The 72,089-nt window shown below is 34.0% G+C and overlaps 1 non-coding gene and 1 pseudogene across 1 annotated transcript; both read right to left on the reverse strand.

Annotated features, from left to right (window-relative positions):
* Nucleotides 1–22,454: 22,454 nt before the first annotated feature.
* On the reverse strand, nucleotides 22,455–22,561 carry LOC120267462. Its single transcript, XR_005538466.1, has one exon. It is a non-coding gene; the product is annotated as a small nucleolar RNA R71 (small nucleolar RNA).
* A 31,413-nt stretch (nucleotides 22,562–53,974) lies between these two features.
* Nucleotides 53,975–54,092, reverse strand: LOC120267251 (annotated as a pseudogene).
* Between the last annotated feature and the right edge of the window lie 17,997 nt (nucleotides 54,093–72,089).

Consider the following 72,089-nt stretch of genomic DNA (forward strand, 5'->3'; position numbering starts at 1 on the left):
GTGTTTTACGAGATACTGTAGCAGTGTACTGTAGAAAACTATCCAGCAAAACACTATAGCAGGTACTGTTCACAGCCGGCCGAAGAAGGATGAAAATAGAGAATCCACACTGGTGTGCATTAATTCTACATGCCCGTGTGAAAAATACACATCGGCACCCACATAGGCGAGTGGATTCCCGATTCCAGCCCTATTTAAGGCCGATTTCAGCCCCGATTTGATAATTCCTTTCTCTATCTTTTCCATAACATGAGAGAGTGTGGCGGCTAGGGTTTTGAGAGGTATTGGCTAGGGATTTGGAGAGGTTCTACGGCTCTGACATCACGCTCTGTTTCGAAGAAGGTTAGTGGGAGAGCTTTCGTCAACACCAATCCGGCGAGGTGTATCCTATGCTGGACAAAGGGACCCTTGCACGAGTAGAGGACTCTCCACAAGACCATCGCCACGACTATTGAGGGGGTTTTCTATGGATTCTTTGCTTTTACATTTGATTTCATTTATTGTAATTAGCTCCATGGAGAGCTAAACCCCCTAGTGGGTACTTGGGTATTTGTGAACCCTAGGATGTATTCGTTTCATTGAACCTCTTTATTATGCTTTCAATTAATTGATAATTTATTTGTGTTCCAATCTTGAATGCTTGATTGTATGAACACTTATTAGAGTGACACTAGGGTTGAGAGTCCTTGTTGGTAACCCTTGTGAGTGAGTGACACACCATGAGAGTTAGACAAAGCTATATTGGAGAGGGTTGAGAGGGTGAGTCGAGAGGTAGCGGAGCGTCCCCTTTCTTCTCCGGTGTGATTTATTCTACCTCCATTTCCTCAAGTTATTAGCAGTCATAGTAGAGTGAATGGGCTAAAGGATGACCTTCCGCTGTGGCTTAGTTGCGGGTGCAACGAAGTGAAGCGTTGAAGTGATTTTAGCACCTAGGGCTTAATTGTGGCTAGGGACCTTGCACCTGGACCAAAGGGTTAGGTCTATATCTAGGAAGAGGATTTATCACTTGGAATCCCTAGAACTCATTACAATTCTATATGAATGCGAGGTTGAGAAGTTATTCAATTTCTCCTTCGGAACATGTATAGAGTTAGCCATGGTTGACCCCATTTATATCGATTGCCATACCTTGTCCTTTACTTGTGCCCTTTTTCTTGTCTTTGTACTTTTGTTATTTCACATCTTGTCACACATATCACTATTCATCTTTCACGTAGGTAAGAAACAATTTATGTGTTTTTATTCCCTACTCCCTGTGGATAAGATACCCCACTCATCTGTTATTTTATTATTTCGACTAACCCGTGCACTTGCGGGACATACGCAAGGGGTGTTGTCAAGTTTTTGGCGCCATTGCTAGGGAGTAGGCATTTAGAGATACTTTGCACTTTGTTTTCTTAGTTATTCATTCATTCATTCTATTTCACATCTTCTTTTCTATTATCGTTCTAATTTGTTCTTTTCTTTGATTATAGAAAAATAATAATTGACATTGCCGAGTAATTTGACACTATCACAGGAATGGTTGAAAATGTGGATCAGAAAGTTCAACTGTTTGCAGTACAGGATTTCACCGTGTTATTTCCCGCAAGAATAGTACATTATTCAATAGCCCATGGAAGAGTCAGTTGAAGAGTACATTGCTAGAATTCAAGGATGAACCTGTGACTTAGATAGTGTGATAGATCAGTTTAAGAGATCTGCATTGGCATCGATGAGTGATTACTTAGAAGAAAGTTTGGAGAGAAATCCTCGCTCAGTTTGATTCGTCATATCATGATCAAAGGCAAGAACTTTTCTCTGTGGGAGTGTCGATGTCTGGAAGGGATATTTGTGGAATGGAAGCATTGATAGCCATTGAAGATTATACAGAAACACATTCACAAGTAGAAGAAGGGGAGAATGAATGTGAACAGAAGGCGAATAATTTTCACGAGATTGACAGGTTGAAGGAGAGCAGGTTACGCCCATCAATTGATGAACCACCAGATCTAGAGCTTAAAACCCTACCATCACATTTGGAGTATGCCTTCTTGATGGAAAAATCTAAACTCCTGGTGATTGTTGCTTCAAACTTGTCTGTGGATCAAAAGGACAAGCTTGTTAGCATGATGAGAAGGCATAAATCAACTATTGCCTGGAAAATTTCAGACATTAAGGGCATAAATCAGTCATTCTACACTCATAAAATCCAATGGGAGATGACTACAAATCTGTGATCCAACCTCAGTGAAGATTAAATCCGAACATGAAGGAAGTTGTGAAGGAAGAGTTGGTGAAGCTCCTAGATGCAGTGATCATCTACCCCATATCTAGACAGTGCATGGGTGAGCCCAACACAAGTGGTTCCGAAAAAAAGGGGGATGACAGTGGTTAGAAATAAAAAGAATGAATTGATTCCAACCAGGACAGTCTCAGGATGGCGAGTTTGCATTGATTATAGAAAGACTAAACGATGCCACTCTAAAAGATCTAGGAAAAATATGAAATAGAATGAATGAATGAATGGCTATGAAGAAAGTGCAAAGTATCTCTAAACGCCTACTCCCTAGCAATGGCGCGAAAAACTTGACAACGCCCCTTGCACGTGTTTGTCAAGTAATAAAATCCCAGGTGACTGGGTATCATATACACATGAAGTAGGGAGTAAAAATACTTAAATTGTTTCTTAACCAAGTGAAGATGAATAATGTTTGTGTTGACAAGATGTAATGTAAACAAGAGTAAAAAAACAAGAGAGAAAAGCACAAGTAAGTGAGAGATAAGGCAATCGATATAAATGGGGTACTCGAGTATTGTTCCGCCTACAACAATCATTTCAAGTGCAAAACTGACTATTATACCACCCAACTAATCCATTAATGAGTCCTGAAAATCCTTCAATACACGGGCCCAAATCTAAGGTCAACCGTGACTAACTCTATACCATGTCCTAGAGGAGAAATCTAACAATCTCAATACCTTGCACTGGGACAGAATCACATGGAGTTCTAGGGATTCCAAGTGATAAACCCTCTTCCTAGAAATAAACCTAACCCTTTGGTCTAGGTGAGAGGTCTCTAGTCACAACTAAGCCCTGGGTGCTAAAATCACTTCAACGCTTCACTCCGTAGCCTCTACAACTAAGCCCCAGCGGAAGGTCATCCCTTACCTATTCACTCTACTATAACCACAAAGAACTCAAGAAAATGGAGGTAGGATAAATCACACCAAAGGGGAAAGGGGACGGTCCACTACCTCTCGACTCACCCTCTCAACCCTCTCCAATCTAGCTTTGTTTAACTCTCGTGGTGTGTCACTCACTCACAAGGGTTACCAAGGTGAACTCTCAACCCTAGCGTCACTCTAAGAGAGTATTCAATCAAACAAGCATTCAATATTGGAACTCAAATAAAACATCAATTAATAAAAGCATAATGGAAGGTTTAATAAAACAAATATATCCTAGGGTTCACAAATTCAAGAACCCACTAGGTTGTTTAGCTCTCCATGGAGGTAGTTGTAATCAACAATGAAATCGAATGTAAAAACAAGTCATCCATAGTAAAACCCCCTCGATAGTCATGATGATGGTGTTGTAGAGAAGCCTCGTCTCCTCCAAAGGTCCTGGCCTAGGACACACCTCGCCAGATCGGTGCCGATGAAAGCTCTCCCAATAAGCTTCTTCCAAGTGGAGCATGATGTCAAAGCCGAAAACCTCTCCAAAAACCCTGCCAATACCTCTCAAAACCCTAGCCGCAACCCCCTCTCAAGTTTGGGAAAGAATGGAGAAAAGAATGCTGAAATTGGGGCTGAATCGCAGCTTAAATAGGGCTGGAATCGGGCATACAGACCTGTGGAATTTCCGCATGGGCATGGATAATTTCCACACGCCTGTGTGGATTCTCTGGAATTCACTTTTTCAGCTGGCTGTAAATAGTACTTACTACAATACCAGCCCAAAACACTCCCGAATCCATGTTTTCATCGAGGTAACATCAACAGGCACATGTCTACGTCGTAGATCACTTTGCTTTTTTCAATAACTAGCCTCATTGGTGAAGATCTTGCTATCAATGCACAAGCCGTGATACTTTAATGTGATTGCCTTTGTGCCCCTCCAAACCGTTGTGCTAGCTTGAATATATTGAGGTTGGCACACATTCTCGCATCTTGATCCCGGCTTATGTCTTCGCGTTTAACCTTGCTCTAGATTTCCTCCAAATAGTGTGCTTACGATCTACATTGGCTTCTTCTTTAACATTTGGCTTCACAACACTATATGCACGAAAGTAACACAAATGCACAAGTATTAGCGGTAAAACGTGATGAAAGTAATGCTCATTATAAGGAAAGAACACTTCGCATTCTTATCACACAAGCACTATTAGTAGGATAAATCACATCAGAAGGGAAAGGGAACTCTCTGCTACCTCTATACTCAACCTCTCGACCCTCTCCAACCTTGCTATGTTTAACCCTCATGGTGTGTCACTTAGCGACAAAGGTTACCAAGATGGTCTCTCAAACCTAGTGTCACTCTAAGGGAGAAATCATTCAATAATAATTCAAGATGAGAACTCAATTAGAGACATCAATTAAGGTAAGCATAATAAAAGGTCAATAAAAGAAAAACGTCCTAGGGTTTACAAAATCCAAGAACCCACTAGGGGTTTAGCTCTCTATGGAGCTAGATAAAATCAATAATGAAATCGAAAGTAAAAACAAGTAATCCATAGGAAAACCCCTTGGTAATCGTATCGATGGTATTGTGGAGTACCTCGCCTTCTCCAAAGGTCCCCTTGTCCGGCCTAGGGCACACTTCGCCGGATTAATGCCGAGGAAACCTCCCCCAATAACCTTCTTCTAAGTGAAGCGCGGTGTCAAATTGGTAGAACTACTCTAAAGAGTTTCCAAAAGATGTAGAAAAGTTGGAGAGAAGGGTGAAAGATTCTTCTTAAAATCAGGCTGAATCGCGGCTTAAATAAGGCTGGAATCGGGCATCCACACACCACTGTGGATTCTCCACACGATCTTGTGGAATTTCCACATGGGCATGGGAGAATTTCCACATGCCCTTATGGATTCTCTGGAAACTTGATTTTCGGTCGGCTGTGAACGGTGGCTGCTACAGTACTTGCTATAGTCCTCCGTCAAAACACTCGCAATTCCACACTTTCATCGAGGCAACATAAATGGGCACACGCTTATGCCGTAGATTGCAACTCTTCTTCAATCAAAGGCCTCATTGGTGAAGATCTTGCTATCAATGCACAAGTCGGGATACCCAAATGTGTCACCTTCTTGCCCCTCCAATTCATTGTAATGACTTGAATACATGGAGGTTGGCACACATTCACGTATCTTAGAGCCCCACTTATGTCTTTGCAGTTTATTCCTTCCAAGATTCCACCAAATAGTGCATTCACAATCTACTTTTTGGCTTCTATTCTTAATACTTAGCTTCACAACCCTATATACACAAAAGAACACAAATACACATGTATTAGTGCTTTAAACCTAATAAAAGTAATGCTCATTGTGGGGAAAGAATACTTCGCATTCTTAACACACAAGCACTTATCATATATATATATATATATATATATATTCAGCACAAATAACACAAGAAATAACACTAATTAGTCCATTAAACATCGAACCTAAGTTTCGAAAAGAGTTTAATGAGCGAGTAGTGCAACAAGTGTCAATCAGGCAAACATTCCTAAAAATCCAAGTAAAAACTAGAGCATGAAAAACATTCATTGTTGAAAATTCTCCTAAACTCAAAAATACAATCATTGCAACAAAGGTGAATCGCCATTGGTTACTTGAGCATGTATGTCAATCAAAATTTATGTAAAGGACATATGTAAAGTGAGGTCCCCCCCACACTTAAAATGGACATTGCCCTCAATGTACACATGCAAGAACAATAAAAAGTATAGCAATAAAAAATATATGTGGGAGTGGGCCATTGAAACAATACTCCCTTAAACTCTTAGTGGTGCATTTGATGGAGCTAAATCCTTGGGAGTTGAGTTCCAACAGGCTATGAAGCACACATGGCCATGTGTAAAATACATTAACCGTGTCTATGACTAATCCTCAATTTCCATACTGACTAGACCATCTGCACGCATATACAAGGGGGTTCAGTGAAGCTCAACAAAAAAAAAAAACAATTTGAGTATATAAAAGTAAAGCCATGAAATACAACTCGAGATAAAAGTAAAAGATAAATTTAGAAGGAAGATCCTTTATAAGGTGTACAAGTCCAAAATAAAATATGGAAATGAAATACAAAAAATAAGAACAAAAGAAACTAAGGACGCATCAAGCATTGGTGTCTGGCTCGATGGCCTCTGCTACTACTGGTGGTGACGATGCTGATGCTGGTGGATCAATCGGTGCCTGAGCTTGTGATGGTGGTGTTGGTGCTGCAAAATAAATAAAGATTGGGCAAGGAAAAGAAAAAGAGAAGCTTACCGACGAAATGAGAATGAAAGACAAGAAAACGGCGGGAAAACTCTCTAAATTGACGATGCGAAGTAGGGAGAGTTCAAGGATGTGTTCTCGAAATCTTTTGGAGTGAAATAATGAAGAAATGCAAATAAGTTTTAAAGAAAATCCAGCATTCTGTGCATCCATAAGGACGCGTGGAAATTACCCACGCCTGTGTGACTCCACAGGGGAGCTCCACACGGGCAGACACACATCCCTATGTGCTCTAGGGTTGGCCTCTAAACACATCCACATGGGCATGTGAAAATTCTCCGACCCACAAGGGCATCCACATGCCCCTATGGCTTCTCTGTCTCACCGAGAATTTCTCTAAGTGTTTCACACGCCCATGTTGAAATTAAACACATGCATGAATCTTCACAGGACCACTCACAGTGGCATTCACACGTCCCTGTGTTTTCTCGGGATGGCGAGGTCTTCTCTGTAGGAAATCACACGAGCGTGTGGAAATTACTTATGCCATGTGTAATGCACAGGGTCAGAAACAGGGGCAGACACATGCCCTTGTATCTTCTTGGGACAAAGCTCTGAACGAATGCAGAGAAACACACACCCTTGTGTCCTCTCGGGATGAGCTCTGAATGAAAACACACGCCCATGTGGAATTTCCACACGGCCAATTGATTTCTCTAAATGACTTAGAAAAATCTGCAGGCCCTGCTGAAAAATTCTGAACATCTATACATACTCAAAGCCTGCCTCTATAATGCAAAATTAACTAGAGAATCATGGAAAACATGCTCAAACGACTAAGAAACTTCGCCACACGGGATTAAGCACATGAAAACACCAATGATCCACAAGAAAAACATAGCAGTGGTATATAAGAATCAAAACACCAACACTCAAGCTCTTATTCATGTAAACATTAAACTAAAAACTTGGAAAATAGTAAAAAGACTTGGGTTGCCTCCCAAGAAGCGCTTGTTTAACGTCACTCAGCTTGACATACCTCTTTACTTACCTTATGGAGACTTGAAAAGAGTATGCTTCTCCAGGCTAGACATTGCATAGCTACTTTCCTTAAACCAAAAATCTATTTGCTTGGGTGGAGCATTTGTTGGAGAGTTTAACCATCTTACCTTTTGCTTCCAAGGAAACAATTTGGGTTGGGAATTGTACAAGCTTAGCATAGGTGGGTCATTAGATGGCTTCAATCTCCTACCGACATCTTCTTTCCAAATCCTACCCACATCTAAGAATAAGTGGACACTAATGTGTTAGTGTATTTTTATTGAGCTTAATTGTTAGTTTCACTCTTATCTTGGAAACATCTTATTTTCTCACCTTACCCTAATTGTGGAGCCACTTATACTTACAAGAAAACTTTAGCTCAATGACCATGATTATTCTTTGTTTTTGTAAAAAAAAACTGGAAAGTAAGATTCGTTGTGGGATACCCTACCGGTTCTTTGTAAATACTTCATAAAAATATGGTAGAAAGAGCTATCACCTTAGAAGTGTGAAAGCTACTCTTGATTAGTCAAATTTTGGGCATTACAAGTGTACATTTGATGACTTACCAAGAGAAAGGGCTACCTCTAGGGTGTATGAAGCTACTACCCTTTTAGTATAGTGTGAAATAAGGTCATTCCTAGCTAAGTTGATCCAACATTGCATTGGGCACATAAATTAGGGTAATCACACACATACTCGCAGAGTACAAGGTGAGAGTGAAACTTATCATTTTTTATCAGCTAAACACACACTGACAACTAGTTTCTTATTCCACTTTTGAAATTCCTATATTATTGAAATTAGAGGTCATGCACTCATCTTCTTTCTTATGTGTTGATGTGTTTTTCTTGAGGGCAAGCAAATGTTCAAGTGTGGGGGTATTTGATGAGTGTATTCCATATATATATATTAATATTATTTTCATGTATTTATCTTGTCTTTAAATGTTTATTTATTGTGATTCAGTGCTTGTATAGGTATTATTGTGTATTTGTGTAGGAAAAAAGTATCCTGTGCAAAGAACAGGATTCGGCACAATTACAGTGCAAAAAGATGTGAAATTACAATGTTACAAGTGAAGCACTGTCTGAGCATGACCGTGTTTCTCCACCTGATTGTTCCAAGTAATTTTTGCAGCAGGCAAAGCACTGTTACATTTACTATAACATTTACTATAGCACAAATCTGGAGAAGAAGCTTGGTTTGTGTGCTCCTAGCACAATCAAGCTTGACAATAAAGCAAGGGCATACCTGTGCTGGAATTCTATGGTTCAATTGTTTGGATAATCTAGTGATAATCAGTGGGAGGAGCATACCCATGCTTAGGATGTGTCGAGCCCGAAAACTTCTTTTAAGTCAGATTTAGGGAACTCTTTGGAGGATCTTCTCTTGATCTTCATCTTCAATCTTCTTGGGGGCAGCTGCCAAGCTTTTTACTTTCACTTTCATAGGGCAGGAGTGGAGATATGGTAGAAGATCACGAGTGCAGTAGAGCTAAGCCGATGAAACATCACGGAAGCATCATCGGTGTGGTTGAGAAGCAAATATGGGAGTCTTTCATGGCTTTATTACCTTTTGTTTTCTTTAGTCTTTCATGGATTTGTTAAACTATGAGGGGCTAGCCACTCTCTTGTTCCCCAGATCTATGAACTTGGATGTTTATGTGGTTTGATGATTTACTAGCTTTTAATATATCTATGGATTTCTAGTGGTTTCTTTTGTTTTATCATGTGTTTGCGTAACTTGATGTGTTTGATTTGCACAGTTTCTTAGGTAATCTAGTTATCTTAGCAAAACATGGTGTATTTGAGAACCTATATGCAACATTTCTCTTGAGCACACACAAGTACCTTAGGATATACCTGGTAGTTATTAGACGCAAGTCTATTGCACATTTCTCCAAGGGGATTATTCCAGGGTACTGCTCTATCTCTCTGTATCTCACCTAGTTCCATTCCAGCACTTACCCGTAGTCTTTCTTCCCCTTTGGGATCTAGTTTTAACCCTTTTTACCAACCATCATTGATCGGTTAGAAATTAGAAGATAAATTAGTACTTTGAGTTTACTCCCTGTCGTTCGACAACCCTAACCTTCATAGGTAGCACTGTATTACTTGTGTGCGATTCATGCACTTGTAGAGAACACATCAATTCGGCATAAGTACAATGTGAAAAGAGGTCAAATCATATTGTTACAGGGTGAAGCATGGTCTTAGCACGGGCCTGCTCCCTCCACATGAAAATCTTTGATATTACGCGTACTGTAGCAATGTAGCAAATCACTGCAGAACATGTCTGAGGAAGTAGCATTGTTTTAGTGCTCCTTTCATGTGCGTGCTCAATGGAAAGCACGGGCATGCTCTTTGAAAAGCACGGGTGTGCTATTGATTTTCTAATTTAGTTGCCCAGACTTTCAAGAGAAATCCATTGGGTAAAAGCACGGTCTAATCACAATCGTGATCACCACGAAAAGTACTTTTCAACCCATATCTAAGTTATTCGCAAGGGCATCTTCTTCTTCTTCTTCTTAAGGGATGGTTGTCAAGTTCTTTTCCTTCACATTTCTGGGGTTGGAGTAAAGCTATGATACAAGAGCTCAAGTGGAGCAGAGCTTAGCCGGCGAGACTTCATCGAAGCACCGTCAGAGCGGTTGAGATGGAAAGAGGGGAGCCATTTATGGCTTCTATTTCTTTTATTTTCCTTTGTCTTGTATTGATTTGTAAAACTATGAAGGGCTAATTATTCTTTGGTACCTAGATTTATGAACTTGGATGTTTATGTGTTATGTTGATCCACTTGTGTTTAATGTCTATGGAGTTCTAATGTATTCTTGTGTGTTTTAATGTGTTTACATAACTTGACATGCTTGATTTGCGTAGATGCTTGTGTAAAACTTGATTTGTGTGAATTGACGCAGCTGTGTAATTGCCTAGCATAGTTGCAAAACTCAACGTGTTTGAAGCCCGTAGTTACACTTGTAGCCCTTGATGTAATTGAGAGCTGTAGATGCAACATTGCTTTTAATCACCTGCAAGAATCATAGGATGTACTTGGTAGACCTTAGAAGCAAGTGCATACACATTTCTCCCGGTGATTAGTCTGAGGCACTGCTCTATCTTTGTGTTTCTCACTTAGTTCATTTTCAACCCTTACTTGTCATCTTTCCCCCTTTTAGGATATTTAGTTATCATCTTACCCTGAATTAGTGATCTGGATCGACATTAGAAGATCAACTAGTACTAGGAGTCAAGTCCTTATGGTTCGACAACCCTACCCTACACGGGGAAACCACTGTATTACTTGTAAAAATCCATACACTTTCAGAGAGTACATAAATGTTGAACTTATCCTTCAAATAAAATAAAGATTAACTGACTTGGACAAAATTAGAAAGTTATGACTGATTCAGTTTAGCTGCATTTATAAACTCATGTGTTTGATTGAACATTTAGAACGATGACAAAAATCAAGCTGCTAACCTGTCATTCATTTTGAATTTTAAAATTTGTACTTCATCAAAAAGGTTGATGTTAAACTTAGCTTTGAAATAATATAAAAATCAAATCAATTGGATCAAATTACAAAGTTATGGCTGAGTCAGTGTAGTTGCATCAATAAACTCATCTATAGCTACAACAATCAAACCAGTGACAAAAATCAGACTACTAACATGTCATTCGTTTAAAATTTCAAAAGTTTTTCCTCCAAAAAAGAGATAGACGTTGAACTTAGATTTCAAATAAAACAATAATCAACATAATTTGACAATAAATTAAAAAGGTATAACTAATTGAACATAGCTACATCTATAAACCCATGTGTAGCTACAGTAATTAGACTGGTAATAAAAATCTGATTGGTAACATGCCCTTTATTTTGAATTTAAAAATTTTTCCTTCAAACAAAAAAGAGATGTTCAACTTAGCTTCGAAATAAAATCAAAATAAAGTCAATTGGATAGAAAATTTGAAAGTAATGACTGATTCAGTGAAGTTGCACCTATAAACTCATGTGTAGTTAAAACAATCTGACCGTAACAAAAATCAGATTTCTAATCTGCTATTCATTTTGAATTTTAAAATTTGTACTTCATAGAAAAGATAGATGTTGAACTTAGGTTTTAAATATAAAAATCAACTCAATTGGACAAAATTAGGAAGTTATTACCTATTCAGCCTAGCGCCATCTTTAAACTCATTTTTAGCTGCAACAATCAGACCAGTAACAAAAATCGTATTGCTAACCTATCATTCATCTACAAAATTTAAAATTTTTTCTTCACCAAAAAGATAGATGTTTAACTTAGTTTTCAAACAAAATAAAAATCAACTCAATTGATAATAAATTAGAAAGTTATCACAGATTCCATGTAGAAGCATCTATACACTCATGTGTAGCGGCATCAACAAAATCGGTTACACAAATCAGATTACTAACCTATCATTCATTTTGAATTTTAAAATCTTTCTTCCATCAAAAAGGTAGATGTTCAAGTTAGATTTGAAATAAAGGAAAAATTAGAAAGTTATGACTGATTCAACATAGCAACATTTATAAACTATTGTGTAGCTAAAACAATCAGACCAGTGACAAAAATCAGACTATTAACTTATCATTCATTTAGAATTTTAAGATTTGCCATACATGAAAATGATAGACGTTGATGTTAGATTTCAAATAAAATAAAAAACAACTCAATTGGATAATAAATTAGAAGGTTATGATAGATTCACCATAGCTACATCTATAAACTCATGTGTAGCCATAAAGAATCAGACCTGTGACACAAATCAAATTGTTAATCTATCACTCATTTTAAATTTCAAAATTCATCATTTAGCCAAAAAATAGAAATATTGAAGTTTTCTTTCAAATAAAAGAAAATTCAATTCAATTAGATAATAAATTAGAAAATTATGACTAATTATGCTTAGGTACATCTGTAAAATCTTGCGTGGATATAATAATAAGACCAGTAACAAAAATCAGATTGTTAACTTGTCATTCATTTAAAATTTGAAAATTTGTTTGTATTAAAAAGATAGATATTGAACTTAGATTTCAAATAAAACTAAAATCAACTAAATTGGAAAATAAATTTGAAGGTTATGATTGATTTAGCATAGCTACATCTATAAACTCATGTATATCTACAACAATCAAGCCGTTGACAAAAATCGGATTGCTAACTTGTGATTCATTTAGAATTTCAAATTTTGTTTTGCAACAAAAAGATAGATATTGAACTTAGCTTTCAAATAAAAGAAGAATCACATCAATTGGACAATAAATTAGAAATTTATAATTGATTTAGTGTAGCTACATTTATAAACTCATGTATAGCTACGACAATCAGACCGGTGACATGAAGCAAGTTGCTAACCCATAATTCATTTTTAATTTCAAACTTTGTCCTTCACTGAAAAGATATATGTAGAACTTTGTTTTGAAATTAAATTAAAATCAACTCTATTGGATAATAAATTAGAAAGAGATGACTAATTCAGCGTATCTGCATGTGTAAATAGATGTGTAGCTACAACAATCAGACCGGTGACACAAATCAAATTTCTAACCTGTCATTCATTTTGAATTTTAAAATTTCTCCTCCATCAAAAAGATAGATGTTCAACTTAGCATCCAAATACAATAAGAATCATGTCTATTTTACATTAAATTAGTAAGTTATGGCTGATTCAGTATAGCTGCATTAATAAACTCAAGTGTGCCTAAAACAATTAGCTTGGTGACAAAAATCAAATTGCAAATCTGTCATTCATTTTGATTTTTAAAATTTGTACCTGATCAAAAAAATAGATATTGAACTTATCTATCATATAAAATAAAAAATAACTCAATTGGACAAAATGAGAAAGATATGACTAATTCAGTGTAGCTCGATCTATAAACTCATCTATAGCTACAACAATTAGGCAGTTGACAAAAATTAGATTACTAACCTATCATTCATTTTGAATTTTAAAAAAATTTTGTCCTCTATTATAAAGATAGATGTTCTACTTAGCTTTGAAATAAAATAAAATTCAACTCAGTTGGACAATAAATTAGAAAGTTATGACAGATTCAATGTAGTTGGATCTATAAACTCATGTATAGCTACAACAATTGGACTAGTGAAAAAAAATCTAATTACTAACTTGTCATTCATTTTGAATTTAAACATTTGTCCTCCATTAGAAAGATATATGTTGAATTTAGCCTTCAAATGAAGTAAAAATCAACTTAATTGAATGATAAATTAGAAATTTATGACTAATTCAGCGTAGTTACAACTATAATCTCATGTGTATATACAACAACAAAATCACTAACAAAATTGAGATGGCTAACTTATCATTCATTTAGAATTTCAAAAAATTTTTTACATTCAAAATATAAATGTTGAGTATAGCTTTTGAGTAAAACAAAAATTAACTTAATAAATTAGAAAGTTATGAGTGATTCAGCGTAGTTACATCTATAAACTCATGTGTATAGTTAAAACAACTAGATTGGGGACAAAACTTAGATTATTAACTTTTCATTCATTTAAAATTTCAAAATATTTTTCTATGAAAAGGATATATGTTGAACTTAACTTTTAAATAAAATAAAAATCATCTTAATTACGCAACAAATGAGAAAGTCATGAGTGATTTAGTGAATCTGCATCTATAAACACATCTACAATAATCAAACTAGTGACACAAATCAGATTGCTAAACTCTCATTTATTTTGAATTTCAAAATTTGTCCTCCATTGAAAACATAGATGTTGAACATAGTATTCAAATAAAATAAAAATCAACTCCATCAGATAATAAATTAGAAAGTTATATCTAATTCATCATAGCTGCATGTATAACAGTTGCGTAGCTACAACAACCAGACTTGTGACACAAATAAGATTGCTAACCTGTCATTCATTTTAAATTTGAAATTTTATTCTCCATTGATAAGATAGATGTTGAACTTAACTTCTAAATAAAATAAAAATCAAGTCAATTGGACGATAAATTAGAATGTTATGACTGACAATGTAGCTACATCTATAAACTCTTGTGTAGCTAGAACATTAAGACCGGTGACAAAAATTAGATTGCTATTCACTTTGAATTTCCAAATTTGTACTTTATCAAAAAGATTGATGTTGAAATTAGCTTTCAAGTAAAATAAAAATCAACCTAATTGGATAAAATTAGAAAGTTATGACTGATTCAGCGTGCCACATCAATAAACTCATCTATAGCTACAATAATTAGACAAGTGACAAAAATTAGGTTGCTAACTTGTCATTCATTTAGAATTTTAAAATATGTCATGCATTAAAAACAAAGATGTTGAACTTAGATTTCAAACAAAATAAAAATTAATATAATTGGACAATAAATTAGAAAGTTATGATAGACACAACGTAGCTGCGTCTATAAACTCATGGGTAGCTAGGATAGTAATAATGGTGACACAAAATAGATTGCTAACATATCATTCATTTTGTATTTTAAAATTTATCAACAATCAAAAAGTTACATGTTCAACTTAGCTTTCAAATAAAATAAAAATCACTTCAATTGGATAATAAATTAGAAAGTTATGACTGATTCAGTATAGCAACATCAATAAACTCATGTGTAGTTAAAACAATCAGAACGCTGACACAAATCAAATTGCTATCCTATCATTAATTTAGAACTCCAAAATTTGACATGCACAGAAAAGAAAGATGTTGAACTTAGATTTCAAATAAAATAAAAATCAACTCAATTGCGTAATAAATTAGAAGATTATTGCTGATTCAGCGTAGCTGCATCTATAAACTCATGTGTAGCTACAACAATCAGGTTAATGACACAAATTTTGATTGGTAACCTGTCATTCATTTTGAATTTTAAAATTTGTCCTTAAAAATTAAAAGATGTATTTTTAAATTAACTTCCAAATAAAATCAAAATAGAATCAATCAGACAGTAAATGAGAAAGTGATGACTAACTCAGCGGAATTGCATCTACAAACTCATGTGTAGCAACAACTATCCGACCAGTGACAAAAGCCTGATTGCTAATATGTCATTCATTTTGAATTTTAAAATATGTACGTCATTGAAAAGATAAATGTTGAACTTAGCTTTCAAATAAAATAAAAATCAACTTAGTTGGGCAAAATTAGAATGTTATGACTGATTCAGAGTAGCTGCATCTATAAACTCATCTATAGCTACAACAATCAGTCAAGTGACAAAAATCATATTACTAACCTATCATTCATTTAGAATTTAAAATTTTTTTCATCATCAAAAAGATAGTTGTTGAACTTATATTTGAAATAAAATAGAACTCAACTCAATTGGAAAATAAATTATAAAGTTATGATAGATTTAGCGTAGCTGAATCGATAAACTCATCGGTAACAACATCAATAAAACTAGTGAGAAAAATCAGATTGCTAACCTGTCATTCATTTTGAATTTTAAAATTTATGCTCCGTCAAAAACATCAATGTTCAACTTAGATTTTAAATAAAATAAAAATGAACTTAATTGGATAATAAATTTGAATGTTATGGCTGATAAAGCATAGCTACATTTATAAACTCATGTGTAGCTATGAGATTAGATTAAATCAGATTGCAAACTTATCATTCATTTAGAATTTTAAAATTTGTAATGCATGAGAAAGAAATATGTTGAAGTTAGATTTCAAATAAAATAAAACACAACTCAATTGGACAATAAATTAGACGGTCATGACTTATTCAGCATAGGTGCATCTATAAACTCATGTGTAGCTACAAGAATCAGACCTGTGACACAAATTAGATTGTTAACCTATTATTCATTTTGAATTTCAAAATTTGTCATATTTGGAAAAGATAGATGTTGAAGTTAGCTTTGATATAAAATAAAAATAAACTCAATTGGAAAATAAATTAGAAAATTATGACTAATTCAGTTTAGCTACATCTATAAACACATGTCTAGATACAACAATAAAACCGGTGACAAAAATTAGATTTCTAACTTGTCATTTATTTAGAATTTAAAAATTTGTTTTGTATCAAAAATATAGATGTTGATCTTACTTTTCAAATAAGAGAAATATACTCAATTGGACAATAAATTAGAAAGTTATGACTGATTCAACATAGCTACATCTATAAACTTATGTATAGTTGCAACAATCAGACTTGTGAAACAAATCAGGTTGCTAACTTATTATTCGTTAGAATTTCAAGACTTTTTTGCATTGAAAAGATAAATGTCAAATTTAGCTTTCAAATAAAAGAAGAATCAACTCAATTGGATAAGAATAAGAATGTTATGATTAATTCACCGTAGCTACATCTATAAACTTATGTATATCTACAACAATCAGACCATCAGCACAAATCAGATTGCTAACCTCTAATTCATTTTTAATTTCAAAAGTTTTTTCTCCATTCAAAAGATAGATGTTGAATTTAGTTTTCAAATAAAATAAAAATCAACTCGATTAGAAATTAAATTAAAAACTTATTACTGATTCATTGTAGTTGCATGTACAAATAGATATGTCACTACAACAATTAAACGGTGACAAAAATTAAATGCTAACTTGTCATTCATTTTAAATTTTAAAATTTATCCTCCATAAAAAGACATATGATCAATTTCTCATCCAAATCCAATAAAAATAAAGTCAATTAGACATTAAACTAGTAAATTATTACTGATTCAGCGTAGCTACATCTATAAACTCATGTGTAGCTAGAACAACTAGACTGGTGCAAAAATCAGATTGCTAATCTATCATTCATTTTAAAATTTAAAATTTTTACTTTAATGAAAAGATATAGGTTCAACTTAGCTTTCAAATAAAATAAAATCATCTCAATTGGATAAAATTAGAACTTTTTTGACTGAGTCAGCATAGCTGCATCTATAAACTCATCTGATTGCTTGCCTATCATTCATTTTGAATTTTGAAAATTTGTCCTACATAAAAAGATAGATGTTCAACAAAGCTTCCAAATAAAATTAAAATCATGACAATTGGTTAGTAAATTAGAAAGTTATAATTGATTCAACGGAGTTGATTCTATAAACTCATTTGCAGCTAGAACAATTTGACCGGTAACAAAAATCAGATTGTTGATTTGTCATTCATTTTGAATTTTAAAATTTGTATTTCATTAAAAAGATAAATGTTGAACTTCACTTTCAAATAAAATAAAAATCAACCCAGTTGAACAATAAATTAGGAAGCTGTGACAAATTTAGTGTAGCTGCATTAATAAAAATGTGTAGCAACATTAATAAAAATGGTGACACAAATAAGATTGCGAACCTATCATTTATTTTTAATTTTAAAATTTATGCTCCACCAAAAAAATAGATGTTCAACTTACATTTTGAATAAAATAAAAATAAACTTATTTGAATAACAAATTTGAAAGTTATGACTGATTTAGTATAGCCACATCTATAAACTCTTGTTTAGCTTCAACAATTAGACCGATGAAATAAATCACATTGAAAACTTATCATTAATTTAGAATTTTAAAATTTTTCATGCATTGGAAAGATAGATGGTGAACCTAGCTTTCAAATAAAATAAAAATCATCTTAATTGGACAATAAATTAGAAAATTATAACTAATTGAACTTAGCTACATCTATAAACTCATATGTAGATACAACAATAAGATTGGTTTCAAACATCAGATTGCTAACTTCTCACTCATTTAGAATTTAAAAATTTGTTTTGCATCACAAATATAGATGTTGCACTTAGCTTTTAAATAAAACCAAAATCAACTCTATTGGACAATAAATTATAAATTTATGTCTGATTTAGCGTAGCTACATCTATAAACTCATGTATAGCTACAACAATCAGACTTGTGACACAAATCAGATTGCTAACTTGTCATTCATTTAGAATTTTAAAATTTATCTTGCAATAAAAAGATAGATGTCGAATTTAGCTTTCAAATAAAATAAGAATTAACTTAATTGGACAATAAATTAGAAAGTTTTGATTTCTTTAGCATAGCTACATCTATAAACTCATGTATAGCTACAATAATCAAATTACTAACAAAAAAATCAGAATGCTAATCTCTAATTCATTTTGAATTTTAAAATTTTGCCTCCATTGAAAAGATAGATATTGAACTTAGTTTTCATATAAAATAAAAAAAAAACTCCATCAGACAATAAACTAGATAGTTATGTCCGATTCAGCGTAGCTGATGTATAAACAGATATGTAGCTACAACAATCAGAGCTGTAACAAAAATTAGATTGCTAACCTGTCATTCAATTTTCAATTTTAAAATTTGTTCTCCATCGATAAGATATAAGTTGAACTTAGCTTCCAAATAAAATAAAAATCAAGTTAATTAGACAATAAATTAGAAAGTTATGACCAATTCAACGTAGCTGCATCTATAAACTCATGTCTAGCTGGAACATTCAGGTCGGTCTGAAAAATCAGATTGCTACCATAACATTCATTTTAAATTTCAAAATTTGTGCTTCATCAAAAAGATTGATGTTGAACTTAGCTTTCAAATAAAATATAAATCAACTCAAATAGGAAAAATTAGAAAGTTATGACTTATTCAATGTAGCTGAATTACTAAACTCATCTTTAGCTACAACAATCATACTGGTGAGAAAAATCAGAATGCTAACCTATCATTCATTTAGAATTTCGAAATTTATAATGTACTAAAATAGATAGATGTTGAGCTTAGCATTGACATAAAACAAAATCAACGTAATTGGACAATAAATTAGAAAGTTATGATAGATACATTGTAGATGCATCTATTAACACACGTGTAGCTACAACAATAAGAATGTTGATACAAATCTGACTACTAATCTATTATTCATTTTGAATATAAAAATTTTTCCTTCCTAAAAAAAATAGATATTGATCTTAGCTTTGAATTAAAAAAAATCAACTCAGTTGGACAATAAATTAGGCTGGTATGAATGATTCAGCGTGGCAACATTTAGAAATCCATGTGTAGCTATAATAATATAATTTGTGACACAAATCAGATTAGTGTCTTGTCATTCATTTTAAATTTCAAAATATACACTAAATTAAAAAGATAGATTTTGAACTTAGCTTTTATGTAAAATAAAAATCAACTCAATTGGACAATAAATTTGAATGTTATGATTGATTCACCATAATTACATCTATAAACTCATGTATAGCCACAACAATAAGACTGATGAAAAAAATCAGATTGCTAACCTTAAATTCATTCTAAATTTCAAAATTTATTCTCTATCAAAATGATAGATGTTGAAGATAGCTTTCAAATAAAATAAAAATTAACACAGTTGGACAATAAATTAGAAAGTTATGACTGATTCAGCGTAGCTGCATCTATAAACTCATGTGTGGCTACAACAACCAGAGCCATGATACTAATAAGATCACTAAAGTGCCTTTTTTTAAATTTCAAAATTTGTAAAAGATAGATGTTGAATTGATTATAAGATTTTCTAAAAGTTGCTAGTCCTTGGCAACAGCGCCAAAAACTTGATGTGTTCTCTGTAAGTGCACGGATCGTATACAAGTAATACAATGGCACCCAGTGAGAGGTAGGGTTGTCGAACCATAGGGACTAGACTCAAAGTAATGGCTTATCACTGATCTCTATTTCAATTCAAATGAGGATTAGATTAACAAAAACAAATAAAGTTGTAAAAGGGTAATAGGAAAAGAATAGGTGAAGATAACAGGTAGATTGGATCGAGTGTGTCAACAACTAGAGAACAGCACCCCGGGATGATTCCTATGCACTTAGTAATGCTCGCTCGCTCTCTTGATTTACTAGGTACATTCTATAGTTCTAGTGTGTGCTCAAGAGCAATGTTGCAACTATGGTTCTCAACTGCACCGAGTTTTGCAAAGATAAATATGGGTTCATGCTCACCAAAATTTGCCATTACCTAGGGCAATAACAACTGTGACAATCTACCATCAAGTTTTACCTGAACAACCAAGCAGATCAAATACATTAAGTTTTGTAAACACAAGATTTAACACAAGAACTAAAAGAACTACATAAATAGAGAAATCAAAGTATTCACAGCATACAAAGTGTTATAGTTCCCACCCCGGGCACCGTGGCCAGCTTGTCCCACATGGGTGTGTACAACATGGAGAAACCAACAATAGATTTAAAGAAAGAAGACATGACTCCCTTCTCTTTAAGATTCACCTCCAATGTTGAGCTCTAGGTGCTTTTACCACTTCCCTAGTGCCTCCAACTCGCCCTTTGTTTCCTTAGAAAGTCTTGTGAAGTCTGATCTTTGCTCTAATCAATGTCTTCACAATAGAGAAGAAGATCCCTGAACAAAGATGATAGAGAAACCCTAGAAACTAGAGTTAAAAAGATAGATCTTGGGCGTGACACGATCACATCATGAGTGTGTCAGGACCGTTTTATGTTGGGGAAGTTTTGAGTGAAATGGTCAAGTGCTTGCCTGGAAAATTCAGTAGGATGGACAAGATCATGTCCCAACCATGCAGTGGTAGATTACGATCATGTCAGGGGCACCCAACGTGTGTCTCTTCCTCTTGAATCAAATCATCTTCGGACTGGGTTTTTCAACAGCAACGACACAATCGTGTCAGGACCATGTTGAGCTTGAAAACACCCTCCTTCATGGATTTCTCACTTAAACATACACCAGGCTGAAACATTCAGTGGAAGGGCACGAGCGGGTTCCACCCGTGTCCAGCTTGGACATTTAGCACTTACAAAGCATTTTTCCTATTTTCTTCCCGATTTCACTCTAAGTTGCATCGAGCCACCTATTCTTGCACAAACAACAGTAATACCAAGAATAGCACCACATATGCACAAATGTATTCTTGAGAACAAATGAAATGATGGATTTAGGGTTTGAAAACATGTATATAAAGTGCACTCATTAGTTGACCTATCGAAGGAATCCCTTGGTCCAAAACTCCAATTGCATGATAGTTCTAGGATCCTTCTCACTTTGGTAACCCTAAGGGGATCCACATCCGTAACCATCTTCATCTCTGGATTTCTACCCCTAATTTTTCTTGACTGTAGACACTTATTTAGAGTTCTTTTTTTTCATTGTAGTTTAAAACACAATCACTCGAATCTGTAGGCTAGACATGCGAAAAGGAAGTAAGTGTATCTTCTCTCACTCTAGGGATATGATCCTCTCATGCTTGCGCGAGAGATATTACTTAATAACCCCATGCACTTGCAGGGCTTAATCAAGTTGTTGGCACCATTGCCAGGGACCCACAAGGAATACTCAAAAACTTGGAACTTGTTGATTTGACCATTGTTTCCTTTATTTGCTTCTTTTATTCTTGTTTATTTTCATTGTACATATATCTTCATTTCTTTACTTTCATTTCCTTTTCTTTCTCCCTTTTTCAAATCTTAATTGTTGGTTTTAAATATTGTGCAAGGTACCCACCTTATGACACGTGCAAATCAAGCAAACTTGGTAGAGCCCGACAACGAGATTGAGAGGACCTTACATCAAATGTTAAGGGAAGGAGTAGAGAGTTCAACACAATAAGACATTTACGTCGAGCATAGCGAGCCTTTAGTTTTGGCTGAGCAAAGAAAGATACTATTAGATTATGAGAGGCCACCGTTTACTGGTGAGGAATTTAGTGTGCAAGCCTGACGGTACCAGCAAACAACTTTGAAATTAAAGCAAGCATAATTGGGATGATTTAGAATTCATTTTAGTATAATGGGTTAGCTGATGAAGACCCACATGCTTACTTATCCCGCTTCCTCCAGATTTGTTCCACCTTCAAAGGTCAAATAGGTCTCGGATGATGCCATCATATTGAGATTATTCCCATTCAATTTAAGAGAAGTAGCGTATAGATGATTCACTTCCTTGGCCCTCGGATCTATCACTACATGGAAAGAGATGGTGGAAAAGTTTCTTGCTAGGTATTTCCTGCCAAGCAAGGCAGCCAGACTGAGACAAGATATTTCTACTTTCAGGCAAGGTGATTCAAAGACACTCTTCGAAGCGCATGAAAGGTTCAAGGATATTTTGAGGAGATTCCCTCACCATGGTTTCTCCTCATGGATGAGAATACGAATGCTATGTAACAAACTGAACTATATGACTAGATAGCTCATCAATGCGGTAGTGGGTGGTTCTTTGAGCAATAAGTATCTTAAAGACAATGAAAAACAGATTGAGGATATGGCAAGCAATAAGTGCCATTGGAGTACTCTCCAAAAGCCACCAAGGGCAGTAGGCATTTATGAGGTGAATGACAATGCTGTACTGGCAGTAAAGATTAAAGCCTTGACCAAGATGTTTGATCAGTTTTTGATGGGGTCGAGCTCAAATTCTGGAGCTATCCTTTCTTGTGAGATGTGTGATGCAGGATATGCAACCGCATAGTACCCAATTTCAATTGCTTTAGTGGCCCCAATGGAGACAGTTGACTACGTTGTTGGGTGGCCAAGAGGACCGGGAAATCCTTACAGGATTACAAATAATCCAGCGTGGAGGAGCCACCTAAAATTTTTTTTGAATCAAGGCCCATCGTAACAAAGACCTCCACCACCTTAAGGAAATCAATACCAACCCACCCCACAACAAGAGAAAAAGTATACTACTAAAGATGTACTCGCAAAGTTCATAATCAACACGGAAACAAAGTTTCAAAGCATAAATACCCGATTTGATAAATTTGGCTTAATGTTGAGAAATATCAAAACCTCAAATCAAGAACTTGAGAATCAAGTAGGACAAATTGCTAGAGCTAATGCTGAACATTCTATGGGTAGTTTGCCAAGTAACACCAAAAACAACATGCGAGAACATTTGAAATCCATCACTCTTAGGAATGGGAAGCAAGTAATGGCAAGGGCCGAGTAGGGCCCAAGTGCTAAAAATAAAAGGGTAACCATTCCACGAGACCCTAAGCCAACTGAACATGTGGGTGAAAAAAGTGGAACAAATTAAGATGAAGCATGCCCCCAATCACTTACTTCAAGGATTCCTTAATAAAAGCCTCATGTGCCTTATCCCGCTAGGTTATAGTAAGATAAAGAAGATTCTCATTCGAAAAATTCGTCAATGTTTTCAAAAAATTGTACATAAACATTCCTCTTGTAGAAGCCTTATCAGAAATACCCAAATAAGCGAAATTCATGAAAGACCTCCTCACCAACAAGAGGAAATTAGAGGACTTAGAGACAGTGACCCTCTCAGGGAATTGTTCACCGGTGATTTAGAAGAAATCGCCAAAGAAACTAATTAATCCGGGTAGTTTCATCATTCTGTGTAATTGGTGAAGGAATACAAGAGAAGGCTCTTGCAGACTCAAGGGCCTGTATCAACGTTATGCTATACAAGTTATTCCTGATGCTTGGTTTAGAAGATCTGAGGCGCACGAGGATGACCCTACAATTAGTAGATCATTCAGTGAGGAAACCCCGTGGGGTTGTCAAAGATGTTCTTGTGAGAGTGGATAAACTAATTATTCCAATGGACTTCATGATTCTTGATGTAGATGATGATGTCAAAGTCCCTTTGATCCTCATCACCCATTCCTCTATACTTCGTGTGCCCTTATTGACATTAAGGAAGGAAAAATTAAGTCGAGAGTAGGGGAAGAACAAGTGGTTTTCCCTCTCCAGGAGAGGAACACACGTTAGATCATGATGATACTTTATATTTCACTAATGTGACTGATTTAGTCATTTCTGATTGTGTGCAATAGTTTTTGCCCTTAAACCACTTGGGTAATTAATTAGAGGATGTGGATGACAAAGGAGGCAAGGAAAAAGCTTTTACTCCCCATACATCACCACAAGAATCAAGTAGACATAAATTCAGCACCTTGTGGTAAGAAAAAGAAAAACTTGAAGAAAATATGGAGGAAAGAAAATGAAAGATTAAGAAAAGCATGAATATCACTATGTCACCATGTTGGGATGTAGATTGGTTGTACTTCGATGATCAAGGTGAATTCCGCATTTTTTCTTGCCATTCAATGAACTTCCTATCTGGCAACACACCCAAGAAGACCGGAGGTAACTCTCCTCCATTTGTTCCACCATAAAGGTAAGTGAACATATGTCAAGCTAATGATATTAAACAAGTGCTTCTTGGTAGACAACCGAAGTTTTCATTCCATTTGTGTTGTTATTTTTGTTTTATTGTGTGTTTAGTTGTTGTGCTTATTTATTTTCTCTCTTTTGTTATGCTTCATACTCATGCTCATTTTATTTATGTGTTTAATCTTTCTTTACTTGTGTTCATTCTATTGCGGTGTTGTATTCTTCTTTGATTAGAGTTTCATGCTCACTTGATCACCATTCTCATTTCATGCATGTGTAGTTGGATGATTGTTATCATTACATGCATGGTTGTAGTTTCTAGATGATTATTCATGGAGTTTGTGAGTGTTTGATGTGATTTCATGCTATATTCGAGGTGTTTTTGAGTGTATTTCACTTGGTTGATGATTACATGAAATATTGGAGAGTTTAAGAGTGTTTTTAGGTGTTTTACGGGCTATTCTAGCCCGTGAAGCTTGGCCGAGAGGCTTGCCGGGCTTCTAAGCCCGGCAAGCAGGTGTGAAGCTCTCAAGTGAGCTTTACGGCCCCCTTGATGGCTGTCAAGGGACCCGTGAAACCTCCCAGAGAGCTTCATGGGGGCTTAACGGGTTGGCCAACCTGTTAAAGTCTCAGGCAACCCATTATTAGCCCCTCTTTGGCCACCTTTTCTCTCTCTCTATCTTATTCTTCTTCTTCTTCTTCTCATATCTCACTCAATTCTCCACCATATTCGCTCATTTTTTAACTGTTTTTCTTCAAATGTCTTGCTCTAGATCACTGTCTAACTCTTGGTCACTTGTTTTGCAAGGTTTATTGGGTGTTTCACCATCATTTGTATCAACTATCGAAGGTATGTCTCTCTAAACAATAACTTTTAAAATGGTTCTTTCTTCTTCTTTTCTCTTATTATCTCTTGATGAATGGATGTCAATCTTGTTAGGGAATGAATTTTTGACATTTTGGTGGGTTTTTGAGGGGATTTTAAGCCTTGTAAAAAAATTTTATTCTCCATGTATAAAGGAAACTCTTGCAAATTTTTTTCGGGAAGCTACTGTAGCAACCCTTGAAAATTTTCATTCTATACTATCATGATCACTTTTCTTTTGTTTATGTTAGGATTGGTTTGATCACTTGCTTCTTGTCTTGTAGCTATGCTGACGAAGTGTATGGCCTCCAAATGAGCAAGGAGGGATGACACACCTCCTACCATCGAACCACACTTAAAGAATGACGAGCACAAGACACGTTACGCACTTTGATCCGGAAATCATTTGCTATGGCCGAGAACATAGATTGGAATATCTTAGAAAGCCTTGGGCTTTGATGGAATCAGCACTGAGCACATCCCTTTTCATCCAGACTGATGAGTGCATGGATCGTTACAAGTAATAAAGTGGTACCTCGTCAGGGGTAGCGTTGTTGAACCATAGGGACTGGACGCCAAGTACTAATTGATCTTCTAACGTCTAACCAATTCACAAATTCAGGATAAGTGTGATAACTAGATAACCTAAAAGAAGAAAAGATGACAAGTAAGGGTTGTAAATGAACTATGTGAGAAATGCAGAGATAAAGTAGTGCCCCAGACAAATCCCCCGGAGAAATGTGCATAAACTTGCTTCTAAGGCCAACTAGGTACATCCTAAGAACCTTGTGGGTGATCAAAAGCAATGTTGCATCTATGGCTCTCAATTATGTCAATTGCTACAAGTGTAAATTAGGAAGTTCAGAATGATTCATCATAGTTTCATCTTTAAGCTCATGTGTAGCTACAACAATCAGACATATGACAAAAATTAGATTTCTACAAGGTCATTCATTTTGAATTTAAAAATTTCTTCTGCATTAAAAAAAGAGATATTGAATATAGCTTTCAAATGAAATAAAAATTAACTCAATTGGACATTAAATTAGAAAGTTATGACTGATTTAGTTAAACTACATCTATAAAACCATGTGTAGCTACAATAATCAGACCATTGACACAAATCAGATTGGTAACTTATCATTCATATTGAATTTCAAAATTTGTCCTCCATTAAAGAGAAAGATATTGAACTTATATTTCAAATTAAATAAAAATTAACTCAATTATTGAATAAAATAGACAGCTATGACTGATACAGCGTTGCTACATCTATAAAATAATATGTAGCTACAACAATCTCACCTATGACATAAATCAGATTGGTAACTTATCATTCATTTTGATTATGAAATTTTGTCATGCTTAGAAAATATAGATATTGAATATAAATTTCAAATAAAATGAAAATCAATCCAATTGGATAATAAATTAAAAAGGTATGCCTTATCCGGTGTAGAAACATCTTTAAACTCATGTCTAGCTACAACAATGTGACAGGTGACACAAATCAGATTGCTGCCATGTGATTTATTTTGAATTTCAAAATATACCCTCCACCAAAAATATAGATATTGAACTTAGCTTTTCAATTGAATAAAAATCAACTCAATTTGACAATAATTTAGAAAGTTTTGACAGATTCAACGTAGCTACATCTATAAACTCATGTGTAGCCAAAATAATCAGACAGGTGGCACAAATCAAATTGCTAACCAGTCGTTGATTTTTAATTTTAAAATTACTCCTACAATAAAACGATAAATTTTGAACTTAGCTTTAAAATAACATAAAAATCAACCAAATTAGTTAGTAATTTAGGAAGTTATGACTGATTTAGCATAGATAAATCTATAAAGCCATGTGTAGTTACAATAATCAGATCGGTGACACAAATAAGATTGGTTATCTATCATTCATTTTGAATTTCAAAATTTGATCTTCATCAAAAAGATAGATGATGAACTTAGCTTTTAAATAATAGTAAAATCAACTCAATTGGTTTATATAATAGAAAGTTATGACTGATTCAACATAGATGCATCTATAAACTCATGTGTAGCTACAACAATCTGATTGGTGAAAAAAATAAGATTGCTAACCAATCATTCATCTTGAATTTCATAATTTATCCTTCATCAAAAAGGTAGATTTTAAACTTAGCTTTCACATAAAAGTAATATCAACTCAATTAGAAAATAAATTAAAAATTTATGATTGATTCAATGTAGCTGCATCTATTAACTAATGTGCATCTTCAACAATCAGAATGCTAACATATCATTCATTTTGAATTTCAAAATTTGCACTCTATTAGAAAGATAGATGTTGAACTTAGCTTTTGAATAAAATAAAAAGCAACTCAATTACACAATGAATTAAAAAGTTATGACTGAGTCAATGAAGCTACATCTATAAACTCATGTGTAGCTACAACAATTAGACCAGTGGCACAAATCAGATTGGTTACCTATCATTCATTTTGAATTCCAAAATTTGTCATGCATTGAAAAGATAGATGTTATAATTAGATTTTGGATTAAATTAAAATCAACTCAATTACATAATAAATTAGGAAGTTATCACCGATTAAGCATAGCTACATCTATAAACACATGTGTAGCCACAACAATCAGACCGGTAACACAAATTAGATTGCTAAGCGGTCATTGATTTTTAATTTCAAAATTTATCCTGTAATAAAAAGATATATTTTGAACTTAGCTTTAACATAAAACAAAAATTAACCCAATTCAAAAATAAATTGTGATGTTATGACTGTTTCAGCATACCTAAATCTATAAACCCATGTATAGCTACAATAATCAAACCAGTGAGACAAATTTGACTAATAACGTATCATTCATTTTGAATTTCAAAATTTATTCTCCATTAAAATATATATGTTAAACTTATCTTTCAAATTAAACAAAAATCAACTTAATCAGATAATAAACTAGAAAGCTATGACCAATTCAATGTAGCTGCATCTATAAACTCATGTATAGCGATAACAATCAGACTAGTGACACAAATGAGAATTCTAGCCTATCATTCATTATGAATTTTAAAATTTCTCCTACACTAAAAGGATATATTTTGAAGAATTTTTTAAAATAATATAAAAATCAACCAAATTTGACAATAAATTGCAAAGTTATGACTTATTCGGAGTAGCTACATCCATAAACTTATGTGTAGCTATAACAATCAGACCTGTGATAAAAATAATATTATTAACCTGCCATTCATTTTGAATTTCAAAATTTTCTCTCCACTAAAATGATAGATGTTGAACTTAGCTTTCACATAAAAATTAAAATTAACTCAATTGGACAATAAATTATAAAGTTATGACTAATTCAAACGTAGTATCTATGAACTTATGTGTGGCTACACCAATTTGACAGGTGACACAAATCGGATTGCTAAACTATCATTCATTTTGAATTTCACAATTTGTCCTGCTTTGAATTTCAAAATTTGTCCCTCATTGAAAAGATATATTTTGAACTTATCTTTAAAAAAAAAAATCAAATCAATTGGACAATAAATTAGAAAATATGATCGATTCAGTGTAGTTGCGTATGTAAACTCATCTATAGCTACGACAATCAGACCCGTGACACAAATCAGATTTCTAACACGTAATTCATTTTGAACTTCAAAATTTATGAGCCATTAAAAATATAGATGTTGAACTTAACTTTCAAATAAAAGAAAAATCAAATCAATTGGACAATAAATTACAATGTTGTGTCTAATTCAGCGTAGATGTGTCTATAAACTCATATTGAATTTCAAAATTTTTCATATTGAATTTCAAAATTTTTCCTCCATCAAAAAGATAGATGTAGAAGTTACCTTTCAAATAAAATGAAAATTAACTCAATTGGATAATAAATTATAAAATTATGACATATTCAGTGGAGCTACATCTATAAACTCATTTGTATCTACAACAATACTACCGGTGATGAAAATCATATTTCTAGCATGTCATTCATATCTAATTTCAAAATTTATCATGCATTGAAATGATATTTTTTGAACTTACCTTTAAAATAAAATAAAAATCAACTCAATTGGCCAATAAATTAGAAAGTTATGATTGATTCCGCATAACTGCATTTGTAAACACATGTGTAGCTACAACAATCAAACCGGTGGCATAAATCAGATCAGAAACTTGTTATACTTTTTGAATTTAGCTTTCACATAAAAGTAAAATCAACTTAATTAGATAATAAATTAGAAAGTTATGACTAATTCAGCGTAGCTACGTCTATAAACTCATGTGTAGCTACAACAATCATACCATTTACAAAATTTGGATCCCTAAACTGTCATTCAATTTTTAATTTTAAAATTTGTCTAGCATTAAAAAGGTATATGTTAAACTTAGCTTTCAAATAAAATAAAAATCAACTTAATCAGACAATAAATTAGAAGGTTATGACTTATTTAATATAGATGGATATATAAACTCACGTGTAGCTACAACAATCAGAAGGATGAAAAAATCTGAAAAATGTTACTGATTCAGCTTAGTAGCGTACGTAAACTCATGTGTTGCTGCAATAATCAAATTGGTGATATAAATTAGATTGCTAATATGTCAGTCATTTTGAATTTCAAAGTTTATCCTCCATCAAAAATATAGATGTTAAGCTTAACTTTCAAATAAAATAAAAATTAACTCAATTGGGCAATAAATTACAATGTTATGACTAATTCAACGTAGCTGCATATATAAACTCATGTGTAGCTACATCAATCAGAATAGTGAAGCAAATCATATTTCTAACCTGTCATTCATATTGAAATTCAAAATTTATCCTTCATCAAAAAGATAGATGTTGAACTTAGCTTTCAAATAAAATAAAAATCAACCCAATAAGACAAAAAATTAGAGAATTATGACTTATTCAACATAGCTGCATCTATAAACTCGTGTGTAGCTATGATAATTTGACTGATAAAAAAAGTCAGCTTGCTAAAATATCATTCTTTTTGAATTTGAAAATTTGTGTAGCATAGAAAAGATAGATGCTAAACTTAGCTTTCTGATGCGCTCTCCGCAAGTGTACCGGTTGTCGAACCATAGTGATTGGAACTCAAAGTACTCGGTTTTCCTCTGATCTCTAGTGAAACAATGATTGAGTTGGCTTTAAACAAGAATAAAAAAAATATTAGTAGTAACCCGTAAATAGAACTCAAAGAACAGGTAGACTTGTGACATGACCAGATTGTGTGTGTGTACCACAAGTGCGCAGGTGTCGAAGTAATAAAATACCCGGCGAGTGGGTAGTCAAATGCATAGGGAATGGAAGTATTAGTAATAACTACTTCTCAGTTATCTAGTCAAAATCAAGATTATGATGAATGAACTCAATTGCAAGAATAAGAAAATCGCAAGCAACAAGGGAAATTAGAAAACAAGCGGAGATCTCAATCAATAAAGATGAGGTACCCAGGCAATGCTCCCCCTAGGAGCATGAAGTGCAAGACTTACTAAATGTTCCTAAACCGAGTTATCCAAGTGACACAACCCTTGCGTGTGTGTACCGCAAGTGCACGGGTTGTCGAAGCGATAAAGTACTCCGGTGAGTGGGTAGTCGTATCCACAGGGAATAGTGCTCAGATACACAAGAATTGCTATTTAACTATAGTGAAGATGATTTCAAGAGTGGTGTGAACAATATCAATGCAAATAGAAATAAAGAAAATAAGAAACATACGCAATAGAATAGTAGGAGAGGTAATCAATAGAAAATAGGGCACGCGGACATTGCTCACCTTAGGACTATTGTTTCAAGTGCAAGACTAATCATTATATCTCCTAACTGATGTTTAATGAGTCGTGGAAATCCTAAAACACACGGTCCCAAACCTAAAGTCAACCATGACTAACCCTACACTATGCCCTAGCGGAAAGGAATACTCTCAACACCTCACACTGTGCAAGATTGCTTAAAGCTCTAGGGACTCCAAGTGATAAACCCTATTCCCTAATATAGATCTAACCCTTTAGTACATGCGAAAGACACCTAGTCACAATTAAGCCCTAGCACTAACGATTATTTCAATACTTCACTTTGTTTCTCACGCAACTAAGCCCAAGTGGAGTTCGTCTTTTAGTACTTCACTATATGGTCACCGCAAAGAACTCTTGCAATGTGGAGGTAGGATAAATTACATCGGAAGGAAAAAAGACGTTCCGCTACCTCTCGACTCACCTTCTCAACCCTCTCCAACCAAGCTTTGTCTACTCCTAATGAAGTGTCACTCAATCACAAGGATTACCAATAAAGATTCTCAACCCTAGTGTCACTCTAAGGGCAAATCAAATCAACAAGCATTTAAACTTGGAACTCAATTAAAACATCAATTAAATAAACACAATAAAAGGTCAATGAAGCAAAATCATCCTAGGGTTTACTAGTCCAGGCACCCACTAACGGTTTAGCTCTCCATGGAGCAATATACAATCAACAATGAAATCGAATGTAAAATCATGCAATCCATAAGTAAAACCCCCTAGTAGTCCGTACCGATGGTGTTATGGAGTTGCCTCGTCATCTCCAAGGGTTCCCTCGATAACCCTTAGGGCACACCTCGCCGAATTGATACCGATGAAAGCTCCCCCAATAACTATCTTCTGAAAGAACGCGGTGTCGAAGGTCGTAGAACCACTCCAAAGAACTAGCCAAAGGCTCTCCAAACCCTAGCTTGCCGGTCACTTTCTCTAACTGCTCTTTATTCGGGAGAAGACTCTCGTTGACGCTTACCAGCCGCTTTCTTTGTTCTAGGGGCCATATCTGCATGAATTGAGAAAGAATCTATCAAATAAACTCAAGAATACAACTCTGCAGAAATCTACACGGTCGTGTGGAAATTCCACACGCCCGTGTGGATCTTTGGGGCGTAAAAGCCGCACGGCCAAGATGCAAAAATCCCAAAAATACATCACCAATTCATTCTAAATTATTTGTAAAAACAAACACCAACCATTTAAACATGAAATAAATTCAAAATCACTAAGATAATTTAAAAAAATAAAGTTTGGGCAAAGGAAAAAAAGAAAAGAGGCTTACCGACTAAATGAGTACAAAAATCCTTGAATGAGCTCTGAACGAAAACACACGCCCATCTGGAAATTCGATATGGCTGTGTGTCTTCTCTGGATGACTTAAAAAAAATTGCAGACTCTGTAGAAAAATTTCTGCAACTTATACATGTAAAGCCTGTCTATACTACGAAAAACTGACCATAGTAACATGGAAAGTACGCTTAGACGACCAAGGAACTTTACCAGTCACAATAAAGCATACTAAAATACCAATAATCCAGGAGAAAAACACAACAATTTCATTTAAAAACGAAGACACCAACACTCAAGCTCTTATTCATGCAAGTACTAAACTAAATCGTAGAAAAACAGTAAAGACTTGGGTTGCCTCTCAAGAAGCACTTGGTTAACATCACTAAGCTTGACGTACCTATCCTTACATCACTAGGGTTCATAAATGAAAGTTCCCCTCTTACCTATAACTTGAAAGCATGATGGACATAATCTTTTGAAGGTAGACGGAGAGATATCAAGCTTGTTACCACACAAGGATCCGTCACCCTTACTCCATGCATACACATCCTCATTAGCCTTAGGGAGCTTCTTGTGATGTTCTCTTGGATTGGTCTTCATGTTGCTAGGCAAACTTCCTTGAGATATTTCCGAGAGTGACTTCATAATTTGACCCACTTGGTTCTCTAAGTTGTGTAATGATGCGGTGTGGTTGCGAAGTGTGGCTTCAACCGATTGAAATCTTGTATCCGATGATTGAATGAACTTGGTCAAAGCCTTCTCTAAATCGGTTATCCAGTTTCCAATCCTGAAACTCGATTCTCCATGTTTGGGGCTTGTTGTTGTTATTGGAAACCTAGTGTTGCCATAGTCTTCTATTGCCCATGATTACTCCAAGAAAGGTACAAGTGGCTCCTCCATCCCGGATTATACTACATGTACAAACTCACATACAACTACAAAAATTAAAGCTATAACAAATACAAAATTGCTAACAATCATCCATTTTAAATTTCATAATTTATCCTCCTTTAAAAAGATAGATATTGAACTTAAATTCAAATAAAACTAGGATCAACTCAATCAGATAATAAACTAGCGTGGCTGTATCTATAAACTCATGAATAGCCACAACAATCCGACCTCCAAAAAAAATATCAGATTGCTAACTGTCATCCAATTTTATTTTCAAAATTTGTCTACCATAAAAAATATTGATATTGAACTTAACTCTCAAATAGAAAAGAATCAACTCAATTGAAAAATAAATTTGAAAGTATTGGCTAATTTAGTGTAGCACCATCTATAAACTCATATATAGCTACAATAATCATACCTCCGAAAAAAGCCAGATTGCTATATGTCATCCATTTTTAATTTCAAAATTTTTCTCAATAAGATAGATTTTGAACTTAAATTTTAAATAAAAAAAGAAACAACTTGTTTGGCAAATAAATGAGAAAGTTATGATTGATTCAGCGTAGCCGGATCTATAAACTTATATACAGCTACAACAATCAGACCTAGGAAAGACAAGATTGCTAACTGTCATTGAATTTTAATTTCAAAATTTGTCCTTCATCAAAAATATAGATATTGAATGTCACTTTCAAATAAAATAAGAATCAACTCAGTTGGACAATAAATTAGAAAGTTTTGACTGATTCGGTGTAGTTGCATCTATGAGATGTCTTGATTTTACCAACCTCCTTGATGAGTATCAGAACATCAAGCTAGTGGTATTAAACAAGCACTCCTTGGGAGGTAACCCAATTGGTCATTTTGTTTCTTTTAGTTAACTTTTTTCACTTTTGCATGTTTTTAATTGATTTGTAGATGCACAAATTTTTTCATTGTGCTCTATTTTTGAAGTGGTGCTTTGATGGAATATTTCTATTATGTGGTTTCCTCTTGTGTGTGTGCGGGGTTTTTGTTTTATATAGAGTTTAAGAGAGATTGCCAGATCATGTGTGTTTCAAGCTAAGAACGAGAAGAGCATGCCCATGCTTAAGCCATGTTTTTCTAAATTTCTATCTTGTCAAGCATTCTAGGGTGAGCTTGGGGCAAGCACAAGCGTTCTTACCAATGAGCACAGTTTCAGTGCTTCTTACAAAACTGTGCTTCATTTCTTGATGTCTTTGGGAATTATCCTGAGATTATCATGAAGAGGAAGCTCGTGTTGAACACAACCATGCTTCCTCCTACACAGTTGCCCAAAATTGCATGTGGGTATGCATGTGCTTTAGGCCTGCTCTGGTGTGATCGGTAGGCTTCTCCTTCATCCCTTAAAAACCTAGCCACTACTTATCAACTCTCCTCACTATTTCTCTTGTGCTTTCCTTTTTTCCCCTTTTTGCGCTCTTTTTCTTGAGAGTATTGCCAATGCTCACCATTCATTCATCATTTTTCTCCTCACTTGCTCACGTGTTTTCCTCGACTCTGGTAGGCTCACTAATTGGTTTGAGGGCCTTATTTTGATGATTTCATGTTCCTTATATGTGCAAATGCATTACATATGCTATTTGGCTGAAAATAGATGAATATTGTTGATGTTAATAACTTCATTAGCGTGCTAGTTGTTAGGGATTTTCGGGGAATAAGGTCGCCCCAAAGCATGGTTGTGCTCTTCTCGAAGCACAATCATGCTTTTATTTTGTTCAGAGCCCAACTGGGGCGGGAGCATGCTCTTGCATTCCTTAAGAGCACAGTTTGTCCACTCCTAGAACAATCGTGCTCCTCCTAAAATCTTTAATTATTCAACTAAACTAAGCTATTTCTTTTACAAACTATGTCGAGGAAACACACATCATCTACGCTATCATCATTGAAGAGGCCTTGATGTGAGAAGCCAGCCCAGTCCACTAACTTGACACCTGTTTTCCATTCACATGTCCACCAGGATTGTCAGACGTGATTCTCTCGACATCATTTTGGTGAATCAAGGGAGATAGATTGGGATGTATTATGTGAGGTTGGACTGAAGGATGAAGTCTGACAGATGCTTAGTGCTGGGGATTGGTAGTAACTCTTCATGATTACTAACAACATTTACAATCAGTTGGCACTCAGGGCATTGGCTACATTCGAGCTATCCCGTGGTATTATAGCTTTTCACTATAGTGATTTGATCCAGTTTTAGGTGTATGGTACATTATAGCGGGTGAGTCTCACTGAGTTCTCCAATCTGCTTGGACTTTATGATGTGGAGTTTACTCAAACTCCTACATCTGATTTGCTATTAATATATCGGCCGGTTGGATTGTCTCAGGAGGATTCTTGGAGGAGACTCAATACTTCTACCCTTCACTCTTTGACTTTAAGGTACATTCATTTCATGCTTAGCCACATTTTCACAAGTTAGGGTGATAATACAAGAGTTATTAGCTGACAAGATTTTGATTTCCTACTGTCTATGTTCGATGGGTTTTAGATGCATTTGGAGTATGAGATAGCTATCTCCATTGGCTATTAGGGGACATACCCTCAGATCGTGTCATTCTTTGTGGGCCATACATCACATGACTGATCCGGGGAATGGACATTCTTTAGGGGACTGATCGTATATGAGTGGTAGGAGGAGTGACCTCAATGTCCCTCGAGACCCTGAGGTCGATGGGGATGCTGCACCGGGTTCACACCACATGAGGGACCAAGTATTGTGTATGATTCTATACTGATAATGTTGCTACCCCTGATCCTCCACCTCTTATTACCACTTCTGCCTGACTGAGATCCTAACATGCCTCCTCGAACAACATTAACTAAGTTATTTGTTCTGCTTTGACATTTCGATGGCTTCAGTGGAGTGTCGCCAAGATTGTTAAGCACTTGGGAATTCATCTATCCCTTGAACCATTCTCTCCCATCAGATCACAACCTTAGGGGGGACTAATACTGCTACCAGAGCCGAGGATTTTGCTTCATCTTCATCCGAAGATGCTGCTTCTTCTTCTTCTAAAAGTGTTCCATTTTTGGTCATTGAGCCGCTACTTTTGTTTTTAGTTTTCAATATTTGGACTTGTATTTCTTTTCGTATTTTGTAAGACTTGTGTGAGTCCATCTAGAAGGGATGTTCCCTTCTATACAGACATTTTGGTTTGTTTATTTTGATGCTTTCCTTCTGCATTTTCAGTTTTTGTTATGTTATTTGGCTTGGACTATTAGGCTTTACTTATGTGTCTCTCATCTCATTTCAAGATTGGTTGTGGTAGATTGGATAATGGAGTGAACATTAAGAGTGGCAACATCACTCTCCATGTTCAAGAAAGTCGTATGAACCCCCTATTTACTTTGGTTTTCAATCTTTAGACTTTACTTCCTATACTTGTACATTGAGGACAATGTACCATTCAAGTGTGAGGGAGGGTTCTTGTTTTATTTTCATGGATGATTGATATTTATGGATGATTGCATGACTTAAGATGATCTACGACTGATGTTGATGGAAAATCTTAAGTTTAAGTGTGACTGTGTGTGTTAAGGTCATTATTATTAGCCAAATTGTTTACTCACTCCTGTGTTGAAAACGTAGATTAATTCATATTACCCAAGTTGTGGAGCAACTTGTTTGGGTTAAATATATTTTTTTGAGAGACTTGTGTAAAAAGATGGTAGAAAGAGCTATCATCTTGAAAGTATGAAAACCACTATTGAGTAGTCAAATTTTGGGCTAAATAAAAGTATATTTGATGACCTACCCGGGGAAAGGGCAACCATCAAGGTGTATGAAGCTACTACCTATTTACTTTAGTAAGACTTAGTCTATTATATTTGAACAGCTATGATATTCTCCTTAACTGCCTTTGATCCCTCGAAACTTTAGTACTTTCTATATTAATTAGATTAGAGGTCATGCAGTCATCCTTTCATTTATATTGAACTAAAATTGCTTGAGGACAAGCAATGATTTAAGTGTGGGGGTATTTGATGAGTGCATTTTATATCATATTTTGCATACCTCCAATGTACTCTTTAGCGTGCCTTTTAGCGTATTTTGTCTATGAATGATGCTATTCATGGTATGTTTGTCTCTGTTGCAAGTTTTTAGTGCTTGAAACCCATATGGAGTGAAATCAAGGACAAAACCAACCAAAGAAGATAATTCCTTAAAGTGCCCAATGCAAGCACGGGCGAAGCATGGTTGTGCTATCTCCTCGTGATTACCTTGGGCTAGGAGTGGCCTATACTTTCAAGGAAGCACCATCTTCATGCTCGTTTCATGGGTATGCTCAAGCTGAGCACGACTATGCTCTTCCCATGTTTTCGTCTGGATGGCGCTTGGCCTTATTCACTCAGAAGTTTCAAGAAGAGCACGGCCTAAGCACAATCGTGCTGAGATAGTGTTGAGCCTGAAAGTTCCTTATTAGTCTCTAAATTTATGGTTTGTTAGCATTTTTGGTTAGGGAGTCATCTTCTCTAGTTGGGGAACTCTCAGGAGAACGATGGCCAGCCATAACCACTCGAGCTAAAGAGGCTAAGGGTGAGTTAGAGACATTGGAAAAGTGGAGTTGTCAATCGCATGGAGTTACTGAAGTACATTTGAGGAGATCTTGTGAAAGGGGGAAGTCTAGATGTCTCTCTTCCTTATGCTTATCTTTCTCTCTCATTTGTATGAATTCATGAGGGGCTAACCATTCCACGCTTCCCTAGGACTGTCAACTATGTTGTCTCTTATACTTTGACTACTTGAATTCTATTGCCTATGGAATTCTATTGTTTTCTTGTGTTATTCATGTGTTTGAATAACTTGACGTGCTTGATTTCTATTACTGTAGTTGTGATTACCTAGTGTAGTTGCAAAACTTGGCGCATATGAAGCTTGTAGTTACACTTGTAGAACTTAGCGTAATTGATAGCCGTAGATGTAACATTGCTTTTGAGCACTCACAACAATGGTAGAATGTACCTTGGCAGGCATTACACTCAAGTTAGCATTTTGGGTGTTTAGGAATCATTCTGGGGCATTGCTCTCTTGTTATTGAAACTCAACCCAAGTCTACTTGTTTTTACACCGCTTTGTTTTTAGTCTTGTAGTAATTGATTTCTTCATCACCATTTTAGTTTTTCTAGACAATAAATGATCAACTAGTAATAGAAGTTTAGTCCCTGAGGTTCGACAACCCTATCCCTTTCTGGGGTACCACTTTATTCCCGGTAATAATCCCTACACTTATAAAGAGTTCATCAAATTTCTAAGTTTTAACTACAATGAAATGATTGATTTTGACCCTAACTTTCATATATCAACTCAATTGGACAATAAATTAGAAAGTTTTGACTAATTTAGCGTAGCTAAATCTACAAACATATATACAAAAATAACAAACAGACTTGTTACAAAAAAAAGATTTATAAATGTCGTCCATTTTGATTTTCAAAATTTATCCTCCATCATGAAGATAGATTTTGATCTTAACTTTTAAATAGAATAAGAATCAACTCAATTAGACTGGAAATTGGATAGTTATGATTGATTCAGAGTAGCTAAATCTATAAAATTATATACAGCTACAACAATCAGACCTGCGACAAAAACTAGATTTCTAACTATCATGTATTTTGAATTTCAAAATTTATCTACCATAAAAAAGATAGAATTTGAACTTAACTTTTAAATTAAATAAAAATCAATTCAATTGGACAAAAAAATTAAAAGTTATGACTGATTCAATGTATCTAAATCTATGAACTTATATACACAGCTAAAGTAATCTGACAAACGACAAAAACTAGATTGCAAGCTATTATTGTTTTTAATTTAAAAATTTATCCTCCATAAAAAATAGCTATTAAACCTAACTTTCAAATAAAACAATAATCAAGTCAATTGGATAATAACTTAGAAAGTTATGAGAGATCCAGCGAACCTAAACCTTTAAGCTTATGCACATTTACAACAGTCCGTCCTGTGGTAAAACCTGATTGGTAACTATCATCCATTTTGAATTTTAGAATTTCTCCCCCACCAAAAAGATAGATACTCAACTTAAATTTCTAATAAAACAATAATCAACTCAATTGGCAATAATTTAGAATGTTATAACAGCTTTAGCGTGGCTAAATCTATAAAATCATATACAGCTACAACAATCAGACCTGTGACAATAACTAGATTGCTAACTGTTATCAATTTTAACTTTCAAAATTTGTCCTCCATCAAAAATATAGATTTTTTACTGAACTTTAAAATAAAACAAGAATTAACACAATTGAACAATGAATTAGATAGTTATGACATATTCAACGTCGCTAAATCTATAAATTCGTGTGTACCTAGAATGAATAGATATGTGACAAAAACTAAATTGCTTATATAGATTTTGAGCTTACCTTTGAAATAAAATAAGAACAACTCAAATAGACAATAAATTACAAAGCTATAGCGTATTAATTGTAGCTAAATATATAACTTATAAACAACCACAACAATAAGAATTACAACAAAAACTAGATTTCTAACCGTCATCCATTTTAAATTTGAAAATTTGTCCGACATAAAAAAGATAAAATTTGAACCTAAATTTCAAATAAAAAAATAATTAACTCAATTGGACATGAAATTAGCATATTATGATTGATTCACCATAGTCAAATCTATAAACTTATATATAGGTATTGCAATCAAATCTATGATAAAAACCTGCTTTCTAAGTGTAATTTATTTTAAATTTCAAAAATGATCCAATATAAAAAAGATTGATTTTGAACCTAACTTTCAAATAAAAAAATAATTAACTCAATTGGACAATAAATTATAAAGTTATGAATGATTCAGCGTAGCTAAATCTATAAACTTATATACAGCTGCAACAATCAGACCTAAGACAAAAACTAGATTACTATCTGTGATCCATTTTCAATTTCAAAATTTGTCATTCAGGAAAAAGATAGATTTTGAACTTAATTTTCAATTATAATAAGATTTGGATAATAAATTAGAAAGCTATAAGTGATTCAGCATAGCAAAATCTTTAAACTTATATACAGCGACAACAATAAGAACCGTGGCAAAAATCAATTTGCTAACTGTCATCATTTTGAATTTCAAAATTTGTCCTTCATCAGAAAGATAGGTTTTAAACATAACATTCAAATAAAATAAGAATAAACTCAATTAGACAATAAATTAGAAAGTTATAACTGATTCGGCCTAGCTGAATCTATAAACTTATATACAGCTACAGTAATCAGACCTGCGATAAAACCAAATTGCTAACTATAATCCATTTTAAATTTCAAAATTTATTCCCCATAAAAAAGATTGATTTTCAACTTAACTTTAAAGTAAAACAAGAATCAACTAAATTGGACAGCAAATTAGAAATTTGTGACTAATTCACCGTAGTTAAATCTATAAACTTATATACAGCTACAACAATTAGACCTGCTGATAAGTTCTTGTATACTAAGAATACAAAGTATTCTTTTCTTACGATGAACATTACTTTTATCAGATTTTAGCGCTAATACATGTGCTTTTGTGTTCTTTTGCGCATATAGGATGGTGAAGTCAAATAAAGAAGATAGAAGCCAAAGTGGATCATGAACACATATTGTGGATGAAATCATTGAATCGGCAAACGAGAAGACACAATTTAGGCTCAAAGATACATGAATGTGTGCCAATCTCAATGTGTTAAGACAATTATAATGCTTTAGAGGGGCACAAAAGTAGTCACATTTGCGTATCCCTACTTGTGCAATGATGGCATGATCTTCACCAATGAGACATTTTTTTTGAAGAAGCGACGCTATCTACGACATAAATGTGTGCTTCTTTCGGTTGCCTCGAGGAAAAAGTGTGGATTCGAGAGTATTTTGGCGGAGTACTGTAGCAGGTAATGCAGCAATGTACTGTTGGAGCAACTGTTCACAGCCCGCAGAAAAGCAGATTTTCAGAAATTCACACGGGCGTGTAGAAATTCCACACGCCCTTGTGGATGCCTGATTCCAGCCCTTTATAAAGCCGCGACTTGTACTGATTCGGGGATCTATCTTTCATCTTTCTTTCCATATTTTCTCCATCTTTTGAGAGGCTTGTGACTAGGGTTTAGAGAGGCTTTGGCAAGGCTTTTGAAGTGATTCTATGGCTTCAACACTGCATTTCTCTTGGAAGATAGTTATTAGGAGAGCTTTCATCGGCACCGGTCCGGCGATGTGTGTCCTAGGCTTGACAAGGGGACCTTTGGAGAGGACGAGGTACTCCACGAGGCTATCAACATGAATACCGAGGGGTTTTCCTATGGATTACATGTTTTTACTTTCAATTTCATTATTGATTGTATCTTGCTCTATGGAGAGCTAAACCCCCTAGTGGGTACTTGGATTTATGAAACCTAGGATTTGTTTGTTTCATTAACAATTTATTATGTTTTCCTGAATTTATGTCTTTAATTGAGTTCCAATCTTGATTGCTTATTGAATGATTTCTCCCTTAGAGTTATACTAGGGTTGAGAGTCTACATTGGTAATCCTTGTGAGTGAGTAACACACCATGAAGGTCAGACATAACAAGATTGGAGAGGGTCGAGAGGGTGAGTCGAGAAGTAGCACAACATCCCATTTCCCCTCCGGGGTGATTTATCCTACCTCCACGTTCCAAGATTTCTTTGTTGTCACAATAAAGTGAAGGGTTAAGGGATGAACTCCACTGGGGCTTATTTGCAGGAGCAACAGAGTGAAGCGTTAAAGCGACTTTAACACCTGAGCTTAATTGTGACTAGGGGTCTTTCGCCTGGGCCAAATGGTTAGATCTACATATAGGAAAATGGGTTATCACTTGGAATCGCTAGAGCTTCGCAATTTTATGCAGTGTGAGGTGTTGAGACTGGTTGATTTCTCCGTCGGGCATAGTATTGAGTTAGTCACAGTTGACCTTAGGTTTAGGACTGTGTATTTAAGGATGTCGATGACTCATTAAGCATTAGATAGGAATCATAATAGTTGGTTTTGCACTTGAAGCAATAATCCTGGAAGGAACAATATCCGAGTACCCAACTTTTATCGACTGCCTTTCCTATCATTCTATTGTGCCTCTCTTTCTTATTTTCTTTAGTTTGTTTGCATCGATCTTTATCCACACCATCATTGTTTCATCTCCACTTAGTTAAGTAGCAATCTTAGTGTTTCTAATTCTTATTCCCTATGAATACGATACCCACTCACCTGGGATTTATTACTTCGACAAATCCGTGCACTTGCAAGTCACACGCAAAGGGGTGTGTCACTTGCGATAAAAACCAGAATACTAATTGTCATCTTTTTTAAAATAGTATATGAATCAGCTCAATTAAATATTAAATGAGAAAGTTATGAGTGATTCAGAGTATCTAAATCCATAAACTTATCTACCATGACAACATTAATACCTGCGACAAAACAGATTGCTAACAATCATCTATTTTGAATTTTAAAATTTGTCCTCCATAAAAAACATAGCTTTTGAAATTAATATTTGAAATAAAATAATAATCAACAAAATGGGATAATAAATTATAAAGTCATGACTTATTCAGTGTAGCTAAATATATAAAGTTATATACAGCTTCAATAATCCGACCTTCGACAAAAACCTGATTGCTAACTATCATCCATTTTGAATTTCAAAATTTGTCCTCAATATTGAAATATATTTTGAACATAATTTTCAAATAAAGCAAGAATCAACTTTGTTTAATAATAAATTATAAAGTTATGATTGATTCAGTGTAGCAGTATCTATAAAATCATGTATAGCAACAATGATCAGACTTGCTACAAAAACCAGATTGATAATTGTCATCCATTTTGTGTTTCAAAATTTGTCCTCCATAAAAAAGATAGATTGTAAACTTACCTTTAAAATAACATAAGAATCAACATAATTGAACAATAAATTAGAAATTTATTACTGATTCAGTGTAGTTATTCTATAAACTTATATATAGCTACAACAATCGAACCTCCAACAAAAAAACAAGATTGTTAAGCGTCATCCATTTTTAATTTTTAAAAAAAGTAGATTGTTAGTCGTTGTCATTATACCGATGACAATAACCAGATTACCAACCATCATCCATTTTTGAATTTCAAAATTTATCCTCCATCAAAAAGATGGATTTTGAACATAGCTTTTAGATAAAATAGGAATCAACTAAATCGGATAATAAACTAGAAAGTTAAGATCGATTCAGTGTAGCGGCATCTATAAACAAATGTGTAACTAAACCCATTCGACCAGTGACAAAAACCAGATTCCTAACTATCATCCATTTTTGAATTTTCAGAAATTTATCCAAAAATAAAAATGATGTTTTTGAACTTATCCATTTTATTTTCGACTGCGACAAACTTATATACATCTTTCAAATAATCATTCTTTGCATTGCTAATTGTCATCCATTTTTTTAATTTCAAAAATTTATTCCCGATAAAAAAAGACGGGTTTTTGAACTTATCTTTCAAATAAAACAAAAATAAACTCAATTGGACGATAAACTAGAAGGTTATGACTTGTTCAGTGTGGTGGCATCTATAAACTAATGTACAGCTACAACGATCACACCATCGAATAAAATATTCCTAATTGTCATCCATTTTGAATTTAAAATTTATCCTTCATCGAAAATGTATATTTTAAACTTAACTTTCAAATAAAATAAGAATCAATGCAATTGGACAAGATATTAGAAAGTTATAGCAGGTTCATCGTAGCCATATTTATAAACTTACATATAGCTACTAGAATCAGAAATGCGACAAAAACCCAATTTCTAATTGTCATCCTGACACACCGTTTTGCTTGTGTGTACTGCAAGTGCACGGGTTGTCAAATTAATAAAGTACCCCGGTGGATAGGTAGTCGTATATATAAGGAATAGTTGTTAGGAAGCAAATAGTGATGCTATTTAGCTAAAGTGTGAATCAATTTGTGAGTGAGTGAACAATATCAATGCAAATAAAAGTAAAGAAGAGAAAGAAAAGCACAATAAGGATAAGGAGAGGTAATCGATAAGAAAATGAGGTACCCGGACATTGCTTACCATAGGACTATCGTTTTATGTGCAAGACTACTAATTAATGAGTTATGGAAATCCAAAGACACACGGTCCCAAACCTAAGGTCAACCATGACTAACCCTTACACAATGCACCGGCAGAAAGGTATGCTCTTGATGCCTCACACTGTGCGGGATTGCATGAACCTCTATGGACTCCAAATGATAAACCTTATTCTCTAATATAGATCTAACCCTTTGGTCCAGGCGAAAGACCCCTAGTCACAATTAAGCCCCAGCATTTAGGATTACTTTAACACTTCATACTGTTGCTTGCGCAACTAAGCCCTAGTGGAGTTTGTCTCTTAGCATTTCACTCTATCATGACCACAAAGAACTCTATGAACGTGGAGGTAGGATAAATCACGTCGGAAAGGAAAGGGGGCATTCTGCTACCTCCCGACTCACCCTCTCGACCCTCTTCAACCTTGTTTTGTTTAATCCTAATAGAGTATCACTCATCCACAAGGATTACCAAAAAGGATTCTCAACCCTAGTTTCACTCTAAGGGAAAATCAATACAACAAGCATTTAAGGTTGACACTTAATTAAAACATCAAGTAAAGAAGCATAATAAAAGTCAATGAAATAAAATCATCCTAGGGTTTACAAGTCCAAGCACCCACTGAGGATTTAGCTCTCCATGGAGCAATACACAATCAACAATGAAATTAAAAGTAAAAGCATGCTATCCATAGAAAAAACCCCTTTGTAATCCGTATCGATGGTCTTGTGGAGCCGCCTCGTCTTCTTCAAAGGTTCCCTTGGTAAGCCTAGGGCACACCTCACCGAATCGATGTCGACGAAAGCTCTCCCAATAGCTCTCTTCCATAGGAACACAATGTCGAAGGCTGTAGAACTGCTCTAAAATCCCAGCAAAAACCTCTCTAAACCCTAGCTGCAAGTGCCTCCAAAAAAATGGGCAAAAAAATGGGAAAAAGATCTTTCAAAAAAACTCTCAAAAACGTAGTATTTATAGGGAGCTGGAATCGAGCATCCACACGAGCATGTGGAATTGCTGAACTTGTTTCTTGCGAGCTGTGAACAATAACTACTACAGTAATTTTACTACAATGCTATGCTACATTAAACTGCTATAGTGGTTCACCAAATTACTCTCAATTCTGCTCTTTTCATCAAGGCCACATGAATGGGTACACATTCATGCAGTAGATCGTGTCGCATCTTCAATGAAATCACATTGACGAAGTTCTTGCTAGCATTGCACAAGTCGGAACAAATGAGTGTGAATACCTTTGTCCCCCTCCACTTTGTATATTCTCTTGAGCATAATGGAGGTTGGCACTTGCCTACATGTCTTTGAGCACAACTTGTGTTTTCACCTTTGTTCAATCCAAGAACTACATCAACAATTACATCCATGATCTACTTTTGCTTTCTTTCATTCAACTTTGTCTCCACAACCCTACATCCACAAAAGAACACAAATACACACCAATAAGCGATGAAATCTGATAAAAGTGATTCTCAATGTAAGAAAAGAATACTCCGTATTAGTTATACACAAGCATTTATCACATCCATTCAGAATTTCAAAATTTTTCCACCATAAAAGAGACAGATTTTGAACTTAACTTCCAAATAAAATAAGAATCAGCTCAATTGGACAATAAATTAGAATATTATAATGGATTCTGCCTAACTAAATTTATAAATGTATTGATGAGTGCATTTAATATCATATTTATTTTCCATAAATTCATTATTTTATTCATCTTTTAGCATAATTTTGTGTATATTCGGTGCTATTCTGGGTAGAGTTGCTCCTTGTGTAGGATTTTGCGGTTCGAAACAATTTGGAGTGAAATCGGGGATGAAACGAATGGAGAATGAAGATTTCTTTTACTAAGTGCTCAAGCTAAACACAGGTGATCAAGATCATGCTCTGCCCCACTGATTATCTCTGCCTGAAGGATCACCGAGTGAAAATTCAAGCAGGGGGTGCTTTAAAACTGAAGACGGATTGGAGCACGAGCATGCTCCTCCTCCTAAATATCTCAGGCTTGAGGTACTTTCTGCATAACAGGAGAAGCATGCTTTGCTTGCTTTTAGCATTATCACACTCAATTGAAGCGTGGGATGGAGCACGATCGTGCTCCCTCCCACTAGAAAATCGAAGCTAGCACTTAGCTGATTCACTCAAAATCGTAACTGAGAAAATACTATCAAATCACGACCGTGATTACCCATGTCGAGCCTGCAATCACACCTTTTTACCCTAGATTCTAGAGTTGCACTCTCTTCTTTGTTCGGGGATTCTTCTCTCCACCGGGAGGACTTTGAGGAAAGAGAAGATCAGGCTTCACCACACCTTCGAAGGGGATCAAGGATGAGTTGGAGGCACAAGTGAAACAGAGTTAGCATATAAGAGTTCCATTAGGAAGATCATCTTGAGAAGGAGGGAGTCATGTCTTCTTCTTTTAGATCTATCTCCTTCTCTTCCTTGTTGTACCCGTCCATAAGGGGCTAACCATCTATGGTACCCTAGGATGTGAACTATGATGCTTTGTATGCTTTGACTACTTGCTTTTAATATCTACGGAGTTCTTTTAGATTCATGTGTTTAATCTTGTGTCGCATAACTTGATATGTTGGATTTACACAATTATTTTGGTAAAACTTGGTGTATGGATTACCATAGCTGTGATTACTTATGTGATTGCAAAACTTGATGTATTTGAAATACATAGTTATATTGGCAAAATATGGTGTACTTGAGAACCATAGATGCAACATTGCTTATGAACACACACTTGAACTTTAAAATGTACCTGTTATGCTTTAGAAGCAAGTCAACGTGCTATAGCTCAAAGAAATCATCTTGAGGCATTGCTTTCTTATTGTTGAAAACCTCGTACCTAATCCATCTTTTATCTTCACATGCTCTTTTGTTTGTTTGTTTTTATTCTTAAAACCAACCCAATTCTTGCTCAACTAGACATTAGAAAGAGTGAGTACTTTAAGTCTTGTCCCTGTGGTTTAATAATACTACCCCTCACGAGGTACCACTATATTACTTGTGTGCGACCAGTACACTTACGGAGAACACATCAAGTTTTGGCACCGTTGTAGGGGACTAGCAACTTTTATGAAAATTTAGATTCTGGTAATTCATTTTGTTAATATTGTTCATATTTATGAATACTTGTTTGCTTTTCATTCTACTCATCATTTTGGCTTTATTTTTCAGTTTCAGTAATTCTACTTTCTTGAGCTTAGACTGATTTATTTTGAACTTGTCGTCATGGAGGAACTATTGGGTACATTGAGGAGTCACCCTTGTGCTCTCAATTACCACAATGAAGATACTAGCTATCCTAATGACATGCGAGGTTTGGCGGAGCTTATTTCAAACTTCTGTGAACAAACATCTCAGTGGAGTCAGCTCATAAGCACGGAGATGGATACTTCCTGTGATGACCAAGAATGAGAGTTGAGTGTGAGCTAGGCATTGTCCGTTTCAGGGGATCTCACCAAGGATACACAATGAGGAGGAATTATAGATTGTAAGTTCATCGAGGATGGACTGGCCCGTGTTGCTATACTTGAAGAGGATATTTCATCTACAGCCATTGATATAAAAACTATGGATATGATTGACACAGTTACAAACCTAATATCTTCCGGCCCTCCAACATTGGAGCTCAAGGAGCTGCCTACACATTTGGAATATGCATTCTTGGATGGAAATCCTTAGATGCTTGCCATTATTTCATCCACGCTTGATGCAGATCAAAAGGAGAAATTGGTAGAGATGCTACCGATACATAAAAAAGCCATAGCATTAAGTATTTTTGACATCAAGGGATTAATCCATCTTTTTACATGCATAAAATTCTAATGGAAGATAACATTCGACCCAAGGTTCAACCACAATGAAGATTGAACCCCAACATGATGGAGGTTGTAAAGAAGGATGTGAAGAAACTTTACTATAAAACTAAAAAAATAGGAGACATTAATATAAAAAAAAACATATTAGGGTCTTGATTTAAAACTACTAAATACGAGATATTAAGAAAAGAAAATATAGGATTTTTGTCTTGATTGAAAGATAGGAGACATTACAAAAAAAAATACAAAGGATTATGGTTTCGAAAGATAGGATTAGGGTTTTGATTTAAAAAATTAGACATTCTAAAAAGAAAACAAAGGATTAGGTTTTGATTTAAGAATAGGACTAGGGTTTTAATTAAAAAAATGTAGACGTTATGAAAAGATAACATAAGATTAGTGTTTTGATTGGAAAAATAAGAGACATGACTATAAAAAGCATAGGATTAGGGTTTTGATTTAAAAAATGAGACATTCCAATAACAAAACAAATGATTAGGGTCTTGATTTAAAACTGAAAAATAGGACACATTCTGAAAAGAAAACATAGGATTAGGGTTTTGATTCAAAAATAGCAGACATTTTGATAACAAAAGAAAGGATTCGGTTTTTGATTGAAATTTAAGAGGCATTCCGAAAAGAAAACATAAGTTAGGGATTTTATTCACAACTAATAAATAGGAGACATTAAGAAATAAAAACATACGATTCAGATTGTGTTTGCAAAATAGGAGGCATTCCGAAAAGAAAACATATGATTTGAGTCTTGATTAAAAACTAGCAAAAATTCTGAAAAGAAAACAAAGGATTTGGGTTTTGATTCAAAACTTATAAATAGGACACATTCTAAAAAGAAAAACATAGGGATTAGGGTTTTTGATTTAAAAACAGGAGATATTATTATAAGAATAAATAGGATTAAGGTTTTGATTGAAAAAAATATGAGAAATTATGAAAAAGAAAAACATAGTATTAGGGTTTTTGATTCAAACCTGAAATATAAGGTTTTGAATAAATTATAGTAGGCATTCCAAAATAAAAACATAGGATTTGAGAAAAACAAGAGACTTTCTGAAAAAAAAAAAACATAGGATTTGGGTTTTGATTCAAATATAGTAGGAATTTCGAAAAGAAAACATATGATTATTATTTTCATTAAAAAAATAGGAGAAATTAATATAAGAAAAGATAGGGTTATGGTTTTGATTCAAAACACTAATCATATGTTTTCTTATAGTGATATCTCCTATCAAAAATAGTGTCTTGAATAAAAACCCAAATCTTATCTTTCCGAAAAAAAAACATAGGATTAGGGTTTTTATTCTCAAAAATGAGACATTCCGAAACAAAAATAAAATATTATGGTTTTCATTCAAAACTGATAAAAAGGACACATTCCGAGAAGAAAATATAGAATTAGTGTTTTGATTCATAAATAGCACACATTCCGAAAAGAAAAGAATGAATGAGGTTTTTGATTTAAAAATGGGAGACATTCTGTAAAAGAAAACATTAAGGAATAGGAAACATTAAGAAGAAAAACATATGATTTGGGTTTTGATTGAATGATAAGACACATTCCGAAAAGAAAATATAGATTTTTGATTTTGAATGAAAAATTTGTGACATTACTATAAGAAAACATAGGATTAGTGTTTTGATTAACAAATTGTAGATATTCATAAAAGAAAACATAGGATTAGGGTTTCTATTGAAAAATATTAGATATTCAGAAAAGAAAACATAGGATTAGGATTTTGATTGAAAAATAGGAGACATTACTATAATAAAACATTGGATTATTGTTTTGATTTAAAATTGGAAAATATGGGGCATTCCCAATAGAAAGCATGGGATTAGGGTTTTTATTAAAAATAGCAAATATTCCAAAAATAAAAAATAGGATTAGGATTTTGACTGAGAAATATGACACAGTTCGAGAAGAAAACTGGGGATTAGGATTTTGATTGAAAAATAGGAGACATTAAAACAAGGAAATATAAGATTAGGCATTTGATTATGAAATAGGATGCATTCTGAAGAGAAAAACATACTATTAGGGTTTTGATTGAAAAATATGCGACATTACAAAATGAAAATATAAGATTATTGTTTTGATTAAAAAATAGCAAACATTCCCAATAGAAAAATAGGATTTAGGTTTTAATTAAAATAGGAGGCATTAATAAACAAAATAAGATTATGGTTTTTATTAAAAAATATGAGACACTACATAAAGAAAACATATGATTATTGTTTTGATTCAAAAATAGCAACATTCCCAAAAGAGAACATAAGATTTTGGTTTTGATTCAAAAATAGGAATCATTACGGGAAAAAATATTGGATTAGAATTTTATTCAAAAATAGGAGGCATTACGAAAATAAAACATAGGATTAGGGTTTTGATTAAAAATTAGCAGACATTCCAAAAACAAAAGATAGGTGACATTACAATAAGAAAACATAGGATTATGATTTTGATTAAAAATATGGGTTAGTCTTTCAATTTTTCTATTATTATTGTTATTTTTTAATTAATAAAATCATACAAATAAACCATGTATTAAAAAAAAAGGTGGGAGGGGTGCAACATGAGGACTTTAGAGGAGGCCACCAATCCTAGTACTACTATCACCCAAGCTCTCTTAACTCCAAAGTTCCGATGGGAACCGGAGCTTTAGTGTTGATATGATCGCAACCAATAGAAGTTCCCCTAATTGGAAATAGAAAAGGATTATGATTTTGATTGAAAATTAGGGTACATTTCCAAAGAAAAACATAAGATTAGGGTTTTGATTAAAAAATAGGGGACATTACTATAAGAAAATGTAGGATTAGGGTTTTGAATGAAAAATAGGAGACATTACCAAAAAAAAACATACGATTAAGGTTTTTGACAACGCCCCTTGCATTTGTCCCACAAGTGCACGGGTTTGTCGAGTAATAAACTCCAAGTTGAGTGGGTATCGTATCCACGGGGAGTAGGGAGTAAAAATACTTAAATTTTTTCTTAACCAAGTGAAGATGAATAATGATTGTGATGACAAGATGTAATGTAAACAATAATAAAAGAAACAAGAGAGAAAATCACAAATAAATGAGAGATAAGGCAATCGATATAAATGGGGTACGCAGATATTGTTCCGCCTAGGACAATCGTTTTAAGTGCAAAACTGAATATTATGCCTCCCAACTAATGCATTAATGAGTCTTGGAAATCCTTCAATACACGGTCCAAAATCCAAAGTCAATTGTGACTAATTCTATACCATGTCCCGGAGGAGAAATCGAACAATCTCAATACCTTGCACTCGGATAGAATCACATGAAGTTTTAGGGATTCCAAGTGATAAACCCTCTTCCTAGAAATAAACCTAACCCTTTGGTCCAGGTGAGAGGTCCCTAGTCACAATTAAGCCCTAGGTGCTAAAATCACTTCAACGCTTCAATCCGTTGCCTCTGCAACTAAGCCCCGGCAGAAGGTCATCCCTTAGCCCATTAACTCTACTATGACCACAAAGAGATCAAGAAAATGGAGGTAGGATAAATCACATCAGAGGGGAAAGGAGATGCTCTGCTACCTCTTGACTCACCTTCTCGACCCTCTCCAAACTAGCTTTGTCTAACCCTCGTGGTGTGTCACTCACTCACAAGGGTTACCAATATGAACTCTCCACCCTAGTGTCACTCTAAGGGATGATTCAATCAATCAAGCATTAAAAAATGAAACTCAAATAAAACATCAATTAATGAAAGCATAATAGAAGGTTTAATGAAACAAATACATCCTAGGGTTCACAAATCGAAGTGCCCACTAGGGGGTTTAGATCTCCATGGAGATAGTTACAATCAACAATGAAATCGAATGTAAAAACAAGTAATCCATAGAAAACCCACTCGATACTCGTGATGATGGTCTTCTGGAGAAGCCTCGTCTCCTCCAAAGGTCCCCTTGTCTGACCTAGGACACATCTCGTTGGATCGGTGCTGACAAAATCTCCAATAATAACCTTCTTCCAAATGGAGTGCGATGTCGAAGCAGAAAAACCTCTCCAAAAACCCTGCCAATACTTCTCAAAACCCTAGCCGTAACCCCCTCTCATGTTTGGGAAAGAATGGAGAAAAGAATGATGAAATCGGGGCTAAATCGCGGCTTAAATAGGGCTAGAATTGGGCATGCAAACGCCTCTATGGATTTGCCACACTAGCCTGTGGAATTTTCGCACTGGCGTGGATAATTTCCACACACCCATGTGGATTCTCTGGAATTCCCTTTTTTGGCCAGCTGTGAAAAGTACCCTGCTACAGTACTGACTCGAAACACTCCTGAATCCATGTTTTCATCGATGTAACGTCAACGCGCACACGTTCTAGTCGTAGATCACTTTGCTTTTTTCAATAACCCGCCTCATTCGTGAAGATCTTACTATCAATGAACAAGCCGGGAAACTCGAATATGACTGTCTTTGTGCCCCTCCAAACCATTGTGCTAGCTTGAATACACAGAGGTTGGCAAACATTCTTGCATCTTGAACCCGACTTATGTCTTCGCGTTTAACCGTTCTCAAGATTTCTTCCAAACAATACATTCACGATCTACATTAGCTTCTTTCTTTAGCATTCGGCTTCACGACCCTATATGCATGAAAGTAACACAAATGCACAAGTATTAGGGCAAAAACCTGATAAAAGTAATGCTTATCATAAGGAAAGTTCGCATTCTTATCACACAAGCATTTATCAGTTTTAATAAAAAAATACTTGACATTCCCAAAATGAAAAATAGGATTAGGATTTTTATTCAAAATTAGAAGGCATTACGAGAAGAAAACTTGGGATTAAAGTTCTGATTAAAAAATAGTATGCATTCCTAAAAGAAAACATAGGATTAGGATTTTGATTGAGAAATATGAGACAATTCGAGAAGAAAACATGGGATTAGGATTTTGATTAAAAGAATATGAGACATTAAAAAAAGTAAAAATAAGATTAGGCTTTTGATTATGAAATGGGATGCATTCGAGAAACATAGGGATTATTGTTTTGATTGAAAAAAATATGAGACATTACGAAAAGAAACATAGGATTATTGTTTTGATTCAAAAAAACCCCAAACATTCACAATAGTAAAATAAGATTCAGGTTTTAATTAAAAAATAGTAGGTATTCCAAAAAAACATAGGATTATGGTTTTTTATCAAAAATATGAGACACTACATAAAGAAAACATACGAGTATTGTTTTGATTCAAAAAAAGCAAACATTCCCAAAGGAGAACATAAGATTTTTGTTTTTGATTAAAAAAATAGAGATCATTACATAAAAACCATAGGATTTGGATTTTTTTATAGAAAAAAATAGGATGCATTACGAAAAGGAGAACATAGGGATTAGGGTTTTGATTAAAAATCAGCAGAGATTCCCCAAACAAAAGATAGGTGACATTACAATAAGAAAACATAGGATTATGGTATTGATTAAAAACATATGTTAGTCTTTCATTCTTCTATTATTGTTATTTTTTAATTAATAAAATCGTACAAATAAACCATGTGGCAAAAAAAAGGGGGAGCGGTGCAACACGAGAACTTCAGAGGAGACCCCCATCTTATTACTACTCTCACCCAAGCTCTCTTAACTCCGAAGTTCTGATGGGATCCAGAGCTTTAGTGTTGATATAATTGCTCCTGATAGAAGTTCACCTAATTTGCGAAAGAAAGGATTAAGATTTTGATTGAAAATTAGGGTACATTTCCAAAAGAAAACATAAGATTAGGGTTGTGATTAAAAAAAGCAGTCATTCCGAACAGAAAACATAGGATTAGTGTTTTGATTGAAAATATGAGGCATTACAAAATCTTATATTTTCTTTTGCAAACAAAACCTAAATTCTATGTTTTCTTATCGTAATTTCTCCTAGTTTTGAAAAATAGGAGACATTATCATAAGAAAACATAAGATAAGGGTTTTGATTAAAAAATAATAGACATTCCAACAAAAAAAAGAAATTATTAACATTTTAATTAAAAAATAGAAGACATTCTGAAAAAAAAACAAAGGATACTTCATGAATTTTCGGAGAATTCCCAAGACTCTGATGGCCTCCTTTATGCTCGTTAAGAAGGTCTTGAAGCTAACCCGAGAACATTGTAAAAGGGGGGTAGGGCTTCATTCAAATGGTTTTTTGGCCACCCTTTTTCCACCCTCATCACCTATGGCTTCAAGGCAATGGGAGAAGGCAGATCTAAGGCACAAATCCAAGGGGAGAAGAAAGTTATTATCAAGGAGCTTGCTGGAGTGGATTCAACAATCTCTCATCACCACCTTCTAGTCAACATTTCAAGGGAGTTTCTTTGGTTTTGTTTACGTTTCATTAATTTCTTGAGGTCTCTCTTTTATTCATGTTTAACTGGACTCCCAAAGTCACCGGGCATCTAGTGAACCTTGGGATAAACTTGCTTGTATGGATGTTGTGATTTACTTCTAGTACATTTGGTTTGGTTTGTGGTTCAAACTTTGTGTTCATTGATGTGTTGTTTTGCATGACAACTCTGTAATCCGACTTCTAGTTTGTACTCGGTCACATGACCATCGCCCTTGTACTATGCTCACTTAACTTGATGGGGATTCATATATAAATACTCCGTGACCATCGAGTATTTTATGCCCTTTCAACCATCATGGCTGGACGAAGGTATTGACTATCGACCCTAATTAGACATTTCCCTAAGCGTAATGCAATCATATGAGGATTTGGATCGAAGAGATTCTGACCAAATACTTGTATGGGATCAGGAGTTATCGCTGTGACCATCGGGGTAACCTACTTTAAGGTGTCTCTTCACAAAAAACCACCATTGTCTGTGTAACCTCGCCCTTTTATTGTTACTTGCTTCCTTAATATGCTTATGTGGTGAGCCTTAGTGCATTTGTTCATAGTTTTCTTATTTGTTATTTTCTTACTTTGTTTTAAACCTACCTTTATTAAGTAAATAGTACCATGTAGGGTGATGTAATAGCAACTCTTGGGACCCCAGGTAGTACGACCCTCTCGTGCTTACTTGAGAGGTATTACTTGATGACCCGTGCACATGCGGGATCTTAATCAATATTCTAAAAAAAATATAGGATCAGGGTTTTGATTAAAAGATATGAGAGATTATGAAAAGAAAACATAAGATTAGGGTTTTGATTCAAATATAGTAGGCATTCCAAAACGAATAACATAGGATAAGGGTTATGCTTGAAAAATAGGAGACATTACTCTAAGAAAACATAGGATTAGGGTTTTGATTTAAAAATTGTAGATATCATTAAAAGAAAACAAACTATTAGGGTTTTGATTGAAAAATATGAGACATTACGAATAGAAAATATAGTATTAGTGTTTTAATTAAAAACCAAAAAACAGGGGACATTCAAAAAGAAAACATAGAATTACTGTTCACTGACATTCGCAAAAGAAAATGAAGGTTTATGGTTTTTGATTGAAAAAAATAGGAGACATTAATATAATAAAAACATAGGATTAGGGTTTTTGATTCAAAAACTTAAAATAGTAAAACATTCCGAAAAATAAAAACATAGAATTAGGATTTTTGATTCTAAAAATAGAAGGCATTACTGAGGATTAGGTTTTTTTGATTGAAAAATAGTAGACATTCTGAAATGAAAACATAGGTTAGGGTTTCAATTCAAAATTGATAAATAAGAAACATTGGGAAAAAACATATGATTCGGGTATTGATTAGTGTTTTGAATGAAAAATAGGAGACAATACTATAAAAAAAACATAGGATTAGGGTTTCATTAAAAAATTGTAGATATTCCGAAAAGAAAAATATGAGACATTTTGAAAAGAAAATATAGGAATTTTTTTATTAGAAAGTAGCATACATTCCTTAAAAAAACATAGCATTAGGGTTTTGATTAAAGAATATGAGCTATTAAAAAAAAACCTTAGGATTAGGGTTTTAATTAAAAAATATGAGACATTATGAAAAGAAAACATACAACAATTGTTTTCATTAAAAAATAGTAGACATTTAAAAGAAAACATAACATTTGGGGTTTGATTCAAAAATATGAGGCATTCAGAAAGAAAATCATAGAATTACGGTTTTGGTTAAAAAAAAATATGAGGCATTTTAAAAAAAAACTTAGGATTTTGGTTTTAATTAAAAAATATGAGATATTACGAAAAGAAACCTCAAGATTATTGTTTTGGTTCAAAAATAATACAGATTCCCGAAATAAAACATACGATTAGGGTTATTTTTGAAGAATAGGAGACATTATTATATGAAGAGATAGAATTAGGGTTTTTATTCAAAATTAATGGACACTGAGAAAAGAAAACAAAGAATTGGGGTTTTGATTGAAAAATTGGAGACATTATTATCTAGAAAACATAGGATTAGGTTATTTATTCAAAAATAGTAGATATTTTGAAAAGGAAACCTACGATTAGGGTTTTGATTAAAAAAATAGGAGGCATTACTATGAGAAAACATAAAATTAAGGTTTTGAATGAAAAATAGCAGACATTACCATTAGAAAAGCTAGGATTAGAGTTTTGATTCAAAAAAATAGCGAGACATTCCCAAAAAGAAAACATAGGATTAGGGTTTTTCATTTAAAAATATTGGACATTTCAAAAAGAAAACATAGGATAAGGGTTTTGATTGAAAAAAATAGGACACATTACTATTAGAAAACATTGGATTAGGGTTTTAATTAAAAAACAAAAAATATGGGACATTTCCAAAAAGAAAACATTTTGAGTATTGTTTTTGATTTTAAAAATAGCATACATTCCAAAAAGAAAAACATAAGATTAGGGGTTTTATTCAAAAAAATAGGGACGCTTTACGTAAAAGAAAAAAAGGAGACATTACAAAAAGATATGGACAATTATCAATTTTTGAATAAAAATCCCTTAATTATGTTTTTTTTTCAAAACTGATAAATATTAGACATTAAGAAAAGGACAACCTAGGAATTGGGTTTTGTTTGCAAAATAGGACACAACAAACAAAGAAAGCATAGGATTATAGTTTTGATTCAAATATAGTAGGCATTCAAAAAGAAAACATAGGATTAGAGTTTTGATTGAAAAATATGAGACATTCTGAAAATAAAACATATGATGAAGGTATGGATTCAAATATAGTAGGCATTATGAAAATGTTTGCAAAATAGGGCACATCAAACAAAAGAAAACATAGGATTACGTTTTGATTCACATATAGTAGGCATTCCAAAAAGAACACATAGGATTAGAGTTTGATTGATAAATATGAGACATTCTAAAAATAAAACATATGAAGGTATGGATTCAAATATAGTAGGCATTCCGAAATGAAAACATAAAATTAGGATTTTGATTGAAAATTAAGGAACATTACTATAAGAAACCATAAGATTATAGTTTTGATTAAAAAAAATAGTAGATATTTCAAAAATAAAACATAGGACAAGGGTTTTGATCGAAATATAGTAGGCATTCGTAATAGGAAACAAAGGATTAGGGTTTTGATTGCAAAATATGAGACATTCTAAAAATAAAACACAATATTAGGATTTTGAAGAAAAAATAGTAGACATTATGAAAGAGAAAAATATGATTAGGGTTTTGATTGAAAAATATGAGACATCACAAAAATAAAATATAAAATTATTGTTTTGATTCAAAAATAGTAGACATTCTTTAAAGAAAAACATAAGATTAGGGTTTTGATTAAAAAAAATAAGGTATTCCCAAAAAATGCGATTATTGTTTTGAATCAAAAATAACAGGGCGTTGCCGAAAGAAAACATAAGATTAGAATTTTGATTAAAAAAAAGGAGCCATTCTACATAGGATTAGGATTTTTGATTAAAAAAATATGAGTCATTCGAAAAAGAAAAACATAGGATAAGACTTTTGATTGAAAAATAGGACACATTACTATTAGAAACATTGGATTAGGGTTTTGATTAAAAAACAAAAAATATGCGACATTTCCAAAAGAAAACATTTGAGTATTGTTTTGATTCAAAAATAGAAGACATTCCCAAAGGAAAACATAAGATTACGGCTTTTTATTCAAAAATAGGAAACTTTCCGTGAATGAGAAAAGAAAGAAACATAACATACAATAATCAATTTTTGAATAAAAAGCCCTTAATTATGTTTTTCTTTTCAAAATGATAAATATTAGACATTAGAAAAAGGGAAAACCCTAGGATTTGGGTTTTGTTTGCAAAAATAGGACACATCAAACAAAGAAACCATAGGATTACCGTTTTGATTCAAATATTTTGATTGAAAACTAGGAGACATTACTATAAGGAACCATAGGGTTAGGGTTTTTATTCAAAAATAGTTGACATTCCAAGAGAAAAATGTTGGTTTAAGCTTTAAATTGGAATATTGTAGGAATTCCGAAAATAAAACATACGATTAGGTTTTTGATTGAAAAATATGAGACATTCCGAGAATAAATCATAGGATAAGAGTTTTGAATCAAATATAGTAAACATTCTGAGGAGAAAATATAGGATTAGTGTTTTGACTGAAAAATGGGAGACGATACTATAAGAAAACAAACTATAAGGGTTTTGATTAAGAACTAAAAAATAGGGGACATTCCAAAAAAAAAAAGATAGGGTTTTGATTCAAATATAGTAGGCATTCCGAAAAGAAAACATAGGATTAGGTTTTTGATGGAATAATAGGAGACATTACTATAAGAAAACACAGGATAAGGGTTTTCATTAAAAAATAAGAGACATAACTATAAGAAAACAAACATATGATTAGGGATTTGAATAAAAAATTAGAGATATTACTATTAGAAAAAATAGCATTTGGGTTTGATTAAAAAATAGTAGACATTCGAATGGGAAACATAGGATTAGGGTTTTTCATTGAAAAATATGAGATGTTTCAAAAAGAAAATATAAGATTAGAGTTTTGATGGAAAAATACTAGACATTACTATAATAAAACATTAGATTAGCGGTTTGATTAAAAACCACAGAAATAGGGAGATTTCAGAGGAAGAAAACATAGGAATAGGATTTTTTATTATAAGAGACATTCAAAAACAAAAACCAAGAATTAGTGTTTTTGCTTGAAAAATAGAAGGCATTACAAAAAGGAACACATAGAATTAGGGGTTTAGATTGAAATATATCAAACATTGCTAAAAGAAAATGTAGGATTTTGGGTTTTTGATTGATAAATCGGAAACATTATAATAAGAAAACACTGGATTAGGGTTTTAAATGAAAAATACGAGACATTACTATAAGCAAATATAGGATTAGGGTTTTTATTAAAAATATTTGACATTTCATAAGAGAGAGGATTAGTGTTTTTGATTGAAATATTGTAGGCTTTCTCGAAAGAAAACATAGCATTAGGGTTTTGATTGAAAAATAAGAGAAATTAATATAACAAAACATAGGATTAGGGTTTTGATTGAAAATAGTAGCCATTCAAAAAAGAGCACATATAATTAGTGTTTCAATTGAGAAATAGGAGGCATTCCGGAAAGAAAAACATCTGATTAGGGGTTATGATTAAAAATATGAGACATTCCATAAAAGAAAACATCATATTAATGTTTTTAATTAAATATTAGCACATTCTCAAAAACAAAAAGATAGGATTATTGTCTTGATAAGAAAAAATGAGCTAGCAATGGAAGAAGCCCGACAGTTGGTAGAGGAAATGGCCATGAATAGCTACCAATGGAATGCAAGGGAAAAGAAGAAAGTGGCAAGACTTTATGAAAATAGATGTAGATTACATCCTTAGCATGACAAGTGGAGGTAGTTGAGTAAAGTTAGACACTCTAACTTCTCTAGATTAGTGGCCGTAATGAGTTGTGATGGATGTGGAGGGGACATACCCCGTCCGACTGTCCCGACAATCTAGTTGGTGGTACATCCTCCGTTGAGCAAGTTGGACTTTGTGGGTAATGCAATGAGAAACCAAGGCAAACCTTATAACAACACCTATAATCCGGGTTGAAACCACGAAATTTTTCCTAGAATAACCAAGGGCAACAAAACCCGCGGCACCACGAGGTTTTCCAACAACAAACCCGAACATGGAGAATAGAGTTTTAGGGCTTGGAAACCCTAAATAGATAACATTGAATTAGTGTTTTGATTCAAAAATAGAAGACATTCTGGAAAGAAAAACACATGATTAGAGTTTTCATTAAAAAATAAGAGACATTACTATAAGAAAACATAATATTAGGGTTTTGATTCAAAAATACTAGACATTTCAAAAGGAAAACAATGGATTAGGGTTTTGATTCAAAAATAGAGACATTATTGTAAAAAACATAGTATTCCGGATTTTATTCAAAAATAGTGGACATTCAAAAAATAAAAGAAAGAATTAGGATTTTGATTTGAAAATAGGAGATATTCCAAAAAGAAAACAAAGAATTAGGGTTTTGATTGAAAGATAGGAGACATTCCTAAAAGAAAACATACAACTCTGGTTTTGATTGAAAAATAGGAGACATTACTATAAGAAAACATAGGATTAGGGTTTTGACTAAAAAATAAAAGAAATTCTGAAAAGAAAACATATGATTATTGTTTTGATTAAAAAATACAAGACATTTGAAAAAGAAAACATAGGATTAGGGTTTTGATTGAAAATTTGAGACATTAATATAAGAAAACATAGGATTAGGGTTTTGAATTTAAAATAGGAGACATTACTGTAAGAAAATATTAGATTAGGATTTTGATTCAAAATTAGCAGATATTCAGAAAAGAAGAGAAAGGATTAGGTTTATGATTGAAAATTATAAGTGATTCTGTAAAGAAAACTTAGGTTAGGGATTTGATTCAAAATTGATAAATATGAGACATTAAGAAAGGAAACATATATTCAAGTTTTAACTGAAGGATAGGAGACATTTTAAAAAGAAAATATAGGATTATTATTTATATTTAAAATAGGAGACATTCCTATAAGAAAATATAGGATTAGGGTATTAAATGAAAAATATTAGACAATAGTATAAGAAAACATAAGGTTAGGGCTTTGATTAAGAAATAGTAGACATTCAAAAAGAAAATATACACCTAGGTTTTTTATTGAAAAATAGCAGACATTACTATTAGAAAATGTAGGACTAGGGTTTTGATCAAAAACCAAAAAATAGGGGCATTCCCAAAAGAAAATATAGCATTATTGTTTTGATTTAGAAAAGGTAAACATTTCTATGTGTAAAGTTGCCCCGGTGGAGAAATCAAATAGTCTCATCACCTCACATTGTGTAAAGTTGCAACACGCCCTAGGGATTCTTGGTGATAAACCCTATTCCTATGTGTAGATCTAACCCTTTGGTCCAGGCGAAAGATCCCTAGTCACAATTAAGCCCAGGTGCTAAAAGTAACTGGCAGCTTCACTCTGCTCTAAGGTCTAGTCATCCTGCTTACTCATGACGAACTCTTGGAATGTGGAGGTAGGATAAATCACATCGAGAAGGGAAGAGAGACGGTCCGCTACCTCTCTACTCACCCTCTCGACCCTCTCTCAACCTTGCTTTGTCTAACCCTCATGGTGTATCACTCATCCTAAAGGTTGCCAAGAGGAAAGCATAATAAAAGGTCAATGAAACAAAAACATCCTAGAGATTACAAAATCAAAGTAACCACTAGGGGGTTTAGCTCTCCATGGAGTAAGATACAATCAATAATAGAAATCGAAAGTAAAAAAACAAGTAATCCATAGGAAAAGACCCCTCGGTATTCATGTCGATATTCTTGTGGAGTAGCCTCGATCTTCTCCAAGGTCCCCTTTTTCGGCGTAGGGGCACATCTCACCGAATCGATGCCGACGAAAGCTCCCCCAATAACCTTCTTCCAAGTGAATTGCGGTGTTGAATCAGTAGAACTACTCCAAAGACTTGACAAAGCCTATCAAAACACTAGTCGACGGCCTCTCAAAAGATGGAGGCAAGTTGGAGTGAAGGGTAAAAGATTTCTTCCAAAATCGGGCTAAACCGTTGCCTAAATAGGGCTGGAATTGGGCATCCACACGCCCCTGTGGATTTTTCACATGGGCCTGTGGAATTTCTACAAGGGCATGGGGAATTTCTACACGCCCGTGTGTATCTTTTGTAAACCTGATTTTCGGGTCCATCTGTGAGCAGTGGTGATCTGATGTATTGCTCACGGTGTTACTTCGCTAAAACACTCCCAATTCCACACTTTTCATTGAGGCAACATAAACGGGCACACGTTTATGCCGTAGATCACAACTTTTCTTTAATCAAAGGCCTTATTGGGGAAGATCTTGCTATCAATGCATAAGTCGGGATACACAAATGTAACTGTTTTCGTGCCCCTCCAACTCATTGTAATGACTTGAATAGATGGAGGTTGGCACATATTCACATATCTTAGAGCCCCACTTGTGTCTTCGTGTTTGTTCCTTCCAAGATTCCACCAAATAGTGCGTTTAAGATCTACTTTTGGCTTCTTTTCTTAATACTTAGCTTCACAACCCTACATGCGCAAAAGAACACAAATACACATGTATTAGAGCTTAAACCTGATAAAAGTAATGCTCATCGTAAGGAAAGAACAATTCACATTCTTAACACACAAGCACTTATCAAACTCCCCCACACTTAAGCTTTTGCTTGTCCTCAAGCAAAAATAAAACATTGAAGTATAGAAGAAGGAAAAATTGAAAGTGCTTGGCCTAAGGTTCACCAAAGCATGCAAGGAGAGCATTCTACAAGAAAGGGAACTTTCAACACTAAATATGAAAATCAATGCTCTAGCTAAAATCTTGAATCAAAAAGGACAACAAACCCGACATTGTGTAAGTGTGTGTAAACTCACTCAAGCAAACTGAAGTATACTCCTCAAAGTTCTAAGTACAAGGGACTTATTTTTCTACAAGCATAACACAACAAAAGGATGGTAGTAGCTTCACACATCCTCTGAGGTAGCCATTTTTCAAAGTAGCCGCTAAGGTGGGTTTCACACTTCGAGGTAGTATCTCTTTTCACGGGGTTGTAGCTTTCACTCATCCCATGAGATAAGCTCTTTTCTCTCATTAGGGCATAACTAGTATTCGAGCTTATGAGAGTAGCTTCATACTTCATACGTGGTAGCTCTTTTCCATCCCCAATGCACAAATAAACAATCTATCTTTCTTTTTCGTTTTTTCATTTTTCGAGTAAAAATAGAACAAAAACAAAACTAATTAGTCCATTAAACATAGAACTTGAGTTTCCAAAAGAGTTTCATGAGTGAGTGATGCACAAATATTAATCGGGCAAAAATTACTAGAAATTCAAGTAAAAAATAGAGCATGAGAACATTCAATGTTAAAACTTTTCCTAAACTCAAGAATACAAACACTGCAACTAAGGTGAACTGCCAATGGCTACATAAGCATGTATGTCAATCATAAATTGTGTAAAAAGACAGTGCAAAAGTGAGCTCTCCCCACACTTAAGATGTGCATTGCCCTCAATGTACACATGCAAGCACAATATAAAGTATAGCAATCAAGAAAATATGTGGGAGTGCGCAATTTAAACAATACTCCCCTGACTCCTAATGTTGCGTTTGATGGAGCTAAATCCTTCGGAGTAAAGTTCCAATGGGTTATAAAAGACACACGGGCCACATTGACCGTGTCCATGACTAGTTCTCAATTCTCATATGGACAAGACCATCTGCACGCATACACAAGGGGGTTGAGTAAAGCTCAATAAAAACAAAAAAAATATAAAGATAAAGCGATGAAATACAACTCGACAAAAATAAAAGATAAACTCGGGAAGATAGATCCTTTTCCGAGGTATACAAAGTCCAAAAATAGTACTAAAACTGAAAAGATGAAAATATAAACACAAAGTAAAGGAAAGACGCATCAAGCATCGGTTTCCTCTATAATCGGCTCTACTCCTGCAGCTAAATAAACTCGTGTTAGTGGATCAACTGGTGCTGGGATGGGTGATGGTGGTGTTGGAGATGCCAAAGGGGTCCGAGGTCTCATATCGAATGGTGACGTCTCATGTCACTCTAATAACTGCAGTAGAATGGCAAGACGGGACATCACCTCCACGTGGTTCGTGGCCTGTAGTACACGAACCTCAGTCAAATCACTCTAGAGTACCCCCACAACACTCTCGAGCCTGTTAAAATGATCATGGGCTCGAGGTGGCTCCTGTGCTAGGGGAGGCACATCTACATCCATCAAGATAGGCTGAGGCTAGAGAGCCAGTTGAAGATCCTTTGTAGTATAATCTCCTCCCTATGCCACCTCTAGGGTACGTGTAACCAATATATACACCCCAAGACTGTATCTGCACACCAATCCCATCAATCTCAGTGTCTCAATGCTCGGGGGTAGGTACAATCGCCTTTTTGGCCCCCCGAATCATGTCCAGTAGACCCATGCCGAAGATGAGTCTCATGATGTATGGGCCTGAGAAGAGCGCTCCTACCCTGGTTTATAGCCCCTGATGCCTCATGTACTCAGCTACATTGTGTCCCAGATGGATCGGTGTGCTATGAACCATCGAATAGAGATATAGAAGCTCCTGGCGGCTTATGACGCCAGTATTATCACCACGGCCGTTCACTAACCTACTCATAATGGCATGCAAGTATCGATATGCAGGTTGAGAAAGGCACGTGGCCTTGGACACCTCTGCCTCATACTTGCCCTAACCGCATAACACTCCATACGCTTTTCTCACGGGGTCAAGGTTCCGGGATAATCGTGCTGGCAACCCGAGGCGTACTCCTTAGTACCTATGAATGCCTTCTCATACAATCCCAACCGATTAAAAAATGTGTCACGCTCATGCTGTAGTGATCCCCTAATACTCTAAATTATATAGCATCAACACTACCGAATCTATCATAAAAACGGTCGAACTCAAATGATGATAGCACCTCGAGGGGTAGCCCTTGCGGATGGCGGTGCTCTCTAATCGTCGATGCATCGTCTCCAACCTCACACCAAGACGAGATCCTCTACCTCATCTGCCAACTCATCTCCCTACTGTATATCTCGCAATACGCTTGTATCTAGGAAGTGAGTCTGTCTGAACCTAAGCGTCGACAATCGCCCAAACCAAGCCTAGTGCTCAGGAATAGCGAACTCTAAGCCTCATCTGCCATATCTGGGTGCCATATCTATAAGAATTAAAAAGAAATCGACCAAATTGGCTCACAGGATTAGTTCTATAGAAATCTACACGGTCGTGTGGAAATTATGCATGCCCGAGTGGATCCACGAGGCGTGAAAACTGCACGGCCACATGTTAAAACTCCAAAAATACATCTTAGAATCATTTCAAAACTATTTCTAATAATACAATAACCATCTAATTGTAGAAACTAAGTAACAATTACCATTCTAATTGAATAAAATCAAATATGAAGAAGAAAAGAGAGAATTAATGGTTACTGACGAGATGAAGTTAAAAACTTTGAATTCGGCCGGAAAACTCGAGTAAACCTTTCTAAATTAATCGTGCAAGGTCGGGAGAAGGGTTAGGAAGGTTACTCGGACTAGCGGGAGTATGAGAATGAAAGAAGAATGAAAAGATTTTTAAAAGAAAAACCCATGGCTCTTACATTTTCGATACATTCACACAGGGCGTGTGGAAATTACCCACGCCTGTGTGACTCCGGAGGAGAGACCCACAGTGAGGTATGCGCCCTCTATGTGCTCTTGGGATAACACTCGGTGCTCCTAAATGAAACCACACAGTGTGTGGAAATTACTGCCTTGGTATGCCCGACCCACGGGGGCGGATGCACGCCCACAGTGGCTTCTCTGTCCATCCGAGAAAAATCTCTAAGTGTTTCGCATGTGAAAATTGCCCACGCCCGTGTGTTTGTTACAAGGTCATCCATAAGGGCGAGTCCACGCCCTTTTGTCTTCTCGGGAAAAATCTCTAAGTCTCTGCAGGAAAACAAACGCTCGTGTGGAAATTACCCATGGGCGTGGAAAGTCCCAGAGGTCGTTCACAAGGGCGAGTCCTCAGCCCTTTGTCCTCTCGGGATAAGCTCGCATTAGAGACCCATGGCCATGTGGAAATTTCACACGGCCGTGCGTTTTCTCTAGATGCCTTAGAAAACTCTACAGGCTCTGCAGAAAATTCCTGAACATATAAATACACTCAGAGTCTGCCTTATCATATAAAGTATACCAGGGAAAATACTAAAAACTCACTCAAGCGACCAACAACTTTGCTATAAACATTTAAACATACTATAACACCAAAATGTCCACAAGAAAATCATACCAATAGCATCTAAAATCCTTATTCATGCAAACACTAAACTAAACTAGAGGGAGAGTTGTCGAGCTTGTTACCACTAAAGGGTTCATCACCCTTATTCCGTTGTTGTACATCCCTAAAACCCTTGGGGCATTTCTTGTGGCGTCTCCTCTCTCGCTTCATCTTTTGGAGCATCTTCTTCACGATCCCGGAGTAGATGGTATCTTTTCCTCTAGACCAAGTATCATCACCTCTTCATTCTCCATTTCTTCGTCTAGCAACCCTTTGTATGGGTCTGGATTCAACATTTTCGGCATATATTCATCGATTAGTTCATCAATAGTGTCAAGAAAATAAAGAGTATCATCAAAGTCGAGAGAATGACACATGGCTTCGATGAGGCGGTATGTAAGCTTGTCATCTCCAACCCTCAGTGTCAACTCCTCGCCGTCCATGTCGATAAGTGCCTTGGAAGTGCGCAAGAATGACTCACTTGGAAGCCTACCCTCAACCCTCACAACTACTTCTCAAAGTGATCACCTTCACATGTTCTCGGGTTAGTCTCGGTGTTACTCTGTAGAACCTCCTTGTGGTCTCTCCGATGAGACTTTGTGATTTGTCCCACTTGATTTTCTAGATTGTGCAATGTAATGGTATGGTTGCAAAGTGTTGCCTATTATTTTTGAATGAAAATCCTAATCCTTGTTTTTCTTTTTGGAATGTCTCCTATTTTTCAATCAAAACCCTAATCCTATTTTTTCTTTTAGGAATGTCTCATTTGTTTTTACTCAAAACCCTAATCTTTTGTTTTCCATTCAAAATGCTCATTATTTTTAAACAAAAATCCTATTCCTATGTTTCTTTTTGGAATGCCTCCTGATTTTGAATCAAAGCCCTAATATTAGGTTTTCTTTTTCAAATGTCTGTTATTTTTAATCAAACAATAATCGTATGTTTTCTTTTCATAATGTTTCATATTTTTATTCAAAGCCCTAATCGTATGTAGTTTTGGAAATGCCTCTGATTTTTTAATCAAAACACTAATCCTATGTTTTATTTTGGAATACCTCTTATTTTTTAATCCAAATCCTAATCTTATATTATTTTTTGGGAATTTTTGCTACTTTTTATTCAAAACAATAATCATATGTTTTCTTTTCTTAATGTCTTATTTTTTTAATCAAAACCCTAATCCAACTTTTTTTTTAACGCTTCCTAGTTTTCATTCAAAACTCTAATCCTATGTTTTATTTTGAGTGTGGCTCGTTTTTTAATCAAAATCATAATCCTATGTTTTGGGAATGTCTATTATTTTTTTAATCAACACCATAACCCTATGTTTTTGTTTTTGGAAATGTGTCCCTATTTTTACTTTTTAGTCAAAATCCTAGCCCCTATGTTTTCATATAGAATGCCTCCTATTTTTCATTCAAAAACGCTAATCCTATGTTTTGTTCTCACAATGTCTCATATTTTCAATCAAAACACAAATTGTGTGTTTTCTTTTCGTAATGTCTACTATTTTTTAATAAAAATCCAAATCCTATATTTTCCTATCAGAATGTCTCCAATTTTTTAATTAAAACCCTAATCCTAAGTTTTATTTTCGAAATATCTCATATTTTTGAATCAAAATACAAATTGTGTGTTTTCTTTTCATAATGTCTACTATTTTTAATAAAAATCAAAATCCTATATTTTATTATCGGAATGTCTCCAATTTTTTAATTAAACCCTGATCCTAAGTTTTATTTTCGAAATGTCTCATATTTTTGAATCAAAACCCGAATCCTATGTTTTCATTTCGGAATGACTCCTATTTTTTAATCAAAAAACAAATCTTATTTTTTTATTTTTTTTGGGAATGTCTTCTTATTTTAAATCAAAAATAGTAATCGTATGTTTTATTTTTCGTAATGTCTAGAAATTTTTAGTCAAAAATCGTAATACTAACTTTTGGCAATGGTCTGCTATTTTTAATCAAAACCCTAATCTTATGTTTACTTATTAGAATGTCTACTATGTTTGAATAAAAACAAAAATCCTATGTTTTATTTGGTAATATATAACTTTTTTCAATCAAAACTTTAATCCTATGTTTTGTTGTAGGAATTGCTCCTACTTTTGAGTCAAAACCCTAATCTTATGTTTTTTTTAGGAATGTTTGTTATTTTTGAATCAAAACCACAAACCTATGTTTTCTTTTGGAAAGTCGCCTATTTTTTGGTTCTTAATTAAAACCCTAATACTATGTTTTTCTTATAGTAATGTCTACTATTTTTCAATCGAAACCCTCATCCTATGTTTTCTTTTCGCAACGTCTCATATTTTTATATTAAAAGCCTAATCTTATGTTTTCTTTACGGAATGCCTCCAAATTTTGTAAAAAAAAAAATTTAATCCAATTTTTTCTTTTCGGATGTGTCCTATTTTTGAATTAAAACCCTAATCGTATGTAATCTTTTCGAAATGTCTCATATATTTCAATCAAAACACTAATCCTATGTTTTCTGTTTAGAATGCCTGCTAATTTTGAATCAAAATGATAATCCTATGTTTTCTTATAGTAATGTCTCCTATTTTTCATTAGAAACCCTAATCCCATGCTTCTTGATAGTAATGTCTATAATTTTTCAATTGAAACCCTAATCCTATGTATTCTTATAGGAATGTCCCATATTTTTCCAATCAAAAACCTAATCCTTTCTTTTCTTTTTGCAATGTCTGCTAATTTTGAATCAAAACTCTAATTATAGGTTTTCATTTGGAATGTGTCCTATTTTTCAGTTTAGGAGCAAAACCCTAATCTTTTTTTTAATCAAAGCCCTAATCCTATCTTTTGTTTTGAGAATTTTTGCTAAATTTTCTTTTCATAATGCCTTCTATTTTTGATTTCAAAACACTAATGGTTTGTTTTCTTTTATTAATCTATAATTTTTGGATCAAAACAATAATCATACGTATTCTTTTCGTAATGTCTCATATTTTTTAATCAAAACACTAATCCTAAGTTTTTTAGGAATGCTTCCTATTTTTTAAATTTAGACCATAATTTTATGTTTTTCTTTTTAGTAATGTCCGCTATTTTTTAATCAAAACAATAATCCAACGTTTTGTTTTCTTAATGACTCATGTTTTTCAATCAAAACCCTAATCATATGTTTTATTTTCTGAATACGAACTATTTTTGAATCAAAACAATAACTCTATATTTTCTTTTGGGCATGTCTACTATATTGGAATCAAAACCCAAATCCTATATTTTTTTGTCTAAATGTCTACTATTTTTCAATCAAAACCCTAGTTCTATGTTTTCTTATAGTAATGCCTCCTATTTTTTCATTAAAAACCCTAAACCTAAGTTTTCTTATATTAGTGTCTACTATTTTTAAATCACAACCCTAAGCCTATGTTTTCTCTTCAGAATGTCTACTATTTTTGAATAAAAACCATAATCCACTGTTTTCATATAGTAATGTCTCATATTTTTAAATCAAAACTTTAATACTATGTTTTCTTATTGTAATGTCTCCTATATTTCTATCAAAATTCTAATCCTATTTTTCTTTTTTGGAGTGCCAACTATATTTTAATTAAAACCATAATCCTATGTATTTAGCATATGTCTCATATCTTCAGCTCACTGAATCCTATATGTTTCTTTTTCTCAGTGTCTCGATTCATCGGCTGAGATCAAAGAGCCCACTAACCCATGTTTTCTTCGAGGATAGTCTCTATGAAACTCAAAACCCTAAAATCCTCTATGTTTTGTTATAGTTATATCTCCTATTTTTTATTCAAACCCCTAGTCTTTTGTTTTTTTATGGCAATGCCTTCTATTTTTCAATCAGAGCGAGCGTATGTTTTTTTCAAATGTCATATATTTATAAATAAAAACAGTAATCCTATGGTTTCTATACTAATGTCTCTTTTTTCCAATTAAAACCAGAATCCTATGTTTTTTTTGGAATGTTTCCGATCTTTCAATCACAACCCTAATCTTATATTTTCTTTTAGAAATGTCGCCTATTTTTTTGTTTTGAATCAAAACCTTAATTCTTTGTTTACTTTTGGGAATGTCTCCTATTTTTTATTGAGAACCCTAATCTTTCTTTTCTATTCGCTATGTCTACTATTTTCGAGTGAAAACACTAATCCAATGTTTTCTTATAGTAATGTCTCCTATTTTTCAATCAAAACCCTAATCCTATGTTTTCTTTTAAAAATGTCTCATATTTTTCAATCAAAACACTAATCTAGTGTTTTGTTTTCAAAACATCTATGATTTCTTAATCAAAACACAAATTGTAAGTTTTTTTTTTTTTTGCAATATCTATTTTTTTTTAATCAAAACAAGAATTGTACATTTTTTTCAGAATGTAAACTATTTAAAATCAAAATAATAATCTTATCTTTTGTTTTCATAATGTCTGATTTTTTCAATGTATGTTTTTTTTTTAATCAAAACAAAAATTCTATTTTTTCCTTTCAAAATGGCTCCTATTTTAGACACAAAACTCTAATCTTTTGGAAGTGTTTGCTATTTTTGAATCTAACCCTAATACTATGTTTTCTTATAGCAATATCTCCTCTTTTTCAATCAAAATCCAAATCCTATGTTTTCCATTTGAAATATCTCATATTTTACAAGAAAACCCCTAATACTATATTTTCTTATTAGAATGTCTACAATTTTTTAATCAAATCCTTAATCCTATGTTTTCTTATGCTAATGCCTCCTATTTTTCAATAAAACCTAATGTGAGAACATTCAAAAATATAGACTTATGATTAATTTGATTGAAAAATAGAACTTTCATTGATAAGGTTTAGATTCAAAATAACACATTCAATCACTAACGCTAATCCTATGTTTTCTTTTTCAACTGCCATCTATTTTAATCAAACAATAATCCTAAAGCTTTCTTTCAATATCATTTAATCAAAAGCCTAATACTAAGTTTTCTTTTTTCCATGTCTCTTATTTATCGGTTTTGATCAAAAGTGTAACCCCCTAATCCTTTGTTTTCTTTTCGGAATGGCACCTATTTTTCAAGCAAAAACCTAATCCTTTCTTTTCTTTTCGGAATGTCTGCCATTTTTTAAACCAAAAATCTAATCCTATATTTTCTTTTGAAAGTGTCCTCCATTTTTTAGTTTTTAATCCAAACCCTTATACTTTGTTTTCCTATAGTAATGTCTCCTATTTTATAAATAAAATCATAATCCTATGTTTTCTGTTCAGAATGTCTAGTATTTTTTATTCAAAAATCTAATCCTATATTTTCTTTTGAAAGTGTCCTCCATTTTTTAGTTTTTAATCCAAACCCTTATACTTTGTTTTCCTATAGTTATGTCTCCTATTTTATAAATAAAATCATAATCCTATGTTTTCTGTTCCGAAT

Source organism: Dioscorea cayenensis, chromosome 1 (assembly GCF_009730915.1).
Source record: "Dioscorea cayenensis subsp. rotundata cultivar TDr96_F1 chromosome 1, TDr96_F1_v2_PseudoChromosome.rev07_lg8_w22 25.fasta, whole genome shotgun sequence".
NCBI lineage: Eukaryota > Viridiplantae > Streptophyta > Magnoliopsida > Dioscoreales > Dioscoreaceae > Dioscorea > Dioscorea cayenensis.